The 60,948-nt window shown below is 42.6% G+C and overlaps 1 long non-coding RNA gene across 1 annotated transcript; it reads right to left on the bottom strand.

Annotated features, from left to right (window-relative positions):
• Positions 1-653: 653 nt before the first annotated feature.
• Positions 654-36,628, bottom strand: LOC119920514. The gene is made up of 4 exons (XR_005448261.1): positions 36,554-36,628; positions 32,439-32,635; positions 30,939-31,089; positions 654-816 (listed from the first exon to the last, which is right to left on the bottom strand). It is a non-coding gene; the product is annotated as an uncharacterized LOC119920514 (long non-coding RNA).
• Between the last annotated feature and the right edge of the window lie 24,320 nt (positions 36,629-60,948).

Genomic DNA, 60,948 nt, shown 5'->3' with positions numbered 1-60,948 from the left:
TTTGTGGCCAGGAATTGTCTCTCTTTATTGCTATATTGTACTTTCCAAGTACTTAGTGCAGTGCTCTGCACATAATAAGTGCTCAGTAAATATGATTGAATGCAGTGAATGAATAGTCTTAGTCTCCCAAGCACTTAGTACGGTGCTCAACATATAGTAAATGCTCAACAAATCCCATTGATTGAATAGATTGTGTCTCTCTTGGGGTCACTAAAAAGAGAAGTGGGGTGTCATTGGCCCCCAAGAAGGGCCCTCCATAAAACTGGGCAAGTTCAGAATTCAATTTATTGTCCCCTTTCACAATCCAGACCTGAAGGGACAATGTATTTCTTGTTATTACTCTATTTATTTATTTATTTATTTTATTTGTACATATCTATTCTATTTATTTTATTTTGTTAGTATGTTTGGTTTTGTTCTCTGTCTCCCCCTTTGAGACTGTGAGCCCACTGTTGGGTAAGGACTGTCTCTATATGTTGCCAACTTGTACTTCCCAAGCGCTTAGTACAGTGCTCTGCACACGGTAAGCGCTCAATAAGTATGATTGATTGATGGATTGATTAAAGAAAGAAATGCCGTTTAGGGAGCAAATACAGAAAGATTATGTTAGTTATCACCCGTTTTAAAAAAAAATTAAAAAGACATCAGGGCTCTGTCCTTTCAGCTGCAAACATTTAAAATGATACCCTGTATCTCCCACTTTGCTCACACAGAGAGAAAACTCTGGAAAATCCATGGGAAGTCACTGAAGCTCTTCACACCTTCAGTTTCCTTCAGCTGGCTCCGCACTTTCAGTTTCCTTCAGCTGGCTCCACACTGGATGAGAATAGTTAAAAGACAAAGTTTCCATCAATCAACCAATCAATAGCATTTATTGAGCAATTAAACTGTGCAGAGCTAAGGGCTTGGGAGAATCGAAAGGACTCAGTAGACGCAGTCCCTGCCCTCAAGGAGCTTCCAGTCTAGTGTGGGAGAAAGACACTACTTTCCTCGGAGATTCAGTGCGTTCTTTTTCAGCTCCTTCATTGTATTCCTTGAAAAATGGCTCTTTCCTGACTGAATCTGATTGAAAGGGGCTCCGGTGTTTAGGGCATCCTTTTATGACCTGGCTTTTCATTCATGAGGTTCAAAAACTTCCCAACATGAACAAATGGGTGAAATATGCAGCTTCTATCCTTTTCTACACCCTTAGGCCCCACAGCACTTATGTACACATCTCTATTCTCTCCCATTTCCTTTATTGGCAATTTATAGTCATGCCTGTGTCTCCCCCACTAGACTCAAAGCTCCTTGTGGGCAGGAAACATGTTCATCATTCTATGCTATTGTTCTCTCCCAAGGGCAGTACAGTGTTTGGGGCACAGTAAGTCCTCAATAAATACCATTGATTAATTAATTAATTAATTCAATCGTATTTATTGAGCACTTACTGTGTGCAGAGCACTGTACTAAACACTTGGGAAGTACAAGTTGGCAACATATAGAGACGTCCCTACCCAACAATGGGCTCACAGTCTAGAAGGGGGAGACAGGCAACAAAACAAAACAAGTAGACAGGTGTCAATACCATCACAATAAATATAATTAATAAATATAATTATAGCTATATACATGTCATTAATAAAATTAATAGAGTAACAAATATGTACAAATAAAATAGAGTAATGAATATGTACAACTATATACAAGTGCTGTGGGGAGGGGAAGGGGTTAGGGCAGGGGGGTGGCGATGGAGAGGAGAGGAGGAGGAGGAGAGGAAAAAGGGGGAGCTCAGTCTGGGAAGGCCTCCTAGAGGAGGTGAGCTCTCAGTAGGGCTTTGAAGGGAGGGAGAGAGCTAGTTTCCATTTTTCCAGTTGGAATCCAGTTTTTCTCTGCTAAAGGATGAAGTTATTATTGCACTCAAACAGAACTAGTCTTACTGGCCCACTGCGACTGCTTCCAGCCTGCAGAAGCAGTGTGGCCTAATAGAAAGAGCACTGGATGGGGTGACAGAAAATCTGGGTTCTAATCTTGGTTCTGCTACCTGCTTGCTGTGTGACCTCGGGTGAGTCATTTCATTTTTCTGTGCTTCCATTTCCTCATTTATAAAATGGGGATTCAAATCCTGTTCTCCCTCCCCTTAGCTGGCAATCCCCAAGTGAGACATGGACTGTACCCTATCTTTCATTTGTTCATTCATTCAATTATATTTATTGAACACTTACTGTATGCAGAGCACTGTACTGAGCTCTTGGGAAGTACAAATTAGCAACATATAGAGATGGTCCCTACCCAACAGTGGGCTCACAGTCTATCTGATTGTATTGCCTCTACCCCAGTGCTTAGCACAGTGCTTGGATTATAGTAAGCACTTAGTGAGTACCTCAATTACTATTATTACCACTCTAGTCTATCCCTATCCAGAACAGTCAGATTAATTTTCAAGCTTTGGTCTTTCTCAGGAGGCTACAGTCGTTCCTAAAGATACCTTAAACTATCATCATCAATGGTATTTATTGAATACTTACTATATTCATTCCTTCATTCACTTGATTGTATTTATTGAGTGCTTACTGTGTGCATAGCACTGTACTAAGCACTCAGAAAGTGCAATTCAGCAATGAAGAGAGACAATCCCTGTCCACACCGGGCTTACAGTCTAGAAGGAGGGAGACAGACATCAAAACATCATCATCATCATCAATCGTATTTATTGAGCGCTTACTATGTGCAGAGCACTGTACTAAGCGCTTGGGAAGTACAAATTGGCAACATATAGAGACAGTCCCTACCCAACAGTGGGCTCACAGTCTAAAAGGGGGAGACAGAGAACAAAACCAAACATACTAACAAAATAAAATAGAATAGATATGTACAAATAAATTAAATAAATAAATAAATAGAGTAAAAAAATATGTACAAACATATATACATATATACAGGTGCTGTGGGGAAGGGAGGGAGGTAAGATGGGGGGATGGAGAGGGGGACGAGGGGGAGACGAGGGGAAGAGTATACAGGCATCAGTATAAATAACAAGTATACAGGCATCAGTATAAATAAATAGAATTGTAGATATGTACATTTATACTGCTGTGGGGCAGGGAGGGGGGGTAGAGCAAAGGGAGCAAGTCAGGGAGATGTGGAGGGGAGGGGAAGCTGAGGGAAAGTGGGGGTTAGTCTGGGAAGGCCTCTTGGACGAGGTGAGCCTTCAGTAGGGCTTTGAAGGGTGGAAGTGTGATTGTTTGGCAGATTTTAGGAGGGAAGGCATTCCAGGCCAGAGGTAGGATGTGGGCCAGGGGTCGATGGTGGGACAGGCGAGAATGAGGCACAGTGAGAAGGTTAGCACCAGAGGAGTGGAGTGTGTGGGCTGGGATGTAGAAGGAGAGAAGGGAGGTGAGGTAAGAAGGGAAAAGGCGATGGAGAGCTTTGAAGCCGATAGTGAGAAGTTTTTCTTTGATATGGTGGTTGATAGGCAGCCACTGGAGACTTTTGAGGGGGGACAGGGAGGTGACATGCCCAGAACTTTACTGTAGAAAGATAATCCGGGCAGCAAGGTGAAGTATAGATTGAAGTGGGGAGAGACAGGAGGTTCGGAGGTCTGAAAAGAGGCTGATGCAGTAATCTAGTCGGGACAGGATGAGTGATTTTTTTTTAATAGCATTTATTAAGTGCTTACTATGTGCAAAGCACTGTTCTAAGCGCTGAGGAGATTACAAGGTGATTAGGTTGTCCCATGTGGGGCTCACAGTCTTAATCCCCATTTTAGAGATGAGGAAACTGAGGCACAGAGAAGTCAAGTGACTTGCCCAAAGTCACACAGGTGACCAGTGGCAGAGTTGGGATTGTGATTGTACTAACGTGGTAGAGGTTTGGATGGAGAGGAAAGAGCAGATCTTGGTGATGTTTTGTAGGGCATTCATTCATTTAATCCTATTTATTAAGCACTTACCATGTGCAGAACACTGTACTAAGCACTTAGGAAAGTACAATACAGCAATAATAATAATAATGGCATTTATTAAGTGCTTACTATGTGCAAAGCACTGTTCTAAGCACTGGGGAGGTTACAAGGTGATCAGGTTGTCCCACGGGGGGGCTCACAGTCTTAATCCCCATTTTACAGATGAGGTAACTGAGGCACAGAGAAGTTAAGTGATTTGCCCAAAGTCACATAGCTGACAGTTGGCGGATCCGGGATTTGAAACCAAGACCTCTGACTCCAAAGCCCGGGCTCTTTCCACTGAGCCACACTGCTTCTCTAAATAAAGAGAGACAATCCCAGCCCACAACGAGCTTGCAGTCTAGAGGACAAGCTCGGTACTAAGGCTTGGGAGAATACAATACAAGAGAGCTGATAGAAACTTCCCTGTTCACAATGAACTTACAGTCTAGAGAGGGGGACAGACATTAGTATAAATAAATAATTAACAATCCATCATTTATAAGTAAGCACATAAGTTCATTCATTCATTCAATCATATTTATTGAGCACTTACTGTGTGCAGAGCACTGTACTAAACGCTTGATAAGTACAAATCGGCAATATATAGAGATGGTCCCTACCCAACAACGGCTCACAGTCCATAAGTGCTGTGGGGCTGAGGATGGGGAGCATATCAAATTTCCAGAGGTCACAAACCCAAGTTCACAGACAAGGCAGAAGGCAGAGGGAGCCAGGGAATAGAGGCCTGGATTGGGGAACGCCTCATGGAGGAAATAATAATAATAATAAAATAATAGCAATAATAATGATAATGATTATTATTAGAAGGGAGAGACAGACAGCAGAACAAAACGTATTAACAAAATAAAATAAATAGAATTGTAAATATGTACAAGTAAAATAAATAGAGTTATAAATATGTACAAACATATATACAGGTGCTGTGGGGAGGGGAAGGAGGTAAGGTGGGGGGGATGGGGAGGGGGAGGAGGGGGAGAGGAAGAAGGGGGCTCAGTCTGGGAAGGCCTCCTGGAGGAGGTGAGCTCTCAGTAGGGCTTATTATGGTATTTGTTAAGTGCTTACTATGTGCCAAGCACTGTGCTAAGCGCTGGGGTAAATACAAGATAATCAAGTCATCCCACGTGGGGTTCACAGTGTCAATCCCCATTTTATAGATGAGGGAACTGAGGCACAGAGAAGTTAAGTGACATGTCCAAGGTCACACAGCAGACAAGTGCCGGAACTGGCACTAGAACCAATGACCTCTGGCTCCCAAGCCCATGCTCTTTCCACCATGCCATGCTGCTTCCCCTCCTTAAGGAGATGTGACCTTAATAAGGCAAATTCAACCTCCTATGCCAACCATTCATGTAACACTTTTGCACAGGTCCTTATACTCTCCAATTGCCCTCATTCATTCATTCATTCATTCATTCATTCAATCAATCATTTATTGAGCACTTACTGTGTGCAGAGCACTGTACTAAGCGCTTGGGAAGTACAAGTTGGCAACCTGTAGAGATGGTCCCTACCCAACAGCAGGCTCACAGTCTAGAAGGGGGAGACAGACAACAAAACAAAACATATTAACAGAATAAAATAAATAGAATAGTAAATATGCACAAGTAAAATTAATAGAGTAATAAATATGTACAAACATATATACAGGTGCTGCGGGGAGGGGAAGGAGGTAGGGTGGGGGGATGGGGAGGAGGAGAGGAAAAAGGGCTCAGTCTGGGAAGGCCTCCTGGGGGAGGTGAGCTCTCAGTAGGGCTTTGAAGGGAGGAAGAGAACTAGCTTGGCGGATGGGCGGAGGGAGGGCATTCCAGGACAGAGGGAGGACATGGGCCGGGGGTCGACGGCGGGACAGGCGAGAACGAGGCACAGTGAGGAGGTTAGCGGCAGAGGAGTGGAGGGTGTGGGCTGGGCTGAAGAAGGAAAGAAGGGAGGTGAGGTAGGAGGGGGCGAGGTGATGGACAGCCTTGAAGCCGAGAGTGAGGATTTTTTGCCTGATGCATAATTTCTTTTCATACTTGTGTCCCCTTGTAGACTGCAAGCTCCTTGTGGGCAGGGATGCTAATAATAATAATGATGGCATTTGTTAAGTGCTTACTATGTGCAAAGCACTGTTCTAAGCACTGGGGGGGGGATACAAGGCGATCATGTTGTCCCACGTGGGGCTCACAGTTTTAATCCCCATTTTACAGATGAGGTAACTGAGGCTCAGAGAAGTTAAGTGACTTACCCAAGGTCACATAGCAGACATGTGGGGGAGCCAGAATTAGAACCCATAACCTCTGATTCCCAAGCCTGGGCTCTTTCCACAGAGCCACGCTGCTTCCCTGAAGTGGTACCTTCCAACACTACTGCATTGTCCACTCTCAAACAGCTATTACTGTGCTCTGCAGAGAGTAGACATTCAGTAAATATCATTGATTAACTGATTATTGACCATGTGCTCATTGTGGGCAGCGAATAGGTCAATCAGCTCTGTCTCACTGTACTCTCCCAAGTGCTGAATACAGTTCTCTGCATATAGTAAGTGCTCAATAAAGAACATTGATGATGACTCATTCATTCAATCATATTTATTGAGCACTTACTGTGTGCAGAGCACTGTACTAAGTGCTTGGGAGAGTGTAAGACGAAAATAGACAATTCCCTGCCCAAAATGATGAAGATGATTATGGTTTCAGTTCCTCCACCAACTGATCTATCCTTTTACCTAACTGTTCCAGTTTCTCATCGAATCTGCTCATGCTTTCCTCTCCCATCCAGCAACCTAGTGGACAGAGCACGGGCCTCAGGGTCAGAAGGACCTGGGTTCTATCCCCGGCTCCTCCACAGGTCTGCTGTGTGACCTTGAGCAAGTCACTCCACTTCTCTGGGCCTCAGTTGCCTCATCTGTCAAATGGGGACTAAGACTGTGAGCCCGATGTGGGACAAGGACCGTGTCCAACCCGATTAGCTTGTATCTACCCAAGCGCTTAGAACAGTACTTGAAATGTAGTAAGTGCTTAATAAATACTACTATAGTCATCACCTACTCTCCATTCCATGAAAACCACTCTTTGGCCTCCATGCTTTCTCTCATCCCATCAGCCTGACCTTGAGTGTACATCTCTTTCTTCTTTGATGAGAAGCAGGGGATTAGGATTTGAGCCCCATGTGGGACAGGGACTGTGATCAACCCGATTTGTTTGTTTCCACCACAGGCTATAGTACAATCAGTCTCTGGCACAAAGGAAGCGCTTAACAAATACAATAATTATCTCTAGACTGTGAGCTCACTGTGTGCATGGAATGTGTCTGTTAATTGTTATAGTGCACTCTCCCAAGTGCTTAGTACAGTGTTTTGAATATAAAAAGAGCTCCATAAATATCATTGAATGAATGAATGATTGAATGAACACCATTAAAAAAAAGATAGTGTACCCTCATTTGTAAAATGAGAATTCAATACTTGTTCCTCCTCTTTCGACTGTAAGTCCCATGTGGGGCAGGGTTTGTGTCTGACCTGATTACTTTGTATCCCTCCAGCATTTAATACAGTGCTTGGCACATAGTAGGTGCTTAACAAATATCATTATCATTCTTTACTAAGCACTGGGCCAACCGGAAAATAGACCCCCAGTTCCTGGGTCAAACAGTGGTCATGTATACGCAGGCTAGATTCTAGCCATGACTCCAATAACAGCATGAGCTATGAGCAAAGTAAAATATCAGATCAGATGGATTTTAGGAAGGAGAAATTCTGCATTTGGGTTGTCTGAAAAGGGTTTGAACATGTCCAGGCTCCATCGTCTGCACCGGGGTTTCCTCTTCATTACCAGGCTGTCTCACATGTACATGTTCATGCAATCCTTGTCTAGTCACTGAGGGGCTGACTCAAAGAGATGGGGAGGGGGGAATGTTTTGATTTGTGGAATTGAGAGTGAGCACCACATAATTTTGCAACTCATCACGTCCAAAAGCTAGTGCTTCCTCTTTCGGGAAAGCTTGGGCATGCCCAAGGTGGTTTCTGCTCACTGACTTCTTTCCAAAGGGCTTGGCAACTCTTGGGCACAGATGAGGAAACATTCATTCATTCATTCATTCAATCGTATTTAGTGAGCGCTTATTGCATGGAGAGCACTATACTAAGTGCTTGGAAAGTACAATTCAGCAATAAAGAGAGGCAATCCCTGCCCACACCAGGCTTATAGTCTAGAAGGGGGGAGACAAACATCAAGACAAGAAAACAGGCATCAATATAAATAAATAGAATTAGAGGTATGTACACATTAAAACAAGTAAACAGGCATCAATATAAATAATAGAAGGCTAAAGGCCAGGACCCACCTCTGCCCCTGAATCAGGCCCAAATCCAGAGTAGTTTGGGTACGAGCTGGTAGATATAATAATAATAATGATGGCATTTGTTAAGCGCTTACTATGTGCAAAGCACTGTTCTAAGCACTGGGGAGGATACAAGGTGATCAGATTGTCCCACGTGGGGCTCACAGTCTTCATCCCCCATTTTACAGATGAGGTAACTGAGGCCCAGAGAAGTTAAGTGACCTGCCCAAAGTCACACAGCTGACAATTGGCGGAGCTGGGATTTGAACCCATGACCTCTGACTCTCAAGCCCGGGCTCTTTCTATTGAGCCACGCTACTTCTCTAGAGATATTGAGTCTATAACTTGGAATTATCCTGAAATTTACTTAATCAGGTAGTAATAGTAATAGGAGGAGGAGGATGTGGAGGAGAGGAAGGAGTATTTTGAGTTCTAGAATTTGGGTTAGGAATTGGAGATTGATTTCTGCTTTTAAAGACACATTATTGAAACTGCTTGCCTCCTCATATACAAGAAATAGCATTAATTTCCTAGGTGGTGAAGCCTTTGAGTGGTGGGATCCACTCTAATTCTCATCTGGTACTCTTTCCCAGTGCTTTAGTACAGCACTCTGCACACAGCAAGCTCTAATAATAATTATGGTATTTGTTGTACATTTCTATCCTATTTATTTTATTTTGTTGGTATGTTTGGTTCTGTTCTCTGTCTCCCCCTTTTAGACTGTGAGCCCACTGTTGGGTAGGGACTGTCTCTATGTGTTGCCAATTTGTACTTCCCAAGCGCTTAGTACAGTGCTCTGCACATAGTAAGCGCTCAATAAATACGATTGATTGATTGATTGATTGTTAAGCTCCTACTACGCGCCAAGCACCATACTAAGCACCAGTGTAAGACACTGTCCCTGTTCCACATGGGGCTCACATTCTGGAGGAGAGGGAGAACAGGTATCCAATCCCCATTTTACAGATGGGGAAACTGAAGCACAGAAAACTGAAGCAACTTGCCCAAGGTCACACAACAGGCAAGTGGCAGAGCTGGGATTAGACCCCAGGTCCTCTTTCCACTAGGCCACACTGCATTTACTCAGCTTCTCCCCCACCCCAGCTCAAATGCTTCGCTCCTCTCATTCCATTCTGTTCCCTGGGACCCAATTCTCAACTCTCACCATCTACCTCTAGCTCTTGCCTTTCTTCTGCTTGGAACTCCCTCCTCCTTCAGCCCCTTCTGGAACTACATCTTCTCCTGGAGGTCCTCCCTGATTCATCTCCAACCTCCCCACCCAATATCCCCCTTCTTCCTTTTTATCATTCCAGCACTTCCACTTAAGCCCAATGCTCAGTCCTCTTACACTCCCAATGCTCTTGTATGGATAACTTTGCACTCTGTCAAGCAGCATGGACTACAGGAAAGAGGAAAGGCCAGAAAATTAGTGGACCTGGGTTCTAATCCTGTCTCTGCCACTTGTCTGCTGCATAACTTTGCACAAGTCGCTTAACTTCTCAGTGCCTCTGTTTCCCCATCTGTAAAATGGAGATTGAATGCCTGTTCTTCCTTCCTCTTAGACACTGAGCCCCCATTGAACCCCATTAGAAGCATCGTGGCTCAATGGAAAGAGCGCAGGCTTTGGAGTCAGAGGTCATGGGTTCAAATCCCGGATCCACCACTTGTCAGCTGTGTGACTTTGGGCAAGTCACTTTACTCCCCTGTTCCTCAGTTACCTCATCTATAAAATGGTGATTAAGACTGTGAGCCCCACATGGGACAACCTGATCACCTTGTAACCTCCCCAGCACTTAGAACAGTGATTTGCACATAGTAAGCACTTAATAAAGGCCATCATTATTATGTAGGACAGGGACTGTGTCTGATGTGACTAATCTTCTATTTACATTGGTGCTTGAAACATAGAAAACACTTATCAAACACCACAGTTATTATTCTTCTTCTCTCCATTGTTGGGTTGGGACTGTCTCTATATGTTGCCAACTTGTACTTCCCAAGTGCTTAGTACAGTGCTCTGCACACAGTAAGCGCTCAATAAATATGATTGAATGAATGAATGAATGAATGAACTCATTTTACTCTTCCCCTCTCTCTCTCTCTCTCTCTCTCTCTCTCTCTCTCTCTCTCTCTCTCTCTCTCTCTCTCTTTCTCTCTCTCTCTCTCTCCCACTAATTTGGAGTGGTCAGTACATAGTAAGTACAAAACAAATATGAGTGGAAGCTCCTTGAAGCAAGGAATCATGTCTACTAATTCTAGTAGATTCTAGGGATACTATTGTACCCCTCCAAGAGCTTAGTACAGTAGTCTGCACACAGTAAGCACTCAGTGAATTCCCCTGATTTCAATTAATTAATCAATCAATCAATCAGTTGTATTTTTTGAGCACTTACTATGCATCAATAAACTAGCAATTTCCCTCTAAACTGTGAGCTCGTTGTGGGCAGAGAATGTGTCTATTATTATATTGTACTCTCCCAATGGCTTAGTACCAATCTCTGCACACAGTAAGAGCTCAACAGATACAACTGACTGACTATATACTTTCTGATATATGAGGAAGTAGTATAAGTCTGTCAGGATGAAATAGCTGAATCACCGAAGGTATCAAAAATATATAATTAAAACATATATGAGTGCTGTGAATAGGAATAAAATATATATGTGATAAAAGGGATAAGAGATGAGAAGCAGCGTGATTTAGCGGTAAGAGCACAGGCTTGGAAGTCAGAGGATTTGGGTTCTAATCCTGGCTCCATCACTTGTCTGCTATGTGAACTTGGGCAAGTCACTTCACTTCTCTGTGCTTCAGTTACTGGGTCAGAGTGGTTTAGTGGTAAGAGCCCAGGCTTGGGAGTCAGAGGATGTGGGCTCTAATCCAAACTCTGCAACTTGTCTGCTCTTTGACCTTGGGCAAGTCGCTTAACCTCTCTGTGCTTCATCTGTAAAATAGGGATTAAGACTGTGAGCCTCACATGGAACAACCTGATTGCCTTGTACCTACCCCAGCACTTAGAACAGTGCTCAGCACATAGTAAGTGCTTAACAAATACCATAATTATTATTATTAAACACTTAACAAATACCATCATTACTATTATTATGTCAGCTTGGCTCAAATCAAATGTGGTTTAATTGAAGAAAACTTCTTGAAGGAGGTGGAATTTAAGAACTTTTCCTGTGTTCCAGTTTCTTTGTTATGGGAAAGCTGAAAATCACTCAATAAATACTCAGACATATGATTAACAAGCCTGAGGGGCCCGGGGGAGAAAACAATTAGGATAAGAAATGAAGCAACGTGGCTCAGTGGAAAGACCACAGGCTTTGGACTCAGAGGTCATGGGTTCAAATCCCAACTCCGCCAATTGTCAGCTGTGTGACTTTGGGCAAGTCACTTAACTTCTATTTGCCTCAGTTCCCTCACCTGTAAAATGGGGATTAAGACTGTGAGCCCCCCGTGGGACAACCTTATCACCTTGTAACCTCCCCAGTGCTTAGAACAGTGCTTTGCACATAGTAAGCACATAATAAATGCCATTATTATTATTACAAGACGATATAAGTGGAGGGAGGAGGCCTGATGGCAAAATAATAATACCAATAATAATATCTATAAACTGTGTACTATGTGCCAAGCACTGTACTAAATGCTGGGGTAGGTTCAAAATCATTAGATCCCACATGGGGCACACAGTCTAAGTAGGAGGGAGATGACAGAAGTGCGGCACAGAGAAATTAAATGACCTGCCCAAAGTTACACAGCAGGTACATCATAGAAGGGGGTTAGAACTCAGGTTCTCTGGTTCCCAAACCCATACTCTTTCTGCTAACTCACCCTTCCCTAAGTCTATCACCAACAAGTAGCTGTTCAAAGCCCCCAAAGCTCCAGTCCCTGGAGAATGCCAATCTCTCAGTCGAGTTTGAATAAGAATAAGAATAATTGTGATATTTGAAGTGCTTACTCTTTAAAAATGGTCCCTGTCGCACATGGGGCTCACAGCCTAAGGGAAATGAAAAACAGGTACTAATCCCCATTTTATAGATGAGGAAACTGAGGTACAAAGAAGTAAGTAACACAAGGTCACCCAGCAGATGACCTCATCGTCTCTCTTACTCCATCCTCCTTTCTGTGTTCCTATGAACTTGAACCTATATGTCCTAAGCACCTGATATTTCCCCACCCTCTGCCCCACAGCCCGTATATACAGATTCTTACACGCTAACATTTCACTTTTTATTTTATTTTAATTTATTTTATTTTATTTATTTTATTTTAATTTATTTCATTGTATTTATTTTAATTTTAATTAATTAATTTATTTTAATGTCTGTGTCCCTCTCTAGTCTTTAAGTTCCTTGTGGGCAGGGACCATGTCTACCAACTCTATTGTGGTGTATCCTCCCAAGGACTCGGTATAGTACTCTGCACTCAGGAAGAGCCCAATAAATACTGCTGAATAGTTAATTAATTGATTGAGGATGGAGCCCACATTAGAACCCAGGTCTCCTGACTCCAGAAGTCTGTGCTTTTTCCACTAGGCCACCCGGTTTCTCTAATCGGTACAGTCCTTTTGTAGAAAAAAAAATAAAACACAGCACTGGCTTCTAAATATCTTATCATCATCATCATCATCATCAATCGTATTTATTGAGCGCTTACTGTGTGCAGAGCACTGTACTAAGCGTTTGGGAAGTACAAGTTGGCAACATATAGAGACAGTCCCTACCTAACGGTGGGCTCACAGTCTAAAAGGGGCCTCTCCTTTTGGATTGGGAGTCTATTAGGAGCCTAAGAGTATTTCTTCTGCAGTCTCTAAAAGTTTCATGAGGAGAGAGGTTAAACAAACAGTATGCCTAAAATGAGCTCTTGTGAAAGTCAGTAAGTATATCTCCAGCTCGGTGACCTTTCCTAGAAATGTTTGGACATGCTTTCTCTCTTCATCATCATAATAAATCAGGTCACTTCAAATGGACATTCTGCAGGCGGACTTCTCAGAAATCGCTTTTCAGTTCTAAGCAGGAGCACGTGACTTCACAGAGTGCACGCCAACCCCTTTAGAACTTCAAAGAAGAGATCCAGCCCATAAAATGCCTTGGAGAGGCAAGCCAAGCTGTCCAGCCACATTCATGAGTCTCCTGCGCTTTCCTTGAATGCTAGAAATAAAGCTGTTTTTATTTCAGAGAAGCAATGTGGCTTAGTGGAAAGAGCCCGGGCTTGGGAGTGAGGGGTTGTATAGTTTCTAATCCCGGCTCTGCCACTTGTCAGTTGTGTGACTTTGGGCAAGTCACTTAACTTCTCTGTGCCTCAGTCACCTCATCTGAAAAATGGGGATTAAGACTGTGAACCCCAAGTGGGACAACCTGATTACCTTGTATCTACCCCAGCGCTTAGAACAATGCTTGGCACATAGAAAGCACTTAACAAATACCATCACCATCATCATCATCATCATTTGGAACCTCCCAAATCAATTCAAACTCCTGACAAAACCAACCTCTCAGCACATAAGTTAAGAGTTGAACCCATCCACAAATCCTCACTTCCATCCGCATGACCAATTTGGCCCTTAGGATGAAACTAGGTATAGACACCCTAAGAAAGAATATCCATCTGGAAATATCCAGACCTCTTTTTTAATTGCTGTTCTGATGAAGATAATTGCACACTCCCTCTAGTTTTGGACTACAAGATGGGTTGGGGACTGTGTCCAATCCGATTATCTTCTATCAATGTGGGTCGGGATGTGTCTGTTCTAATAATAATAATAATTATTATTATTATTATTATTATTATTATGGTATTTGTTATACCATAACAAATAGCATAGTGCTTACTATGTGCCAAGCACTGTTCTAAGCACTGGGGTAGATATAAGATAATCAGGTTGTCCCACGTGGGGCTCGCAGTCTTAATCGACATTTTCCAGATAAGGTAACTGAGGCACAGAAAAGTTAAGTGGCTTGCCCAAGGTCACACAGCAGACAAGTGGCGAAGATGGGATTAGAACCCACATCCTCTGCCTCCCAAGCCCATGCTCCTTCCACTGAGCCACGCTGCTTCTCCCTGCTGCAACTGTTATATTGTACCCTCCCAAGCGCTTAGTACAGTGTTCCACACACAGTAAGTGCTCAATAAATACAACTGATTGATTGATTGATTCTATCTACTCCAGAAGTTACCACAATGCTTACATATAGTAAGCCCTTAATAAATAATAATAATTATTGTGTCATTTGTTAAGCACTTACTATGTGCCAAGCACCGTATTAAGCCTGGGGTAGATACAATATGAGCAGAGCAGCAATAATTGGTATCCCTCATGCAGCTCAAAGTCTATTTCAGGTGAGGAAACTGAGGCACAGAGAAGTTAAGTGACTTGCCACCCTCCCTCCTGCTAGTGAGGATGCTCACTCCCAGCACCATGCGGACATCCAGGGGTAAAAGTCACCCCAACAATCTCTGACACCACTTCGTCCCTGCCAAGACTTTGAGCCTATTTTGAATATTTGTTTGTGTTGTGTTCTAATGTTTCTTAACTCTGTTGCGTCTTGTCTCCCGTTGCAGATGAAGCAACTGAGGCACAGAGAAGTTAAGTGAGTTACCTCAGTTAACACTGCAGACAAGTGGCAAAGCCAAGATTTGAACTCAGGCCCCTCTGATTCCAAGGCCCATGCTCTTTCCATTATAACATGCAACTTCCCACCGGGCCAGACAGCTTCCCTAGCAGCTAAAAGCTCAGTCTGGTGTCTTTAGTGATTTATTGAGCAGAAACAGTACTGATCAGACCACATTATTAAGTTAATTTGAGAGATAAAGTAACCCAGAAAGGATAGGTATTTACTAAAAGTAGGGTCCTTGATATCCTGTCAATCTTTCCATAGCTCAGTTAACACCATAAAACACAATTACATAAGAAAATAAAAAGACTTCAATCAACCTGAGCTCTTGTCTCAGAAAAACTATTTGCACTTATAAATGAAAAAGAAAAGATTTTAGAGAGATTCCATCCCACCACTTTCTATTATTTCAGTAGAAAAAGAGGTAGACTGGAAGAATGAGCACTTAGATATCCCAGAGAACAATTTTGCCAAGGATGTGTACATAAATTGGAAGGACTTCAGAGAAAAGCAAAGAAGGTTAAGGGACTTCCAAAGAAAGATTAAAGGAGCTAAAATATGCATGATTTGGCTAAGTGATCAAAAATGAATACCAGACAAGTGTCCTCACATCTGAGAGGGAAGAGAGATAGGTAGATACAACAGAGCAGCGAAATCCTGGGATAACAACTTTGACGGAGAGTCAAGAAATCCTCTTTGTTGATGGAACAATCTCCCAAGGGAAATTGCGCTGGTTACCTCACAAACAGTTTTATCCTGTGAAGATCTAGGTTGGTTGCCATAAACTTAAGCAATACTGCTGAAAGTCCTCTGGGTTAGAACTACTCTCTCCCTCTAGACTGTAAGCTCACTGTGGGCAGGGAATGTGTCTGCTTACTGTTATATTGTACGCTCCCGTTTGCTTAGTACGGTGTTCTGCCCACATTCGGTGCTCAATAAATACGATTGAATGAATGAGTGAACTTCTAGAAACTGAAGAATAGCTCTGTCAATTGTGTTTAATGAGTACCTTGTCTTATGCCATTGAGTCGTTTCCAACCCATAGCGATACCACGGACACATCTCTCCCAGAGCGCCCCGCTCTCCATCTGCGAGCGTTCTGGTAGCATATCAATCAATCAATCAATCAATCGTATTTATTGAGTGCTTACTGTGTGCAGAGCACTGTACTAAGCACTTGGGAAGTACAAGTCGGCAAGACATAAGGACAGTCCCTACCCAACAGTGGGCTCACAGTCTAGGAGGGGGAGACAGAGAACAAAACCAAACATACTAACAAAATAAAATAAATAGAATAGACATGCACAAGATAAATAAATAAATAAATAATAAATACATAAATACATAAATACATACATAAATAGTAAATAAATAATAAATAAATACATAAATACATAAATACATACATAAATAGTAAATAAATAAATAAATAATAAATAAATAAATAAATAGTAAGTAAATGAATGAATGAATGAATGAATAAATAAATAAATAAATAAATGAATGAATAAATGAATAAATAAATAGTTCCCTTGGTCAAAATCTGGAAATGGTTTACCATTGCCTCCTTCCACACAGTCAACTTGAGTCTCCTCCCTTGACTCTCTCCCGGACCCCTGCTGCCCAGCACAGGTGAGTTTTGACTTTTAGCAGATTGCCTTCCACTCACTAGTCACTGCCCAAGCTAGGAATGGAATGGATATGCCTCTGCTTGGCTCTCCCTCAGCAGCGTGGCTCAGTGGAAAGAGCCTGGGCTTGGGAGTTAGAGGTCATGGGTTCTAATCCTAGCTCTGCCGCTTGTCAGCTGTGTGACTTTGGGCAAGTCACTTCCCTTCTCTGTGCCTCAGTTCCCTCATCTGTAAAATGGGGATTAAGACTGTGAGCCCCGCGTGGGACAAACTGATCACCTTGTATCCACCACAGCACTTAGAACAGTGCTTTGCACATAGTAAGCGCTTAACAAACACCATTATTATTATTATATTCGAGACTGGTAGAGTACTGGAAATTCTCCAGGTACGATCCTGAAAGGGGGAATGAGTACCTAGGATATACAAATGAGATAGTAGACATGATATCTAGAGGAGAATCAGACACTAAAATAATATTTAATAGCATATATTAAGCACTTACTATGTTCAAAGCACTGTTCTAAGCACTGGGGAGGTTACAAGATGATCAGGTTGTCCCACGTGGGGCTTGCAGTCTTAATCCCCATTTTACAGATGAGGTAACTGAGGCACAGAGAAGTTAAGTGACTTGCCCAAAGTCACACAGCTGACAAGTGGTGGAGCCGGGATTTGAACCCATGACCTCTTACTCCAAAGCCTGTGCTCTTTAACAACAATAATAATAATAATGACATTTATTAAGCACTTATTATGTGCAAAGCACTGTACTAAGCACTGGGGGGTTACAGGTTTGTCCCATGGGGGGCTCACAGTTTTCATCCCCATTTTACTGATGAGGGAACTGAGGCCCAGAGAAGTTAAGTGACTTGCCCAAAGTCCCACAGATGGAAATTGGTGGAGTGGGGATTTGAACCCATGACCTCTGACTCCAAAGCCCGTGCTCTTTCCACTGAGCCACGCTGAATAATTGAATAATTGATACAGAGAGTACTTTAGACTACTAGCTCCTTCTCTAGACTCTAAGCTTGTTGTGGTCAAGGAATGTTATATTGTGCTCTCCCAAGAGCTTAATACAGTGCTCTGCACAAAGTAAGCGCTCAGTAAATACGATTGACTGACTGACTCTAGGCCGTAAATCCTTCATCTGGATCATAAATTCCTCCTCTAGACGGCAAGCTCCTTGTGACAGGGAGCACATCAACCTATTCTTTTGTATTGTACTCTCTCAACCACTTAGTAGAGTGCTCAGCACTCAGTAAGTACTCAATAAATTCATTCATTCATTCATTCAATCGTATTTATTGAGTGCTTACTGTGTGCAGAGCACTGTACTAAGCACTTGGGAAGTACAAGTTGGATACCAGTGATTGATTGACCTAGGTACCTCAAAACAATTTCCCTTCATTACCAAAGAGAATTCAAGATTTTTGACCCTACAACATGCCAAATAAAGTCCATCTATTTCTTGAGGCTTTTGTCTAAGGATATATATTTCTAGCATTAGTCAGTGTCATAATTGGATGTGGAAATGTGCCCAGGCATATATTTTGAAAGGGACATTATATAAATTAAAATCAATTATCTTTAAAAGAATATTGATTCTACTGTTCCGAGTATATAGGTCCCTGGGAACAAGAGGTAACTCTGCCAATGAAAAGAGAAAAATTTGAGTTTGGCACAAAGTCATTGTCATTTGGAGGACATTTTTTGACCCCTGGAAAAGTAAGATATTGGAGTAAATCCTTTCAAATCAGTAACAATTGAAAGAAACCCTAGGGAGGCCAAAGAAAAAGTGATCATCATGTCTACCTTGCATTTGTTCTTTTATTCATTCGATTGTATTTAGTGAGCACTTACTATGTGCAGAACAGTGTACTAAGAACTTGAAAGAGTACAACAATAGACAAACTCCCTGCCCACAATGAGTTTACTGTCAGCTATGAATAGTGGACTAGTGGGAAAATCACATGCCTGAGAGCCAGGGGACTTAAGATTCTAATACCAGCTCCACCATGGACATGCCGTGTGATCTTGGGCAAATCACTTAACTTCTCTGGGCCTCAGTTTCCTAATCTGCAGAATGGGGATTCAATACCAGTTCTCCCTCCTATTTGATGGTGATGATGGTATTTGTTAAGTGCTTACTATGTGCCTGTTCCAAGCACTGGGGTAGATACAAGGTTATAGGGTTGTCGCAAGTGGGGCTCACAGTCTTAATTCCCATTTTACAGATGAGATAACTGAAGCACAGAGAAGTTAAGTGACTTGCCCAAAGTCACACAGTTGACAGGTGGTGGAGTCAGGATTAGAATCCATGACCTCTGATTTCCAAGCCCGTGCTCTTTCCACTAAGCCACACAGCTTCTCTATTTAGTCTCTAAGTCCCATATAGGACATGATTATCGTGTATCTGCCCTAGCCCTTAGTCCAGTGCTTGGCATATAGGAAGCACTCAACAAAAGCACAAGCCAGATCAATGTCATCATGATCAACTGCCTGTTCCCACCCCCTTTTGTGGGTGGAACCCAGAGCTAGGTGTTTAGGGAATGAACGGAGGAAATATAAAACAATCTCTCCCATGAGAACCTAAAAATCTAGTGGGAGAGGCAATCAGGCTTGGTCTGACAACTACACAAGAGTTAAAAGAATGTGATAATCGATATAATTCATCAACCCAGATCAGTAATTAAATCAGTTGCAAGCAAACAGGTAAATAAGGCAGTTAAAAGAGCAGCATGATCGTGTTGGAGTGAAGGGTATGGGAAGAAAATGACAAAAACTCCACTTCAAGGTTTGAGAAAGAAAATGGAGAGGACAAATGAGGTAAACTGAGAGGCTCCTGCTGCTGTCATTCCACTTCTCTTCTCCCACTTTATGTTGATTTATCTGCAGACGATTGTATGCTCACAATATTAAGGTATTTTCCCTTCAATATTTGAGCACATACCACACATTTATCCTCTAGCTTTCTCTACATCATCCACTTATCTCTCTCTGCACCATATATAGGACAGGGACTATGTCTGATCTATAAATCAATCAGTGGTATTTATTGAGCATTACTCTGTCCAGAGCAATCAATCAGTCAATCCATCAATCCATCAATGGCATTTATTGAGCATTTACCATGTGCAGAGTCCCGAAATAATAATAATAATTATGGTATTTGTTAAGCACTTACTATGTGCCAAGCACTGTTTTAAGCTCTGGTGTAGGTACAAGGTAATCAGGGTGTCCCACGTGGTGCTTACAGTCTTAATCCCCATTTTACAGATGAGGTAACTGAGGCATAGAGAAGTTGAGTGACTTACCCAAAGTCACATAACTGACAAGCAGCAGAGCCACTTTGCACATAGTAAGCGCTTAATAAATGCCATCATCATCATCATTAGGACCCACAACCTTTAACTCCCAAGCCCGTGTGCTTTCCACTAAGCCACACTGCTTCTCAGAGTTGGGTGACCCAGTGCCTGCCCACAAGGAGTTTACAGGCTATAGGGGGAGAAAAATATTAAAAAAATTATAGAGATAAAATGGTAGTATAAAAGAACATGTATTTAAGTGTTGTGGGACTGGAATGAGTGTCAGAGTGCTTAAAGGGTACACACCAAATGCATAGGCAATGCAGAGGGGAAAGTGAGTAGGGGAAATGAGGATTTGTCACAGTGAGAAGGTAACCTCAAGAGGAATGAAGAGTGTGAGCTAGGGTGTAGAAGGAGAAGAAAGTTATGAGAAGCAGTGTGGCTCAGTGGAAAGAGCCCGGGCTTTGGAGTCAGAGGTCAGGGGTTCAAATCCCGACTCCGCCAACTGTCAGCTGTGTGACTTTGGGAAACTCACTTAACTTCTCTGTGCCTCAGTGACCTCATCTATAAAATGGGGATTAAGACGGTGAGCCCCCCGTGGGACAACCTGATCACCGTGTAACCTCCCCAATGCTTAGAAGTGCTTTGCACATAGCAAGTGTTTAAGAAAAGCCATCATCATCATCATCAGCAGCATTGATAAGTAGCTGGGAGAGAGGCAATTGTGTAACTTAAATCGAATGATAATAATAATAATGATGGCATTTATTAAGCGCTTAATACATGCAAAGCACTGTTCTAAGTGCTGGGGAGGTTACAAGGTGATCAGGTTGTCCCACAGGGAGCTCACAGTCAATCCCCATTTTACAGATGAGGGAACTGAGGCACAGAGAAGTTAAGTGACTTGCCCAAAGTCACACAGCTGACAAGTGGTGGAGCCGGGATTTGAACCCACGGCCACTGCCTCCAAAGCCCGGGCTCTTTCCACTGAGCCACGCTCAGGAGTTTCTAATGGGAGAGGCAATAAGGCTTGGTCTGACAACTACACAAGAGTTAAAAGAATGTGATAATCGATATAATTCATCAACCCAGATGAGTAATTAAATCAGTAGCAAGCAAGCAGGTAAATACTTAAGGCATTTAAAAGAACAGCATGATTGTGCTGGAGTGGATGGTATGGGAAGAAAATGACAAAAACCCCACTTCAAGGTTTGAGAAAGAAAATGGAGAGGACAAATGAGGTAAACTTACCCAAGATCACACACAAGGGAAAAATGGGTAGCTGCTCGAAGGCTTTTGAGGACTGGAGAGATCAATCAATCAATCGTATTTATTGAGCACTTACTGTGTGCAGAGCACTGTACTAAGCGCTTGGGAAGTACAAGTTGGCAACATATAGAGACAGTCCCTACCCAACAGTGGGCTCACGGTCTAAAAGATGAGTGCAGCATGTCGTTTTAGAAAGGTCTGGGAACTGATAGGAGTGGATCAGCTCCCCAAGGGGGTCAATGGAAAGTGAGAAGAAAGGGGGATTATTTATTGATATTTAGGTCTGCATCCCCTTCTAGTCTGTAAATTCGTTGTGGGCAGGGAATGTGTCTGTTGTATTGTTGTGATGTACTCTCCCAAACGCTTAGTACAGTGCTCTGCACACAGCAAGTGCTCAATAAATAAGATTGGCTGACTGACTGAAGGAGCCACCATAGTGGTAAGAAGGCAAGCAAGAGAGAACTGTGTCCGAAGGGTCAAGCTTCCTATTTCCTGGAGAAGAGAGGGCATCTAGATGTCTTTGATTATAGATCAATCATGATTCCTTGGGGTGACTTCCAGCCGGAGAATCCACACACCCCAGCCCCTCATATTAAGGGAGAAGACTGGAGAGGTCACTCTTATGGTACTTGATATGGTAGTTATTAAATTCTTGCTATGTGACAAACACTGTTCTAAGCACTGGGGCACCGTTCTAAGTACTCTGGTCCATTCCCATTCATTCATTTAATCGAATTTATTGAGCTCTTACTGTGTAACAACAGTAACAACAATTGTATTACTTGTTAAGCGCTTACTGTGTGTCATTCATTCAATCGTATTTATTGAGCGCTTACTGTGTGCAGAGCACTGTACTTGGGAAGTACAAGTTGGCAGCATAAAGAGATGGTCCCTACCCAACAATGGGCTCACAGTCTAGAAGTGTCAGGAACTATACTTAGCTCTGGGGTGGACACAAGCAAATTGGGTTGGAATTAGTCCCTGTCCCGTATGAGGCTCACAGTCTTAATCCCATTTTACAGATGAGATCAAATGAGGCCCAGAGAAATGAAGCAACTTGCCCAAGGCCACACAGTCGAACAGTGGCGGAGCAGGGATTTGAACCCATGGCCTACTGACTTTTAGGCCCATGCTCTATCCACCATGCCATGCTGCTTCCCCTAAGCGCATGACAGACACATTCCCTGCCCACAGCGAGCTCACGGTCTAGAGCGGGAGGCTGACATTAATGTAAAGAAAGAAATTCCAGATGTATACGGAAGTGCTTTTCCCCTGCTGCTGCCCCTACTTGCCTCCCTTCCCAACTTCTGCCCTACCATTTGGGCCGATGAGTAGGAGGATGGCCTAGTGGGATGCGCACGGGACTGGGATTCAGAAGACCTGAGTTCTAATCCCAGCGTCTTCCACTAACCTGCTCTGGGACTTTGGGTAAGTCACTTAACTTCTCTGGGCCTCGGTTTCCTCATTTGTAAAATGAGGATTAAATCCTATTCCCTCCTACTTGGACTGTGAGCTCCAGGTGGACAGGGATTGAGTCCTGCCTGATTATCTTGTAGCTACCTCAGTGCTTGGTGCAGTGTTTGGCACATTGGAAGTGCTTTACAAGTACCACAATTATCAAGCAGAGTGGCTCAGTGGAAAGAGCACGGGCTTTGGAGTCAGAGGTCATGGGTTCATATCACGCTCCGCAACTGTCAGCTGTGTGACTCTGGGCAAGTCATTTAACTTCTCTGGGCATCTGGGTACCTCACCTGTAAAACGGGGGTTAAGACTGTGAGCCCCCCGTGGGACAACCTGATCACCTTGTAACCTCCCCAGCTCTCAAAACAGTGCTTTGCACACAGTAAGCGCTTAATAAATTCTATTTTATTATTATTATTATTATTATTATTATTATTATTAAATTCATGTGAGAAAAATTTCACTTGTTGTTCCCCCCAAAAAGAGATTGGCCAAGTCAAAATCTCTTCAGATCACTGTTCTAAGCACTTGGAATAATAATAATAGTGGTATTTGTTAAGCATTTACTATATGCCAGGCACAGCACTAAGCGCTAGGGTTGGTGCAAGCTAAGCAGGTTGGAGATAGTTCATGCCGCAAATGTGATTCACAGTCTTAATCCCCATTTCACAGATGAGGTAACTGAGGCACAGAGAAGTTAAGTGACTTGCCCAAGGTCACACAGCTGACATGGAAGAGTACAATAGAGTAAGAAATGATCCCTGCCTTCAAAACACATACAAATCTAGCGATCTGACCTGATCATGTTGTATCTACCACAGTGCGATCTTATCTGAGAGTATTTATCTACCACAGATAACAAAGTTATTATTATTCACTCTCTTTGAAACTTCCAAGGTTACTTTTATCTCTGAAATAGCCACAGCAGAAATAAAAAAAAAAGGCGGGACCTTTCTGAAACAATGAAATATCCCCTCTCCCCACCCTCTGGAAGCTTCTGATGGCTCCTAGAACAGGAAAGCAGCCTCCTCTCCCTTTGGACCTAACTACCCACTTGAAACAGGAGTAAAAATTGGTCATGACGGGGAAGAAATCCTTTGAAAAATGGAAAACTCACCCAAGTGAGAAGAACAGGAAGTCCATAGGAATGTCAAGAGAGATGTAAAATGGAAATTGGGTGAGTCAAAAAGGAATTTGAAGAGTGTCTTGGCAAGCGTTGCCCAAGTTAATAATAAGTCTTTAAAAGTATCAAAAGCAGGAAGTTGGCTAGGGAATCAGTGAGGCCATTTTGTGATCAGGTTGGGAAAGAAATAGCTGGACAGTATGATGAATTTTTTAGATCAGCCTTTATTGAGAAAGATGTTCTGGAATGCCAACGTTTCTATTGGGTTTTGGAGCAGTAAAACGAAAGGAATCAGATCAAATGGTGATGACCACCCAGGGCATCAGTCCAAATTGAAACATTAGCTGTAAACGAATACTAGGCCCAGAGAGCAGCTGACCAAAAGTTCTGATGGAATTCAGCATGGAAGTTGTAGAACTCCAGGCTTTCTATCACTTAGGGTTCCCGTGACAGTTTTTTTTTAATTTGTTTTATGCTATTTGTTAAATGACTACTACATTCCAGGCACTGTACTAAGCACTGGGGTAGATACAAGTTAATCAGGGTGGACACGGTCCATGTCCCACATGGGGCTCACAATCTTAATCCCCATTTTATAGATGAGGTAACTGAGGCACAGAGAAGTTACGTGACTTGCCCAAGGTCCCGGAGCAGAGAAGTGGCAGATCCAGTTTTAGAAGGACTCCCAGGACCTTGCTCTATCCACTAAGCCACACTGCTTCTGTTTTAGCCCTTCCTATCCCTAACTACACCATTTATCCATCACCCTTTGGGACTGAGTCTGATCTGATTATCTTATTTCTAATCCAGCATTTAGCCAAGTGCTTGACACATAGTAAGCACTTAACAAATGCCGCAATTATTTTTATTATGGACCTTCTCTGGATAGGAAGTCACCTCTGCAGTCAGGGCTCCTTTAGCTCTAGATCCATTATTTTTTCTTTAATCCAATCCTTACTCTTATGATTTTATAGAGAAACAGTGTAGCCTAATGGCTAGATCTTGGGCCTGGGAGCCCTTAGTACAGCTCCAAGCTGTACTAAGTACAACTTAGTACTTCAAGCGCTTAGTACAGTGCTCTGCACACAGTAAGCACTCAATAAATATGATTGATTGATTGATTGATTGGGAGTCAGAAGGACCTAGTTCTAATAGCTCCACAACTTGTTTGCAATATGACCTCATTCAACCATTCAATCATTTATTGAGCACTTACTGTGTGCAGAGCACTGTACTAAGTGACTGGGAGAGCACAATACAACAATAAGCACACTCCCAGCCCACAATTGAGTTTACAGTCTAGAGAGGTGGAGACAGACATTAATATAAAGAAATAAATGACAGATATGTACACAAGTGCTGTGGGGCTGGGAGGCGGGGAAGATCAAAGGGAGCAAGTCAGGGTGACTTGGGGGTGGGAGAAGAGGAAAGGGGGTATAGTCAGACAAGTCCTTGGACCTCAGACAAGTCACTTCACTTATTTGTGCCTCAGTTACCTCATCTGTAAAATGGGGATTTTACAGATGACACAGGAACTGTGTTTTGTTTTGTTGTCAGTCTCCCCCTTCTAGACTGGAAGCCAGATGTTGGGTAGGGACCATCTCTATCTGTTGCCGATTTGTACTTCCCAAGCGCTTAGTCCAGTGCTCTGCACACTGTAAGTGCTCAATAAATATTAATGAATGAATGACCAACCCAATTTGCTTGTGTCTTACCCGGCACTTAGTACAGTGCCTGGCACATACTAAGTGCTTAACAACTGCCACAATTATTATGATTATATGACTATAAGAATAAGGCACTTTCAACTAAAGTCTTGTCTTTCTTTCTAAATACAATATATAGTACTTCACCTTAGGGAAATTCTAAATCTAATGTGCCAGGTCACAACCTTTAAAATGAATGTCTCTGCCCTCTACTAAATTTCGTTCTCCTAGTTGGAGAACAGGGGCTCTGGGGAGAAAGGAAGCTCTAGGTGTCGTTTTGAATATTCTAGAAGATTTTGAATCCAGAAGGGGATGCTGCTTCTACAGACACCAATGCAGACTGGAATGTAATTTACTTATGGACAATAGCCTGGTTCCAAACAGTACCCCATCAAGGTTAGTCTAAGACAAACTCCTGACTCTCTGCTTCAAGGCTGTCCATCAGCTCGCCCCCTCCTACCTCACCTCCCTTCTCTCCTTCTCCAGCCCAGCCCGCACCCTCCGCTCCTCACTGTGCCTCGTTCTCGCCTGTCCCGCCGTCGACCCCCGGCCCACGTCCTTCCCCTGGCCTGGAATGCCCTCCCTCCACATATCTGCCAAACTAGCTCTCTTCCTCCCTTCAAAGCCCTACTGAGAGCTCACCTCCTCCAGGAGCTCTTCCCAGACTGAGCCCCCTTTTTTCTTTCCTCCTCCCCATCCCCCCACCCTACCTCCTTGCCCTCCCCACAGCACTTGTATATATTTGTACAGATTTGTTACTCTATTTATTTTACTTGTACATATTTACTATTCTATGTATTTTGTTAATGCTGTGCATATAGCTGTAATTCTATTTGTTCTGACTATTTTGACACCTGTCTATATGTTTTGCTTTGTTGTCTGTCTCCCCCTTCTAGACTGTGAACCCGTTGTTGGGTAGGGACCGTCTCTATATGTTGCTGACTTGTACTTCTCAAGAGCTTAGTACAGTGCTCTGCACACTGTAAGCGCTCAATAAATACGATTGAATGAATAAATGAATGAATTAATTAATTAATGAAAGTGACTCCGACAGTGGTAACAGAATGTCTAAAGGAGTGTTGCATTTTCCTTTTTGTCATCCTAACAATTGCATAACTACAGTCTATTCAAAATGCATAATGTAAAAAAGCACACCGTTTGGAAGAACTAGATGTCTATATATAGATCATTGCAATTACAAATGACAAACTCCAACTTACATTTTTCTAGCAAAAATGGAGCTTGTGAGAGCCTATTTAGAACACTTCTAATGACAAAAATCTAAGGGAAAGACTTGATGAATTGCTAAAATATATAGGAATCTTGGAGGTAGAAATAATCATCATAATGGTTATTAAGTTCTTATTATGTGCCAAGACTGCTATGTCCTGGGTGAGATGCAAGATAACCAAATAATGATGGCATTTGTTAAGCACGTATTATGTGTCAAGCACTATTCTGAAGCACTGGAGTAGAAACAAGCTATTCAGGTTGGACACAGTCCATGTCCCACATGGGGCTCACAGTCTTAATCTCCATTTTACAGATGAGGTAAGTGAGGCACAGAAAAATTGAGTCACTTGCCTGAGGTCACACAGCAGACAAGTGGCAGAACCGACATTAGAACCTAGGTCCTTCTGACTCCCAGAAACATGCTCTATCCACTAGGTGAAAGCATGAAGGTTAATTTTACTATCTACCTGGTCCTTATACCTTCTGTCGACCACGAGGTAAACGGAAAGACAGTATCTGCTGCACTCTTTTCTTTTTTCCTCTGACTATTCCTTCCCACAGTGGTTGTGTAAGTATCGGATAAATTATATTTGATGATGATGACCCACAAAAAAAAAAGAAAAGGCGTAAATGGTTGAGCACATTCCATTGTGAATTCAAATGCTAACTTTGAACTGTGTATGGTCATTATGCAGAAGAGGGTTTATAATTCATGCTCATTTTGAAGGTATATTCATTCAATTGTATTTATTGAGCACTTACTGTGTGCAAAGCAGGGTACTGAGCATTCCATGTTGGACATGTTGCCAACTTGAACTTCCCAAGCGCTTAGTACTGTGCTCTGCACACAGTAAGCGCTCAATAAATACGATTGATGATGATGATGATGATGACTAACAGAGATTACAGACAAGGGTTCAAGTGTTTTCAGTTGTCATTTTCAAGGAATGGGATGATGAAGCTGTCTTGCATCTTCCCTCGACAATTTCAATAGCTTCCCGTACTGTGCTAGGCCAATACTTCATGGTTCATCGGCAACCTCTCTGCCAATGAACTAAATGTACCAATTTGAAATCTGTTTCCACTGTTAAATTAGGTAGTGAGCCACGGAAGTATACAAGTTAGGCATGCAAATGTGGTTTTTGCTGACATGATATTGCAGGCTGCTCTGAAATTGGGTCCTAAGATAAATGGATTTTCCTCAAGCTATTGAGACTATTCATTCGCTTTCACACTGCACTTGATTTTTCAAATAAATAGTAAAAGTTAAATCAGTTGAAACTACATTGCCCTCTACTGGAAAATGTTGGAATATTGAGGAAATTACTTTGATGAAATTTTGATGTTTAATAACCCATTTTCAAATTACAATACATCCACATTTGTCTACTGTTGTTACTGTACATGAGTAAGCACATTTTATTTAGATATCCATAAAAGAAAAGTAGATAGTCTGTTGACACCTACAACTTTGTATCTTTATTCAGAGACACTCCTTTAGTTAACAACTTTCCAGGAGAAATTTCCAAAGTGGATTTTTTGTTCACTCTTAATCAATCAGTGGTATTTATTGAGTGCTTACTGTGTGCAGAGCACTGACCTAGAGTCTTGAAAGTACGAGAGCTCTTGAGAGCTCTTGCATTGGTAGACACAATTCCTTGCCCTCAAGGAGCTTACAGTCAAAAAGGGGACATAAGCATTTAAAAAAAATAATAATAATATTATTATTGTTATAAATAATTATGGTAATTGTCAATTATTCACTCTCTACCAAATACAAAGTACTGGGGTAGTTACAAGATACTCAGGTTGGACACATCCCTGTCTCACAGGGGGCTCCCAATCTAAGTAGGAGGAGTAGGATGTGATCCCCATTTAACAGATGGGGAAGCTGAGGCACTGAGAAGAAGTACTTGCCCAAGGTAACACAGAAGAAAAGTGGCAGAGACATGATTAGAATCCAGGTTCTCTGACTTCCAGGCGTATGCTCTTTCCACAAGACCATGCTGCTTATAGTTACAGAGAGGAGGTATGGAGGAGTATAAGACTATGTACATAATAATAATGATGGCATTTATTAAGCACTTACTATGTGCCAAGCACTGTTCTAAGCGTTGGGGAGGTTACAAGGTGATCAGGTTGTCCCACAGGGGGCTCACAGTCTTAATCCCCATTTTACAGTTGAGGTAACTGAGGCACAGACAAGTTAAGTGAATTGCCAAAAGCCACACAGCTGAAAATTGGCAAACTGGGGATTTGAACCCATGACCTCTGACTCCAAAGCCTGGCTTCTTTCCACTGAGCCACGCTGCTTCTCTGCTCTGGGGCTGGAGGTGGGGTGAGCAAAGACCCAAATCCATGCTCATGGTTCAGTGGAAAGAGCCCGGGCTTTGGAGTCAGAGGTCATGAGTTCAAATCCTGCCTCCGCCACTTGTCAGCTGTGTGACTTTGGGCAAGTCACTTCACTTCTCTGTGTCTCAGTGACCTCATCTGTAAAATGGGGATTAAGACTGTGAGCACCCCGTGAGACAACATGATCACCTTGTAACCGCCCCGGCGCTTAGAACAGTGCTTTGCACATAGTAAGTGCTTAATAAATGTCATCATCATCATCATCATCATTATCACAGAACGGGGGGAGAAAGGTTGACTACAGTTCTCTGACAACCTTACATTTAATTAGAGGACCGCAAAAGCTTTCCAAATATTATTTAACCAAGTTTCCTAACCTCTACAAGGAGGCCTGTACTGTTTACTGCTGTTGTTGTTATTGTTAATGGTGTTTATCAAGGGCTTACTGTGCTCCAGGCTCTGTACTAAGCACTGGGATAGATGCAAGCTAATCAGGTTGGATACAGTCCCTGTACCACATGGGGCTCACAGACTAAATCCCCATTTTAAAAATGAGGAAACTGACTCACCAAGAAGTGAAGTGACTTACCCAAGGTCATACAGCAAACAAGTGGCAGAGCTGGGTTTAGAATCCAGATCCTTCTGATTTCCAGGCCCATGCTCTAGCTTAAGGCCACCCTGCATCTCTGGGCCCATTTTTTTAATATAGCATTTATTAAACACTTACTATGTGCAAAGCACTGTTCTAAGTGCTGGGGAGGTTACAAGGTAATCAAGTTGTCCCACGGGGGGCTCACAGTCTTAATCCCCATTTTACAGATGAGGTAACTGAGGCACAGAGAAGTTAAGTGATTTGCCCAAAGTCACACAGCTGACAATTGGTGGAGTGGGATTTGAACCCATGACCTCTGACTCCAAAGCCTGGGCTGTTTCCACTGAGCCATCAGCTGTATTCACTTCTGACTCAGAAAATGGTTGGTACCTAATAGCAATGAGACACTACCTGGTGCTTAGCGGCACAGAGCGCGGCTGAAATTTCTTAAGACTGTTTCAGTTTACTATTTTGGTGGAAATATGGAATATTAAAAATAATAATAATAATGATGATAATGGCATTTGTTAAGCGCTTACTATGTGCAAAGCACTCTTCTAAGAGCTGGGGAGGATATAAGGTGATCAGGTTGTCCCACGTGGGGCTCACAGTCTTCATCCAGTGTGGCTCAGTGGAAAGAGCATGGGCTTTGGAGTCAGAGGCCATGGGTTCAAATCCCGGCTCTGCCACTTGTCAGCTGTGTGACCTTGGGAAAGTCACTTAACTTCTCTGGGCCTCAGTTCCCTCATCTGTAAAATGGGGATTAAGACTGTGAGCCCCACGTGGTACAACCTGATCGCCTTGTATCTCCCCAGTGCTTAGAACAGTGCTTTGCACATAGTAAGTGCTTAACAAATACCATAATTATTATTATCCCCATTTTCCAGATGAGGTAACCGAGGCACAGAGAAGTTAAGTGACTAGCCCAAAGTCACACCAGTTGACAAGCAGCAGAGCTGGGATTAGAACCTCTGACTACCAAGCCCATGCTCTTTCCACTGAGCCAAGCTAATCCCATGTCAGTGACTCCAATTATGTAATTTCATCACAAAAGTAGGGTCTCCAGGTCCCCATTACCCCATATACCATATATACCATATATACCATATTAGGATATTAGCTGAGGATCGACTGACTCAGAAAAGGGTTTCATTGAATCACCAACTTGGGCACCGCTGAAATTTTTCAACCCAGGACTGTATGTAACCTGTCCTTACTTGTGATTTCTGGAAGAGTGTTATCGCAAGGGGTTGAGACGTGCAGACAAGTAGCGTGAGTGGCAATATCCCTTTAGGCCAATTTCATTTGCTGGAATCTCTTCCTAAACACACCTCAACTAATCCTTTCAGGAGGTGTCATCATATGTTTCCACTTTGACTAATACTTACGCGATAGAGTATCTTTCATCCTACAGGATCCTTGTCCAGAATGTATCTTAGGAGCTCCACGTGTGATCTTATCCGGGCTCTCGGTGAAGTCAGGTAGAATTGCACGGGGCCGGCAGGATAGGTCAAGAAATTTGAACCGCAATTTATGGTGCTAGAAATGAATCAGGAACACAAGCTTTCCCCCTTCTAGAATGTAAGCCCACTGTTGGGTAGGGACCGTCTCTATATGTTGCCAACTTGTACTTCCCAAGCACTTAGTACAGTGCTCTGCACACAGTAAGCGCTCAATAAATACGATTGAATGAATGAAAGCTTTCTGTTAAACATTATGCGGTCAGAGGCAATAAGGATACTGGATGCTCTTACACCTTTAGAAGAAACAAAAAAAGGACCGTGGCTTGGTGGATAGACCATGGGCCTGGCAGTCAAAGGAGCTGGGTTCTAATCCCCCCTCTGCCACTTGTCTGCTGTGTGACCTTGGGCAAGTCACTTAATCTCTCTGTGCTTCAGTTACCTCATCTGTAAAATGGGAATTAAGAGTGTGAGCCCTATATGGGACATTGACTGTGTCCAACCTGATTAGCTTGTACCCCAGTGCTTAGTGCAGTGGCTGGGCCATAGTGAGAGCTTAACAAATACTATTAAAAAAAAATGAATCACGTTTTCCTCCTAGAAGTTTGTAGCTATAGGGAACCTGATTTCTGACGTGAATAGCTGCAATGTGAAAATAAGCTTCTAGTCTAATACTGGCTATTGAATGCTGGTAACATGGTCAGTGGAGGTCTCTGGTCACTGTCTCCTCTGAAATCCTAAATAAGGTACAGCTGAAACAACTCACTGCTCACCCATCAATCAATTGCAAATGCCAGAATTTGGATTCTGGAACTTCGTTTATTTTGTGGCTGCAAAAAGAGAATTGGGTTTTAATCATGTGAGTGGGTATATTTATCAGTTCTCTTTAGAACCTCGTTCTTCTAATTCACATACATACGTTGTGATTCCCAAAAGCTCTTTTCCCAATTAAAGCCTATTCCTAAAACATAGAAAATCAGCTACGCAGTTTTGATTGAATTGATGAATATAAAATGGATAATTGATAGCAATTTCATTACAATTTAGTGGTAACATTCATTCCATCTTAAGTGTTCATGAATAAATGCTGTTAATGTTCATGAGGAGAAATTTGATTTAGAAGGATAAATACATACTCTTTGCTATTTTAGAAATTGCTAAAATTGTTTCTGCCAAAGGTCATTAATGTCTTTTCCGGATCTAAGAAAATATGACTGATCTTAGGTCATCACCTACTGACTGCTTCTTTGTTAAAGGATCTTTTGAAATTGCTTCTAATAAAAATAGTTATGCTATCTGACATTGCTTTTTTCTTACTTAATTCTAGGGGATATAGGGTGGCCACTTTGCATGCTCATCAGAATGTCTGTACTCGTGGAAATACGTAATTCAGCTCCTGGAAGCATGACGTTTCCTGGGGGTACACACCTTTGTAGAGTAAATGAGGTCTCATTTTCATCATTTCTTCTCTGAATCAGGGTGTGACGCTTCATCAGGAGCATGAGATAGAGAGCAAGCTCACTCTGATTTGCACGTCTTCCCTTCTGACCGCAGAGTTTCTTTGAGCCAGGGCATTTAGCTGTAAACTGAAGTCAATGTGCCGGTCTTTGGTGATGGCTCATTTCCTGCACGAAACACAGATGCAAAAATGTAGCTCCCCTCCAGTCCAGATTTTGCAATATTTTCTCATGCAAAAATTCATTTTCACATTAGAATGTGCAATCAATTCTGTTTACAAACAGTTTCAAAATGATGCCAATCCATTTAAGACTAAAATTTTACCCTCAAGCTGTATCATTCCCTAAAAAATCACAGTGGCCCAAATTCTTTGCCCAAACATACGATTTCCAAGCACTTCCTATAGTGCTCTACACACATAGGTGATCGGTCAATTAACTGATCAATCAATTGTATTTCTCAAGTGCTTAATGTTCTCAGAGGACTATACTATACTAAGCATGTATACTCCTCTGTATAATTGATGTATGTATAATTGACGAGTGCAGTTTGCACCTCGCATAAGCAATGTGTTCAATTTAATACCCTTCAGCACATTGCTTCCTGTGATCACAACTAGCCAGATAGGCTTCAAGCATAGACCAAATGTTGGTGAGATGTCTACTAAGAACAAGAAGACAATTGAACTGTAATTGGTAGATTAAGGCCATTATTCCGGTCAACAAGCACAGTGTAAAGGCTAGGGGGAAACTCCTGTCATTGCTACATGCTGCTAGCCAAAAGGACGACAGAAACAGCCCAGGCAAGAGGAGATCTTTTAGCGGGATGCTCATGCTAGTCTAAGACCGAACTCCGACTGAATACCGATGGAGATTAATTATCCCGCAGTAGGAAATCCTCATCATCCCTGGGTTGGAGGGCTTAAATGGTGTCAGCTATCTCATCGCCCCTGGGTTGTGGGGCTTAACAGAAGCAGGATCCGTTGAGATTGATGCTTTGTGCATGCTAATAATTTTTTAATGTAATACTGAATTTCGTGGTTTGTTCTGTCGGTAAATTTGAGTCACAACTCCCACCTCCCCGCCCATCCCCGTCCTTAATTAGCCTTAATGGGACACAACAACAGTAAAATAAGAATTCTCATCCCTGCCCTCCAGGAGGTTAAAATCTCAATACACAGTAATGATTGACTGACCGATTCAATTACCAAATGGGGCTAATACATTAGTATAATGTAGACGACCATGCTCAGTTCTATTCTATTCTATTCTGTTACTATTATATTTATTTTGTTAATGATGTGCATCTAACCTTATCTCTATTCTGATGACTTGACATTGGTCCATATGTTTTGTTTTGTTGTCTGTCTCCCCCTTCTAGACTGTGAGCCCGTTGTTGTGTAGGGACCATCTCAATACGTTGCCAGCTTGTACTTCCCAAGCACTTAATACAGTGCTCTGCACACAGTAAGTGCTCAATAAATACGATTAAATGAATGAATAAATGACTGTGTAAAGGACATAGTCTTGGGCCTGGGGAAAGACCGTAGTTCCAGCCTGTAAGGTAAGGTAACTTGTCTAAGATCAGAGTTTTTCTTCAGTCAAAAAGGCTTCACAATGCCTATCTTATTCGATTTACCTGTTGATTTATTGCTTCTTGATTTATTTGTGTTTATTATTTATATTTACTCTCATGGTCCTTCCACCCTGTGTACTCTTTGATTCATGGCTTCTTGCATGCCCTGTTACTCTGTGAGCTCTTTCAGGGAAGGAAACATGCCTTTTACCTCTTACTTGTGTCCCCAGCTGCCAGTATTGTATTGAGTATTCACCTCTCCAAAGGGATGTATTTTATTGCTCTCGCAAATCCTGTCTTTGCCAATATAACAGTCGGGATTTCATCCACTCAAAGATGATTTACAATGATTTATGACAGGAGAGTACCACTAATAAAATGGAAATGGATTGTGAGTGCAAGCCATCTCCATGCATATAATAATAATAATAATAATGTTTTTTTTCAAGTGCTTACTATGTGCCAAGCACTGTTCTAAACACTGGGGTAATAATAATAATAATAATAATAATAATAATAATGATAATAATAATAAAATGGCATTTATTAAGTGCTTACTATGTGCAAAGCACTGTTCTAAGCACTGGGGAGGTTACAAGGAGATAGGTTGTCCCACAGGGGGCTCACAGTCTTAATCTCCATTTTACAGATGAGGGAACTGAAGCCCAGAGAAGTTAAGTGACTTGCCCAAAGTCACACAGCTGACAATCGGCAGAGCCAGGATTCGAACCCATGACCCCTGACTCCAAAGCCCATGCTGTTTCCACTGAGCCACAATGGGGTAAATATGAGGTGATCAGGTAGTCCCACGTGGGGCTCACAGTCTTAATCACCATTTTACAGATAAGGTAACTGAGGGACAGAGAAGGTAAGTGGCTTGCCCAAGGTCACACAGAAGACAAGTGGCGGTGCCAGGATTAGAACCCTCATCCTCTGACTCCCAAGTCTGTGCTTTTGTCACTAAACCATGCCTCTTCTCATAGAACCACCCTCCAGACTGTAAACTCATTGTGGGCAGGGAATGTGTCTGTTATTGTGTTTTATTCTTCCAAGTGCTTAGTACAGTGTCCTGCATGCAAAAAGTGCTGAAAAACTATGATTGATTGATCAGAGCACAACATTAAACTGGAAATGACCTCAAGTGTTTTGTTTGTTCAGCGCATGGTGTGGTGGATAGAGCACAGGCCTGTGAGTCTGAAGATCATGGTTCTAATCCCAGCTCTGCCACTTGTCTGCTGTGTGACCTTGGGCAAGTCACTTCACTTCTCTGGGCCTTAGTTCCCTCATCTGCAGAATAATAATAATAATAATAATAATAATAATAATAATAATAATAATAATGGCATTTGTTAAGCGCTTACTACGTGCAAAGCACTGTTCTAAGCGCTGGGGGGATACAAGTTGATTACGTTGTCCCACGTGGGGCTCACAGTCTTAATCCCCATTTTACAGATTAATGAGAATTAAGACTGTGAGCCCCATGTGGGAGCTCACTGTGGGAAGGGAATGTGCCCATTTATGTAATGTACTGTACTTTCCCAAGCGCTTAGTACTGTGCTTTGCGCACAGTAAGCATTCAATAAATATGACTGAATGAATGAATGATATGGACCGTGTATCCATACTTTGTATCTATTCAGGGCTTAGAACTGTTCCCGGCAAATAGTAAACAGAAGCAGTGTGGCTTAGTAACAAGAACCCAGGTTTGGGAGTCAGAGGTCATGGGTTCAAATCCTGGATCCGCTGCTTGTCAGCTGTGTGGTTTTGGGCAAGTCACTTAACTTCTCTGTACCTCAATTACCTCATCTGTAAAATGGGGGTTAAGATTGTGAGCCCCACATGGGACAACCTGATCAGTGCTTTGCACACAGTAAGCGCTTAACAAATACCAAAATTATTATTATTATAGTAAGCACTTAACAAGGACCATAATAATTATTATTATTACTTTTAAAATACCATAAAAAGTGCCTTAAGGGTATGAATCCAAGTTCAAGGGTGACACAGAAGGGAGAAGGAATAGGTGAAGTGAGGGGTTAGCCAGGGAAGGCCTCTTTACATGAATAGACTGCTGCTCACCCAGGGTAATTTCCATCCATAGCTGCACCCCTCAATAATCCTGCAGCACCAATCAATCAATCAATCAATCAATCGTATTTATTGAGCGCTTACTATGTGCAGAGCACTGTACTAAGCGCTTGGGAAGTACAAATTGGCATCACATAGAGACAGTCCCTACCCAACAGTGGGCTCACAGTCTAAAAGGGGGGCTCACAGTCTAAAAGGGGATATCATCTTTGAGTACACAGGATAGCTATTCATATCTCTCTACATAGATGACCGTATACACACTTGTCAACTATTTGTCAGTCTACACTTGACAGGTTCTCAATTAATGGGAAGCGTGATGTTGATAATGCTTCCAAAGGAAATGAAAGTTCTAGGAGTAGGACAAGTATGTTAGAACAAAGTGAAACAGTGACCCTCCCATGAAATTAAGTAGCACTTACATCACTCTGGAAGTGTCCCAAGTAGACTGGAACTCCTTCACCTACCAAACAATGTCTTCGTTATTTATCACCAAACAGCATGAGAAGCAGCATGGCCTAATGGAGAGAGCTCGGCCACTTTTCTGCTGTGTGACCTTGAGTCAGTCATTTAACTTCTCTAGGCCTCGTTACCTCATCTGTAAAATGGGAGTTAAGACTGTGAGCCCCATGTGGGACGGGGACCGTGTCCAAACCAATTGACTTGGACTTACCCCAACTCTTAATATAGTGCCTGGCACATAGTAAGTGCTTAACCAATATGACAATCATTATTATTATTATTATTACTATTAAGTGCTTTCCTAGACTATATTCCAATTATAGCAACTGGATTTTTCCAACTACAAGCACCTTGATTAACTATGCTGCCTTGCTCATCAAAGCTCAACTGGATAAAAAATACAGAAAGGAATTAATCCAATGCACACCACACTTAATAACCAAGGTATGTACTTAGTGCTTACTATGTGCCAAGCACTATTCTAAGTGAGAACAGTGTTTTAAGTGCTCTGAGTCTTCTAAGTGAGAAGTGAGTTGAGAAGCACTGTGGCTTAGTGGGCAAGAGCCCAGACTTGGGAGTCAGAGGTCATGGGTTCTAATCTCAGCTCTGCCGCTTGTCAGCTGTGAGACCTTGGGGAAGTCACTTAACTTCTCTGTGCCTCAGTTAACTCATCTGGAAAATGAGGATGAAGACTGTGAGCCCCACATGGGACAACCTGATTACCTTGTGTCTACCCCAGTGCTTAGAACAGTGCTTGGCACACAGTAAGCACTTTAATAAATACTAACATTACTATTATTATTTTTATTCTAAGCACTAGGGTAGATACAAGCTAATCTTCAGAAGCAATTGGAAAAGAATTATTACCTGCATTCTTCACCTCCTAAGAGTGCTGGACCTATCTGGTAGGTGGCTGTGTATTGAGGTTGAAACCTTGGTGGATACTGCTACTACCTGGAACCTGGGCAGAGGAAAAAACCAGAAGCCTAGAGTTTACAAAGCGGCATAGGAATGGCTTGGGGAAATGGCAAAATGCCGCTGTAAGGGAATGGTTATCTGTCTCATTCCTCTCTATCATCCCTCAGGGATCAGCCTTTCTTTCCCTGTATCTGCACCCCTAGTGAATACATTATTTGCTTTCTGTAAATGGTAAATAATACCAGCAATGATATAGATTCTGTCGGTTCTCCCTGAGGGAAGTGGAGGCAGATCAGAAGCAGAGGCTCAAGACTTGAAATTTTCACAGTCACAAAAATTTCATATGCCATCAGCCTTTGGAAGCCTTTGGAGAAGAAAACGGAGCTTTTTCCACAACCCCGCTAAAGAGATTCTCAAAGCCAAGATTCACCAGCATATAAGGTCAGCTAAGAGGAGTGAGAGAAATACCACAAACCACTGTGGTATTTGTTAAGCCCTTAATAGGTGCCAGACACTGCACTAAATACTGGGTGGTTGGGAGCAAATCAGGTTGGACATAATCCTGTCCCACCTGGAGTTCACAGTCTCAATCCCCATTTTACAGATGAGGGAACTGAGGCACAGAGAAGTGAAATGACTTGCCCAAGGTCACACAGCAGACAAGTTGGGGTCCCGGGAGTAGAACCCATGTCCTTCTGACCCCCAGCCTGTACTCTATCCACTATGCCACACTGCTTCTCCACTTCTTATCACTCCCCCAGATGGCCCCATTCCAAACCAACGTTCCTACTGCTCTAGTCTATCTCCCACAATTTCAGGGGACTCCCCAAAACCAAGTGAAAGCAATTTCCAAGGCAGTGCTGGGCCCCAAGCAATGTCAGCACTCAGTGACAGTCAGATTCACTCCGCTCTAAAACAACTATGACGGCATTATGTCCTTGCCCATTCAGAGTAGGGCCCAGCAATAAGGTCATCTTGGCATCCACACACCTTCTTCAACACTGGTAGCATGGCCAATTGGACCCTACGGTTTGAGTGGTTGCTGGTAGGCAGGACCCAGAGAAAGTGTAAATGTGTAAATAGCATTTATGTGTGAAAGTGTAAATGGCAGCTCACAATGACACTTGTAAACTGGGGTGTTTAGTTCCAGAGGAGTTGCAGCTGATTTCGTTCTCCAGGGACTTAACACTGAGTTGCCTTACTGTTGTGTATCAAGCAGCGCTCAATCATCTTGTCCCCTCCTACCTTATCTTCCTGCTTTCCTACTAAAACCAGACTGCAAACGTCACTCCTCTAATGCCAATCCACTCACTGTACTTTAATCTTGTCTATCTGGATGCTTCTGGCCTGGAAAGTCCTCCCTCATCATATCCAGGGGACAATTACTCTTCCCACCTCCCAACTTAATTCTAATTTCCACTTCTCCCACTCCCTTCTGCATCTTCCTTGCACTTGGATTTTCACCCTTTAATCACCCCCCTCTCAGCCTCACAGCACTTATGTACCTGTTTGTAATTCATTTATATTAATGTCTGTTTCCCCCACTTGACTGTAAGCTCGTTGTGGGCAGGGTACATGTCTAGCAATTGTTTTATTGTACTCTCCCAAGTACTTGTCTAATGCTCTTCACACAGTAAGCACCCAATAAATTTGATTAATTGATTGATTGATTGATTGATTGTGGGTGCCATTGGTAGTACAAGTTTGGTTTATTCAAGCCGATGGTTTGTTAATGACCAACACAGTCTGTGTCTTTCATCCATTTTTTGATCTGGGTCAAACCTTCATCATACAGTATTTGAACTGCAGGTTTTTGTTGGTCTGTGGTGGCAAATGATTAATAGCATTTATTGAACCCTTATACTCTGCAGAGCACTGTTCTAAGCACTTGGGATAGTGAAATACAGTTAACAAATATAATTGCTATGCTTAAGGAGTTTAGTCTAACCAGGATGAAAGAAGGGATGAGTATGCACTGGAAAAGGGAGAGGCATGAAATATTATATGTCTATTAAAGTAGCTGTGATTCATTCTAGGCCTACACAAAAAGCATTCAATAAATACTATTGATTGATTGATCGATTGATTGGCAACACAGAACAGAATGCTCTCAGTGGAATCTGCTACCCAAGCAGTACAGTGATCAAAGATGCACAGATAAATAAAGTAGTCAGTCAGTTAATTGTATTTATTGAGTTCTTAGTGTGTGCAGAGCATTGTACTAACCACTTAAAAGAGTATGGTATAATGATAAACAGACACATTTCCTGCCCAAAACGACCTTACAATCTCGGGGGGAAGGCAGACATTAATACAAACAAATAAATTATGGATATGTACATAAGTGTTAAGGGGCTGGGAGGGGGGATGAATAAAGGGAATGGGTCAGGGTGAAGCAGAAGGGAATAGAGGAGGAAAGGAGGGCTTAGACAGGGAAGGCCACTATGAGGAAATGTGCCTTCAATAAGGCTTTGAAGTGGGGGAGAGTAATTGTGTGGATATGAGGACATGAGGATATGAGGAGAGTAATTGGATATGAGGAAAGAGGGCATTCCAGGCCAGAGACAGGATGTGGGTGAGAGGTCAGCAGCGAGATAGATGAGATCGAGGTACATTGAGTAGGTTAGCATTAGAGAAGCAAAGTGTGCAGGCTGGGTTGTAGTAGGAGAGTAGTGAGATGAGGTAGGAGGGGGCAAGGGGATTGACTGATTTTAAAGCTAATGGTGAGGAGTTTCTGAACTGCCTGGAATTTGACAGCCTGCAAAGTAGCATTTGGTAACTCTGAGTCATCAAGCTCCAGTGGAAGGTCTACAAATCTGTGGGGTGTTCTACCTGCTCTAAGGCTGTAAGATGTTCACTTTCTAAAGAAGATGCATTTAGTTTCCTGAGCAGTTTCACTAGCATCAGATGAACGATACTGAACAGAAAAAGGCAAGAAAAGATGGCCAGTAACAAGGTTCTGGAACTTACCTCACCACCCCTAAAGCAAGGCACTTAGCAACATGCATCACTGTGCAGGACATGGGAGGGGGCTAGATGACAGCACAATACCCAAACAGTAGCTGCATGGTCATATTGCTATAATTCTATTTACTCTGATGATTTTGACACCTGTCTACATGTTTTGTTGGCTATCTCCCCCTTCTAGACTGTGGGCCTGTTGTTGGGTAGGGACCATCTCTAGATGTTGCCGACTTGTATTTCCCAAGTGCTTAGTACACAGTGAGCGCTCAATAAATATGATTGAATGAATGAATGAATGAATGAAGTGATAGGTGCACTCCCTGAGCAGCTCGGTCTGAAACACTGTACTACAGCCACAAACCGTTAGGACAGTCAGGCCAACCTAATGGCAGCAATCCAGAGAAAGCTTATTTTGGGAGGGCAAAGGAAGGCTTGGCAAAGATTATGATACCAGGAGGCAGACATGATAGCGAAAATGGACCTTAAATGGAAGAAACCATATTAGCCCATAAGAAACTATCTCTATATGCAAATAACAATAATTTTTGTTGGATTCTTACTGTGTGCCTAGCACTGCACTAAGCAATCAATCAGTCAATCAATCAATGGTATTTATTGAACACTTGATGTGCACAGAGTACTGAACTAAGCCCTGGGAGAGAACAATACTTTAGGGTTGGTAGACACACTCCCTGGGCAAAAGTAGCTTTCAGTCTAGATGGGGAGACAGACATTAAAATAAATCACAAGATACATACTTGAGTGTTGTGGGGCTGAAGGTGGGGTAACTATCAAGTGTACTGGGGTAGCTATAAAATAATTAGGTTAGACACTGTGGACTACCTCCTTTCTTGCAAAAATTATCCAACCTTGGCATTACTGACAGTCCACTCCAGGTTCTCCTTCCATCTCTCTGGCTGCTCATTCTCAAACTTTATTCATAGGCTACTCCTTTGCCTCTCACCCTCTAACTGTGGGAGTCCCTCAAGAGGCAGTTCTGAGTCCCCTTCTATTTTTTGTCTACACCAATTCCCTTGGAGAACTCATTCCGAAATCTATATTACCAGCCCTGATCATTCTCCTTCTCCGCAGTTTCATATTTCCTCCTGCCTTCAGGACATTTATATGTCCCGAAGCAGCGTGGCTTAGCGGAAAAAGCACAGGCTTGGGAGTCAGAAGTCATAGGTTCTAATCCCGACTCTGGTACTTGTCTGCTGTATGACTTTGGGCAAGTCACTTCACTTCTCTGTGCTTCAGTTACCTCATTTGTAAAATGGGGATTAAGACTGTGATCCCCACATGGGACAACCTGATTACCTTGTATCTACCCCAGCGCTTAGAACAGTGCTTGGTATGTAGTTAGCGCTTAACAAATACTGTCATCATCATCATCATCATCATTATCATATGTGGATGTCCTTCCAACACCTCAAACTTAATATGTCTAAAACAGAACTCCTCTTCTCCCCACCCAAACTCTGTCCTCCCCTTGACTTTCCAATCACTGTAGACAACATCACTATCCTCCCTGTCTCACAAGCCTAGAAGCTTGGCATTATCCTTGACTCATCTCATATTCAGTTCTCATATTCTTGAATATTCAATCTGTTACCAAATCCTGTCAGTACTACCTGCACGACATCACTAAAATCTGTCCTTTCCTCTCCATCCAAACTGCTACCATGGTGATCCAAGCACTTATTCTATCCTCCCTTGACTGCTGCATCAGCCTCCTTACTGACCTCCCTGCCTCCTGTCTCCCCTGACTTCAGTGCCTACTTCATTCTGTGATGTGGATCAACTTTTAAAAAAAAAAAAACATTTGGTCCATGTTTCTCCACTCTTCAAGAATCCCTAATGGTTTCCCTTCCGCCTCCACATCAAACAGAATTCCTTACCTTTGGCTTTAAGCACTCAGTCACCTCAGCCCCTCCTACCTTACCTCTCTGATTTCCTCCTGCAACCCAGCACACTCACTCCACTCCTCTAACAGCAACCTACTTACTATGTCCTCAGTGTTGTCTACCTCACCGCTGACCCTGAACCCACATAATAATAATAATAATAAAAATGTTGGTATTCGTTAAGCAATTACTATGTGCCAAGCACTTTTCTAAGTGCTGGGGTAGATACAAGGTAATCAGGTTGTTCCATGTGGGGCTCACAGTCTCAATGCCTATTTTACAGATGAGGTAACTGAGGCACAGGGAAGTTGAGTGGCTTGCCCAAGGTCACACAGCAGACAAATGGCAGTCAGGATTAGAACCCACACCCACTGACTCCCATGCTCATGCTCTTTCCACTAAGGGCAATTCCAAACACTAAAAGAAGAAACAGATCAGAAGGCATGAAGTATTTCATCATCATCATCAATCGTATTTATTGAGCGCTTACTGTGTGCAGAGCACTGTACTAAGTGCTTGGGAAGTACAAATTGGCAACATATAGAGACAGTCCCTACCCAACAGTGGGCTCACAGTCTAAAAGGGGGAGACAAAACCAAACATACTACAAAATAAAATAGAATAGATATGTACAAGTAAAATAAATAAATAAATAAATAGAGTAATAAATATGTACAAACATATATACATATATACAGGTGCTGTGGGAAAGGGAAGGAGGTAAGGTCGGGGGGATGGAGAGGGGGACGAGGGGGAGAGGAAGGAAGGGGCTCAGTCTGGGAAGGCCTCTCTGGAGGAGGTGAGCTCTTACTGTCTAATTTCTTTTAGACCCTGGGCATTTGACAAAATGTTCATTTTAAAGGATAAGCAGTACAACCACGTTCAGTATCCATCTTATCAATCAATCAATCAATCAGTCGTATTTATTGAGCACTTACTGTGTGCAGAGCACTGTACTAAGCGCTTGGGAAGTACAAGTTGGCAACATATAGAGACAGTCCCTACCCAACAGTGGGCTCTCAGGTTTAGGTGAACAATCAGACTTAGTTTGGGCCAGACAAATCAAGACTCACTCAGCTGGTCAAATTTACTATCCTCGTGGTAAATTTCTAATGACTGTGATGGGTTGCCACTAGAGGACACTGAACTTACATGAGTCCCTAATAAAAGAAAGGCAGAAGGAGGAAAATATAATGATTGGTGAGTAGTATCTACATTCTGCACGCCCCTCTACTGGTAAAGGGTTCGACCAGACTCTGATACCTCTTGCTTCATCTCGCCCATTTGTGGTTAGAAATTCAGAGAAAAGGAGACATAGTTAGACTTACTGAAATAGAGTCCTTGGAAAGGAAGCAGTCTAGTGCATGTCAACATCCTGTATGTGGTTTGCTGGCAGAAGATTTTTACAATGATTATAATAATAACAATAATAACAATGAAGACACTGGCTAAGCACGTACCATGTGTCAAACAGTCTTCCAAACTCTGGGGTAGACACAAGTTAATCCAAGTTGGAAAGCAGCAGGGCCTAGGGGAAAGGGCCCATTCTTGGGAAGCTGGGAGTCAGAAGGTTGTGGGTTCTAGTTCCGGCTCTGACACTTGTCCGCTGTCTGACCTTGGGCAAGACACTTCACTTCTCTGTGCCTCAGTTATCACATCTGGAAAACGGTGATTAAGATTGTGAGCCCCATGTGGGGCAGGGACTGTGTCCAACCTAGTTCCTTTGTATCTACCCCAGTGCTTAGTACAGTGTCTAGCACATAGTAGGTTCTTAACTTATTAGTAGGTTATTTCTCTATTTATTTATTTATTTGATTTGTACATATCTATTCTATTTATTTTATTTTGTTAATATGTTTTGTTTTGATCTCTGTCTCCCCCTTCTAGACTGTGAGCCCACTGTTGGGTAGGGACCGTCTCTATGTGTTGCCAACTTGCACTTCCCAAGTGCTTAGTACTTAGTACTCTGCACACAGTAAGCACTCAATAAATATGATTGATTGATTGATTAACAAATACTTCAATTATTATTATTATTGTTATGAGGGACATGGACTATGTCCAACCTGATTAACTTGTATCTACATAGTAAGTGCTTAAAAAAACGCCGTTTAAAAAAAAAAGATGGACACTGTCCCTGTCTCACATGGGCCTCACAGGTAGAAAGGAGAACAGATATTGAATCCTCACTATAAAGATGAGGAAACTGAGGCACAAAGAAGGTAAGAGATTTTCCCAAAGTTACTCAGCAGGTGAGGGGCAGCATTGGGATGAAAACCCATGAAACTAGCTGCTTCTCATCACTGGATGCAACACTAGAAAATGGATAAGATCTCCATAAGGTACTTAAGATAATAATGATCAGGTGTCATATGGACTTGATTACAGTAATCTAAGACCTCCTTTAAAGTTTCTATTAATATTCTGAAGATTTAAACTTCAAAGGGAGTTGGTAGCATATTGGAGGAGAAGAGTTCAATCTCTTTGCTTACTCAGTGCTTCTTCAATATGAAAAAGGAATGTCAACCAAGTCTGGAAGATGTTTTTATTACTATTTGTCAAGTTGTTGAAAGAATCTCACTTTTTCTTCCTCCACTAAAAAGAGGGCAAGGGAATCCTTTAGTGACCCAGGGCTTGTATCTGCTACCCTGGCAGGCAGCAAAGAAGAGCTGATGTTTCTGCTCCTGTCTTGAACAGCATTGAGAGAAACATATTCACTCTCACTCCGGAATGAATCCTAATGTTTCTAGAATATTAAATTTGAGAAATATCGATGTACTGAGGCAGCAGCAGTCTGGGGTGACTTGGCTGGGAAAGTAGAAGAAAGTGGAAGAATATTCCACCATGATAGCTCTGAAGAATTCTGATAATTCTGAAAGGAATAGACCATTCAATCATATTTATTAAGCGCTTACCGTGTGAGAGCACCGTACTAAGTACTTGGAAAGTACAATTCAGCCACAGATAGAGACAATCCTTACCCAACAATGGACTCACAGTCTAGCAAGGGGGGAGACAAACAACAAAACAAAACAAGTAGATAAGCATCAATAGCATCAGAATAAACAGAATTATAGATATATACATATCATTAATAAAATAAAATAATAAATCTAATGGTGAGTCCTTACTGAACATTAGGTTGAAGAACTATCAGGGGAGAAGAGAGAGGGAGTTGACCAAGTAGAGAAAACATGGAGATACTACTCTGTCCTGTCTATTTATGCATCAAGAAACAGCTTAGCCTGATGGAAAGTATGTGGCAGAGGACCTGGGTTCAAATTCCCATCCCACCATTTTCCCGCTTGGGTGACTTTGGGTAAGTCATTTAATTACTCCACAACTCAGGTTCCTCTTCTGTAAAATGGGAATTCACTACCTCTTCTCCCTCCTACTTACAGAGTAAGACCCACGTGGGACAGAGACTGTATCCGACCTGATTATCTTGTATCCAACACAACATTTAGTATAATATTTGGCACATAGTAAGTGCTTCACAAATATTGCAATTATCTACCCACATTACCTTTGAGCCAGGTTTTGAAGCCAGCTCCCTCTGTGGTCGCATGTGATTGTTGAATAGTGCAGCTGCATTATTTACATTTGAATAACCGGGCAATTTGTAGCTATTAGGCAGCTATATCATTTTTATGTGAAAAACTAGACAATTTGGTTGTTCAAATGTAAATAATACAGTTGTACTTTACAAAATCCATCCTCTTAATGGAACATCCCAGGATATTAAATAATGACTGGGCAAATTAGTTTAGCCTTTTATCTAGCTGCCCTAGGTTGGATTAGCCCACTCTTCCTGTGCCCCTCCCCCACTTCAATGCAAACAAGAGTTAAGCAGCAAGGCCTAGTAGATAGGCCATTCATTCATTCATTCATTCAATCGTACTTATTGAGTGCTTACTGTGTGCAGAGCATTGTACTAAGCGCTTGGGAAGTACAAGTTGGCAACATAGAGAGACAGTCCCTACCCAACAGTGGGCTCCCAGTCTAGAAGGGGATAATAATGGCATTTATTAAGTGCTTACTATGCGCAAATCACTGTTCTAAGCGCTGGGGAGGTTACAAGGTGATCGGGTTGTCCCACGTGGGGCTCACAGTCTTAACCCCCATTTTACAGATGAGGTAACTGAGGCACAGAGAAGTTAAGTGACCTGCCCAAAGTCACACAGCTGACAGTTGGTGGAGCCGGGATTTGAACCCATGACCTCTGACTCCAAAGCCCGTGTTCATTCCAGTGAGCCCACTGCTTCTCACAGGCCTGGGAGTCAGAAGGACCTGAGTTTTAATCCTGACTCTGCCACTTGTCTGTTGTGTGGCCTTGGGCAAATCACTTAATCAGTCGATCAATCAACAGTATTTATTTGCAGAGTACTGCACTAAGCACTTGGAATAATACAGCAGAGTTGACAGACATGCTCCCTGCCCACAACGAGCTTACAGTCTGGAGGGGGAAGACAGACAGACGTTAATATAAATAAATAATTTATAATATATCCCATGATTCTTAACTTCTCTGTGCCTCTGTCACCTCATTTGTAAAGTGAGAATTAAGATCGTGAGCCCCATGTGGGTCAGGGGCTGGTTCTAACCTGATTAATTTGTATCTACCCCAGCATTCAGTACAGTGCCTGGCACATAGTAAGCTCTTAACAATATCATTCGAAAAAAGAGGCCGTAATCTTTGCCTGGTGTCCCCTCAGAGAGACCCAGCGATCCACTCTACGACCATTTCCCAAACTGTTTCGGCCTCCTCGCACAGCAGACTCCAACACCGGTCGAACCCTGCTCATGACTGTGTCTCATTTTCAAACACCTCTGTTAGTGCCAGTTCAAAAAACCTTCCTACTCCAAACAGTCCTTACAGTCAATTAGAGCATGGGGTGAAAGTAGGAATCAAATTATTCAATTAACTATCTTTTTTAAAAAAAAAATTGCTTTCATTTGCCTAGCACATGAAGGAAAAAGAGAGACTTGCACCCAGCTAGCGCAGTGAGCCCAAGGCAATGAACCGATGCTCTCTGTGAAGCAAAAGGGGTCACTTCATTTTTAGAGCAAGGCAACCTCATTCACCAGAAAATCCTGCTGAAAAGAACTGGGGGTTGTTAGCAGGCTTCACTACTACGCTTTATGGGACAGAACAGATGTGAGACTAGAAAGGAACTGAATTAGAACAGATGGAATAATATGATCACCAGGGAAGTCCTGACACTTAGTGGGGGAAGATTGTCAGTATGAAAGGGGGATAACACATGGCAAAGTGTGGGTTTGTTTTTGTTTTTTTTTTAAGAGGTTATCCTTTGGGTTAAAACATGCGCTGCTCATCTTTGCAGAAAACATTGTCTATTTTTGGTGGCATGTATAAAAGCTAGCTTTAACATTTTCACTTGATGTGAATGCATGTAAAAGCAAAATATGAATCTCTTCCGCTTTTCAGTGAACAAGACGTCTTGCATTTAAAAGGGAAGGGGGTAGCACTATCCCCATGTGACCTGAACAAAAGCCACAATTAATTTAGGATGCCAATACTAATAACTCCCAGTTCCACCATTAGGTTCTTCCAGTCAGCACTCCAGACAAGGTGAAGCGGATTTAAACGCGTTCCAAAATGTGAAACATCAAATCCCAAAATATCCACCAAAAGTCAAAATGAAATAATTAAATATTTATTTCTCCAGCACTGTATAAGTAATGAGATGCAAGGTGATGAAAACCTGAGCTTTCTCAGCATAGTACTATGATGTAAGTGCTCAGTACAGTGTTCTGCACATAGTAAGCATTCAAATACCATTGGCAATTTATATACTTAGAGATTTCTTCCAACTTTGTACCCCTGTAGTTTTGCCAACTGCACAGAAATGTTCAGCTAGCTAACTAAACCAGTCATCATTTCCATAGGGAATTTGAACACAAGAACGTGCTGTTTAAGTTCAGTTCTCAAACATTTTCCTGGAAAAGGGCATTCAGGCAATATAAAAGTCATATCCAATAATAAAGTTGGCCTCTATTGAAACATAAGAGCCCATTCTTTTCTGGTAAATTTGCCACTAAAAATAAAAAGATGAATGTGTATTTTTCTCATGTACAAAACATGTGTTACCCACAGCCAGTTGTCAGTAGTCAGAAAAAAACAAGGACAACTGAAAGAGCCCTTTTACTCTAAACAGAATAGAACGTTTATTTAATCTCAGAAACCAGTGGTTATTATCAGTTGACATCCTTACTTTGGTTAATCAACTGGAGAATGTTTATAGGTTTTTTATATTTCAGACCCTGATATTGCAAAATGTCTACCATAGTCACATTTCTGCTAGTTATTGCAACCTATAAATATGTTATTATTCAAGAATGACAGAAACAACTTTAGGTACTATACCACGAGTGCATTTCTTCAAAACCCTCCTAAAAGGTGGAAAAATATCAGTTACGTTCCTACTCCTTTGCTGGGAAAAGAGCCAAATTGTTCTTCGTCCACAGGTGCATCCTTTATCCCAGGCCACTGAGAAGTTAATAAATTCCCTCTTCATTGCACTCATTAACAGTCTCATGGCCTAAAAACAGAAGTTCATCCAAGAAGGTCTCATTCACTTAATTCTGATTGAGAGAAATTTTCATATTTCTTTCAAATTTAATTATTTTATCTTTCAGCTGAAGAAGTTAAATTAGGTGAAACTTCAATTTACTAATGGAACCTCCACCAGTCTCCTCAAAATAAGTTTATTTTTCCATCAAGAAATTCATTCGTCTAACCGAAATGTTGGTTACATCAATTTTCAAAGTTTTTTGATAGAAATGTTTTTAATGCAGGGGAATTTGTAAAAATGTCTGATTTGCTCCAGCATTATATTTCTTTTTAAATTCCAGGACACTGTATCTGTTGGCTAACATGATAATGTATTTTCTACAGAAGAAAATTCTTCCATTGTAATAAAAATCTCAGCTTTCACTTACAAGAACTGGCAAAGTAATAATCAACTCCTTTGACTTGATCTAGAATTTCCCACCCAAGTATAGTATTTTTATAGTAGTCTGTTTCATAGAAAAATAAAATTCTGACCAATTATGCTCTGCTGCCTAATAAATTGAACCTTTCATTTTTTTTATCTAACTGTGTTATTTCTTAAGTGTTTACGTTGTGCCAAGCACTGTATTAAGTGCCGGGGTAGATACACGATGGATTAGACACAGTCCCTGTCCCAAATGGGCTCACAGTCTAAGCTGAAGAGGAGACAGATTTTTAACCCACCTTTTTCTAATGAGAAAACTGCAGCCCAGAGAAGCCAAGTAACTTACCCAAGGTAACACAGCAAAAAAATGGCAGAGCCAGGATTAGAACAGGGGTCTTTTTACTCCCAGAACCAAGCCCTATCTACTTGGCCACACTGGTTTTTAATTGGTGATACCAAAATGGGAAGCACTGAAGCTGGTTTACTACTTTATCGTTCTTTACAGCTATATCTCAGAATTCTACTAAAACTGACACTAGATTATAAAGGTATCTTCTTTGATTCAAGACTGCTCTGAGTAGGATCCTGATGGTATTGGGAATGTATCTACTAACTATTGCATGGTACTCTCCCAATTGCTCAGTGCAGTGTTCTGCACACAATAAGCAATCAATTAAACAACAACAACAATAATAATGGCATTTATTAAGCGCTTACTATGTGCATAGTAGTGTTCTAAGCACTGGGGAGGTTACAAGGTGATCAAGTTGTCCCACGGGGGGCTCACAGTCTCAATCCCCATTTTACAGATGAGGTAACAGAGACACACAGGAGTTAAGTGACTTGCCCAAAATCACACAGCTGACAATTGGTGGAGCAGGGATTTGAACCCAAGACCCCTGACTCCAAAGACCGTGTTCTTTCCACTGAGCCATGCTGCTTCTCTGATACCACTGATTGACTGCTACTGTCCAATAGTTGAGGCTAGTATCCCATCTTTGCCCATTGGAAGATTTTCTAGGTTTTAAAAAACCTCATTTTCAATAATTGAAGATTTATTGAGAGTGCTGAAACGTTGTTGCCCTTGTCTTCAGGATTCTCTCCTTGTCTGTGATGAGGCTGAAGCCATCTTGGACCCTCCCTTCACCCCACGGCTCCCTCCAGTTATCGCCCGATCTCCCTCCTACCATTCCCCTCCAACCTTCTTGAGCTAGTTGGCTATGACAGCTCGTCTCCACTTCTTCTCCTCCAGTTCTTTCCTCGACACCCCTCCAATCTAGCTTCCATGTCCTTCACGTCACAGAAACTGCTCTCTCAAAGGTCACTAATGATCTCTTTCTTGCTAAATCCAACAGCCTCTACTCCATCCTAATCCTCCTCGACCTTCCAGCTGCCTTAGACATTGTAGACCACTCCCTTCTCCTGGAAACATTATCCATCCTTGAATTCACTGAGATTGTTCTCTCCTATTTCTCCATCTACCTCTCTGCCTCTTCTCTTCTCTGCCTCAGTCTCTTTTGCAGGTGCCTCCTCTGCCTCCTACCCCCTACTATGACAGTTCCTCAAAGCTCAGTTCTGGGTCCCCTTCCATTCTCCATCTACACCCACTCCCTTGGAGAACTCATTTCCTCCCTATGGCTTTAACTACCACCTCTATGCAGATGATTCCTCACCTACATTTTCCAGTCCTGATCTTTCTCCTCTGCAGTTTATATTTCCTCCTGCTATTTGGATGTCCCACCGAAACCTCAAACCTAACATATCCAAAGCACAATTCCTCATCTTCCCACCCAAAACCTGTCCTCCCCGTGACTTTTTCATCACTGTAGACACCAACCTCCCTGTCTCACAAGCCTGAAGCCTTGGTATCATCCTCGACTCATCTCTCTCTTTCAACGTACATATTCAATCTGTCACCAAATCTACCCTTTCATCTCCATCCAAACTATTACTTCAATCCAAGCACTTATCCGATCCTGCCTTGACTATTGCAGCAGCCTCCTTGCTTACCTCTCGGACTCTTCTCTCCCACTCTAGTGCATACTTAACACTCTACTGCTGGGTCATTTTTCTAAAAAACACATTCAATCTCAAGAACCTCCAATCAATCATTCAATCAATGGAACTAAATGAGTGCTTACTGTGTGCAGAGCACTGCACTAAGTGCTTAGGAAGTCTTATGCTGTCAAATCATCTCTGACCCATGGCAACTCCATGGACACATCTCTCCCGGAATGTCCCACCTCCATCTGCCATTGTTCTGGTAGTATACCCATAGAGGTAGTGTACCCACTCTTGGTAAAAGTACAGAAGTAGTTCACCATTGCTTCCTTCTGCGCAGTAAACTTGGGTCTCCGCCCTCAACTCTCTCCCATGCTGCTGTTGCCCAGCACAGGTGAGTTTTGATTTATAGCAGATGGCCTTCCACTCGCTAGCCACTGCCCAAGCTAGGAATGGAATGGGTAGGCCTCTGCTTGACTCTCCCTCCCATAGTCAAGACTGGTAGAGTACTGGAATCTCTCCAGTACTCTCAGGTATGATCCTGAGAGGGGGATTAGGAGAATACAACACAGCAATATAACCAACACATTCCCTGTCCAGTGATTGCCTTTCCACTTCTGCATCAAACAGAAACAACTTACTATCGGATTTAAAGCATTCAATCACCTTGGTCTCACTGATTTCCTACTATAATCCAGCATGCTCATTTAGCCTCTCTAATGCCAACCTGCTCACTGTACCTCAGTCTAATATACTTTGCCACCTTCCCCTTCACCTACAACCTGCCTCTAGACTGGAAATCCCTCTCTCTTCATATCCAGCAGTTCACCACTCTTCCTACTTTCAAAGCCTTATTATTATTAATAATAATTATTATTATTATCAGGGTATTTATTAAGCACTTTTTATGTGCCAAGCATTGTATTAAGCACTGGGGTGGATACAAGCAAATAGGGTTGCACACAGTCCCTGTCCCACGTGGGGCTCATAGTTTCATTCCCCACTTTACAGATGAGGTAAACTGAGGCCCAGAGAAGTGAAGTGCCTTGCCCAAGGTCCACAGCAGACAAGGGGTGATGTCGGGATTAGAACCCACGACCTTCTGACACCCAGGTCTGTGCTCTATCCACACTCCATGCTGCTTCTCACAACTCTTAAAATCGCAACCCTCATTTCCCCTACTCCCTCTTTCTTCCGCTTTGCCCTGGCACTCGGATTTGTACCCTTTATTCATCCTATCCTCCACCCCACTGCATTTATGTACTATCCATTATTTATTTATTTGTTCATTCATTTATTTATATTAATGTCTGTCTCCACTTCTAGACTATAAGCTTGTTGTGAACAGGAAATATGTCTACCAATTCTGTTTCATTGTACTCTTGCAAGAGCTCAGTACAGTGGCTGGCATACAAAAAGTACTTAATACAACTTAATGAATACAACAATACCAATCATCCTATTTTATTTTATTTTATTTTTTATTTTATTTTATTTTATTTTATTTTATTTTATTTTATTTTATTTTGTTAGTATGTTTGGTTTTGTTCTCTGTCTCCCCCTTTTAGATTGTGAGCCCACTGTTGGGTAGGGACTGTCTCTATATGTTGCCAACTTGTACTTCCCAAGCGCTTAGTACAGTGCTCTGCACACAGTAAGCGCTCAATAAATACGATAGATGACGATGATGATGATCCTATGCATCAGGCAAAAACTCCTCACCCTGGGCTTCAAGGCTGTCCATCCCCTCGCCCCCTCCTACCTCACCTCCCTTCTCTCCTTCTAAAGCCCCAATCACACCCTCTGCTCCTCTGCCGCTGATCTCCTCACTGTGCCTCATTCTCGCCTATCCCGCCGTCGACCCCCGGCCCACGTCCTCCCCAGTCCACGTCCTCCCCCTGTCCTGGAATGCCCTCCTTCTGCCCATCCGCCCAAGTAGCTCTCTTCCTCCCTTCAAAGCCCTACTGTGAGCTCACCTCCTCCAGGAGGCCTTCCCACACTGAGCCCCCTCCTTCCTCTCCCCCTCCTCCCCCTCCCCATCCCCCCACCTTATCTTCCCCTCCCCACAGCACCTGTATATATGTATATATGTATGTACGTATTTATTACTCGATTTATTTATGTATTTTATTTGTACATATTTATTCTATTTATTTTATTTTGTTAATATGTTTTGTTTTGTTCTCTGTCTCCCCCTTGTAGACTGTGAGCCCGCTGTTGGGTCGGGACCGTCTCTACTTGTACTTCCCAAGCAGTTAGTACAGTGCCCTGCAAACAGTAAGCTCTCAATAAATACGATGGAATGAATGAATGAACTGATTGATTGATTTTACCAAATCACAAATTAATTCTTTTTTTAACATTTTCCCTGATAAAACTGACTTTATTAATAGATTTATGACTTCATACTTATGCCACCAATGTTCGACAAAAGTCCATCTAGCGTAATTATTTGAATGAATTACCAGAACTTCTTGAGAATCCAAACATAGTTTACAATGCTATACTCAAGTCTTAGTCATGCTTAAATGGGTCATTTAATTGTTTTGGTTTTTTTTCAGTGGAATTGCCTTTCTCCACACTCTTACAAGGAACTGGAACTCTCTTGGGTCCCTACCGCACCTAGTCAGTTTTTATCTTAGATGATTGTCATAATGATAACAATGGTGATATTTCTTAGCATTTACTATATATCAAGCACTGTACGAAGTACTGGGGAAAATACAAGATGATCAGATCAGACACCATCCCTGTCCCACATGGTGCCCACTGTCCAAGAAACTCAGAAGGCAGTAGATTTTATCCGTTCTTTTTTACAGAGGCCTTACCAGACTGAACCCCCTCTTTCCTCTCCCCCTCCCCATCCCCCCAGCCCTACCTCCTTCCCCTCCCCACAGCACCTGTATATATGTTTGTACAGATTTATTACTCTATTTTACTTGTACATATTTACTATTACTATTCTATTTATTTTGTTAATGATGTGCATCTAGATTTACATCTATTTATTCTGATGACTTGACATCTGCCCACATGTTTTGTTTTGTTGTCTGTCTCCCCTCTCTAGACTGTGAGCCCGTTGTTGGGTAGGGACCATCTCTATATGTTGCCAACTTGTACTTCCCAAGCACTTACTACAGTGCTCTGCACACAGTAAGCGCTCAATAAATACGATTGAATGAAGGAATGAATGAATGAATTAGGGCACAGCGAGGTTAAGTGATTTAGAGAAAGTCCCACAGCTGCCAATGGCAAAAGCAATTAGAACCCAGGTCCCCTACTCCCAGCCCCATTCTTTTTAGTAATAATATTAATAATAACGATGATTATGGTATTTGTTCAGCACTTACTATGTGCCAAACACTGTTCTAAGTGCTGGGGTAGATAAAAGGTAATCAGGTTGTCCCATGTGGAGTTCACAGTCTTAATCCCCATTTTACAGATGAAGTAATTGAAGCACGGAGAAGTTAAGTGGTTATGCTCTTCTTACCTTAGTTTTGGTATACCACTTTTATTTATTTTATTTTTATTGATTATTTTATTATTATTTTTTATAGTAAAAGCTAAGCACTTACTCTGTGCCAAGCACTGTTCTAAGCCTTGGAGTCGATACAAGCTAAACTGGTTGGGCACAGTGCATGTCCCACCTGGGGCTCACAGTCTTAATTCCCATTTTACAGATGAGGTAACTGAGGCACAGAGAAGTGAAGTGACTTAATAATAATAATAATTAATGGTGAAGGTACTTGTTAAGCACTTACTATGTGCAAAGCACTGTTCTAAGCAGTGGGGGGATACAAGGTGACTAGGTTGTCCCACATGGGACTCAGTCTTAATCTCCATTTTACAGATGAGGGAACTGAGGCACAGAGAAGTGAAGTGACTTGCCCAAAGTCACACAGCTGACAACTGGCGCGGGATTTAAACCCATGACCTCTGACTCCAAAGCCCGGGCTCTTTCCACTGAGCCACGCTGCTTCTCTGTTGCTTTTATTCCCAAAGCACTCTTTTATTGCCTTGTCTTATGCTGTCAAGTCATGTCTGATGTATAGCGGCGCCACGGACACATCTCTCCCAGAATGCCCCACCTCCATCTGCAATTGTTCTGGTAGTGCATACATAGAGTTTTCTTGGTAAAAATCCGGAATTGGTTTACCATTGCTTCCTTCCTTGCAATAAACTTGAATCTCCTCCCTTGACTCTCTCCCATACCGCTGCTGCCCAGCCCAGGGGAATTCTGACTTGTGGCAGATTGCCTTCAGCGTGGCTCAGTGGAAAGAGCTCGGGCTTGGGAGTCAGAAGTCATGGGTTCTAATCCCTGCTCTGCCACTTGTCAGCTGTGTGACATTGGGCAAGTCACTTCACTTGTCTGTGCCTCAGTGACCTCATCTGTAAAATGCGGATTAAGACTGTGAGCCCCACGTGGGACAATCTGATTACCTTGTATCCCCCCCCAGCACTTAGAACAGTGCTTGGCACATAGTAGGTGCTTAACAAATTCAATCGTATTTATTGAGTGCTTACTGTGTGCAGAGCACTGTACTAAGAGCTTGGGAAGTACAAGTTGGCACCATATAGAGATGGTCCCTACCCAACAGTGGGCTCACAGTCTAGAAGGGGGAGACAGAGAACAAAACAAAACATATTAACAAAATAAAATAAGTAGAATAAATATGTACAAGTAAAACAAATAAATAGAGTAATAAATATGTACAAACATATATACATATATACAGGTGCTGTGGGGAAGGGAAGGAGGTAAGGCGGGGGGATGGAGAGGGGGAGGAGGGGGAGAGGAAAGAGGGGGCTCAGTCGGGGAAGGCCTCCTGGAGGAGGTGAGCTCTCAGTAGGGCCTTGAAAGGGAGGAAGAGAGCTAGCTTGGCAAATGTGGGGAGGGAGGGCATTCCAGGCCCGGGGGATGACGTGGGTCAGGGGTCTACGGCGGGACAGGCGAGAACGAGGCCCGGTGAGGAGATTAGTGGCAGAGGAGTGGAGGGTGCGGGCTCGGCTGGAGAAGGAGAGAAGGGAGTTGAGTTAGGAGGGGGCGAGGGGATGGACAGCCTTGAAGCTGATGCCATCATTATTATTATTACCCACTGCCCAAGTTAGGAATGGAAAGAGTAGGCCTCTGCTTGTCTCTCCCTCCCCTAGTAGAGATTGGTAGAGTACTGGAAATTCTCCAGGTGTGACTCTGGTAGGGGACTCTTGTATTACTTGTCTCATTTTGCTCTCACAACAATGGTGTGACATCCACAGAAATCCAGACATTATCATTTCCATTTTGCTGATGAGGAAACTGAGGTACAGAGAAGTAAAGTGATTTGCCCAAGGTTACACAGTAAGGTGATGGCAGAGCTCAGACTCATTATCATCATTAGCATCATCATTAATGGTATTTATTGGGTATTTACTATGGGCAGAGCAGTGTCTTAAGTGCTTGGCAGAGTACAATACAACAGAGTTGACAGATACTTTCCCTGCTCGTGATAACTCGAACCCAGATATTCCAGCTTCTAATAGTAATAACACTAATAACACTAATTCTAATAACACTAATGGAGAAGCAGTGTGGCTCAGTGGAAAGAGCACAGGCTTTGGAGTCAGAGGTCATGGGTTCAAATCCCGATTCTGCCAATTGTCAGCTGTATGACTTTGGGCAAGTCACTTAACTTCTCTGTGCCTCAGTTCCCTCCTCTGTAAAGTGGGGATTAAGATTGTGAGCCCCCCGGGGGACAACCTGATCACCCCAGATTAAGCGCTTAGTAGTGCTCTGCACACAGTAAGCGCTCAATAAATACGATTGATGATCACCTTGCAACCTCCCCAGCACTTAGAACAGCGCTTTGCACATAGTAAGTGCTTAATAAATGCCATTATTATTATTATTAATTCTGGTCTTTGTTAAGCACTTATTATGCTCCAGGTAGTGTCCTAAGCGCTGGGGTGGATACAAGCAAATCAGTTTGGACACAGTCCCTGTCCCATGTGGGGCTCACACTCTCAATCCCCTTTTTACAGATGAAGTAACTGAGACCCAGAGAAGCAAAGTGACTTGCCCAAGGTCACACAGCAGACAAATGTTGGAGCTGGGATTAGAACCTATGACCTTCTGACTCTCAAAGCTCGTGCTCTATCCATTATGCCATACTGCTTCTAGACAGAGGTCTTCCACTAGACTATCCCTACCCACCCTCCAGTAGACAGGGAACAGAAGATCCAATACCCCAGATTAAGCAAGATTTTCTAATATGGTTTGTTAATCTACCAGAGAACTGTGATGTAGACAGTTTGTTAGCCATTTGCGTTATGTACAAAGGAGAATTATTACCCAAGAAACACATAATATGCAGGCTGTGTTGACTGTGAATCATTGAGCATTAAAATACACTCACTTTTTTTATAATTTGTGAAATGTAAACCAATTTTTCCAAAATCATAAAACCTGATTATTACCCATTTAAAACCCCGCTTTCCCACTTCTTCCCAATTTTTTTTAACAGGTTGCACTTGGGCTGGCTGAAAAAAAGAGCTCCCTCAGGAGACGTTCATCATCTTCCTATTAAATCCACCCTGAGTGTCCTTTAAAGGATTAGTGACCCTGAGAGGAAGTGAAAAGTGGGAGTGAATGGTCTTGGTGAGAGCGATCACCAGGCTGAGCATTCTCCATCCTCTGTGTGGCCTTTTCTCCAGCTTCTGTGTGAGCTTCCTTAATAATAATAATGATAGCATTTATTAAGTGCTTACTATGTGCAAGGCACTGTTCTAAGTACTTGGGAGGTTACAAGGTGATCAGGTTGTCCCATGGGGGGAATCACAGTCTTCATCCCCATTTTCCAGATGAGGGAACTGAGGCCCAGAGAAGACTTGCCCAAAGTCACACAGCTGACAAGTGGGGGAGCCGGCATTTGAACCCGTGACCTCTGACTCCAAAGCCTGGGCTCTTTCCACTGAGCCATGCTGCTTCCTTCCGGCCTTGAGCCTCTAGAGGCTGGACCACTAGCCAAGGAAACTAGCCAGTTCAGCAGAAATTCTTCTGGTCAGCTAACCCTGATAAATGAAGTTTTAAAAAAGGAGCTTTTTGTTTTTGATTTTTTTATTTTTCTTTTCATTCAAACATATTTATTGAGCACTTACTGTGTACAGCATACATAAAGTACAAAGTACAGCTTTGGCCATTGCTGTGACATTCTGTCATTGAGTATGTGGGTGTGGCGGGGCGGGGGCCGGGGAGGGGAGTGAGGGGACAGGGTCTAAGAAAGTGTATGTATGTGGTTAGATGATGGTATATATGTGCAGGGTGGAGGGGAAGGGTTTGCGTGTGTGTGTGTATGTGCATGTGTGTACCACCAATTTGTTTATCCCCCTTGCCCTTTCCTATCACTTACAAATTCATTTCCTTACTACGAAATGTATTTACTATGTCATTGATTAAGTACTTACTAGATGCCAAGTACTGTACTAAGCACTGGAGTAGATACAAGATAATGAGGTTATACACAGCCCCTGTCCCTCATGGGGCTCCTAGTCTAAGTAGGCTCGTATCTCCTTCTGCCTTCAGGACATCTCCATCTGGATGTCTACCCGCCATCTAAAACTCAATATGTCCAAGACTGAGCTCCTTATCTTCCCTTCCAAACCCTGCCCTCTCCCTGACTTTCCCGTCACTGTCGATGGCACTACCATCCTTCCCGTCTCACAAGCCTGCAACCTTGGTATCATCCTTGACTCCGCTCTCTCATTCACCCCACACACCAATCCATCACCAAAACCTGCCGGTCTCACCTCCACAGCATCACCTAGATCAGCCCTTTCCTCTCTATCCAAAACGCTACATTGCTGGTTCAATCTCTCATCCTATCCTGACTGGATTACTTCATCAGCCTCCTCTCTGATCTCCTATCCTCCTGTCTCTCCCCACTTCAGTCTATACTTCATTCTGCTGCCCGGATTATCTTTGTACTGAAACGCTCTGGGCATGTTACACCTCTTCTCAAAAAGCTCCAGTGGGTGCCTGTCAACCTACGAATCAAGCAAAAACTCCTCACTCTTGGCTTCAAGGCTCTATCACCTGCCCCCGCTTCTCACCTTCTACAGCCCAGCCTGCACACTCTGCTCCTCTGCCGCTAACCTCCTCACTGGGCCTCGTTCTCACCTATCCCACCATCAACCGCTGGCCCACATCCTACCCCTGATCTGGAATGTCCTCCCTCCACACATCTGCCAAACTAGCTCTCTTCCTCCCTTCAAAGCCCTACGGAGAGCTCACCTCCTCCAGGATGCCTTCCCAAACTGAGCCCCCCTTTTCCTCTCCTCCTCCCCATCGCACCCACCAACTCCTTCCCCTCCCCACAGCACTTGTATATGTTTGTACAGATTTATTACTCTACTTTACTTGTACATATTTACTACTCTATTTTATTAATGATGTGCATACAGTCAATCAATCAATCGTATTTATTGAGCGCTTACTATGTGCAGAGCACTGTACTAAGCGCTTGGGAAGTACAAATTGGCAACATATAGAGACAGTCCCTACCCAACAGTGGGCTCACAGTCTAAAAGGGGGAGACAGAGAACAAAACCAAACATACTAACAAAATAAAATGAATAGAATAGATATGTACAAATAAAATAAATAAATAGAGTAATAAATATGTACAACCATATATACATATATACAGGTGCTGTGGGGAAGGAAAGGAGGTAAGATGGGGGGGATGGAGAGGGGGACGAGGGGGAGAGGAAGGAAGGGGCTCAGTCTGGGAAGGCCTCCTGGAGGAGGTGAGCTCTCAGCAGAGCCTTGAAGGGAGGAAGAGAGCTAGCTTGGCGGATGGGCAGAGGGAGGGCATTCCAGGCCCGGGGGATGACGTGGGCCGGGGGTCTATGGCGGGACAGGCGAGAGCGAGGTATGGTGAGGAGATTAGCGGTGGAGGAGCGGAGGGTGCGGGCTGACTTCAAAGCCTGGGCTCTTTCCACTGAGCCACGCTGCTTCTCTATTCACCCCACCTCAGTCTCACAGAATTTACGTAGATATTCATAATTCATGTTAATAATTATCTTCCCCTGGAGACTGCAATCTCACTGTGGGTAGAGAACATGTCTACCAACTCTGCTATATTGAACTTTCCCAAGTACTTAGTATAGTGTTCTGCACACAGTAATTGCTCAAAAAATACCATTCATTGATTGATCGAATGATTTCTCTCCTTCCCCATTCAACTGCCTGAAACTGTACTTGCTTGAGTATTTCCCGTTATTCTTCCATCGGCTTTCTCTCCATTCCCCCCATCCTATTTCTCTAGGTAAGCCTTCTGGAAGCCTAGATACAACGTTGCCCGAAGTGTAAGAGATTATCAGGACTGACCTCTCCCAGGTATGCTTCTTCATAAACCTTTCCATTCCCTCTGCTTTCTATTCTTGTTTGCTACGGGCTCCTATTAACTGTGCCCTACCTATAATTGATTTCTCTTTTCTAAGTGTTTCTCTTTTCTAAGTCTATCCTCTGCCACGGAGATTGTGAGCCCATAAAGGGCTGTGTCTGAATCCACTCATTTTCCACTACTAGCCCCAGCACTTGGTACATTCCCAGTACAAAACAGGCACTGAATT

The sequence above is a fragment of the Tachyglossus aculeatus genome, chromosome 2 (assembly GCF_015852505.1).
Source record: "Tachyglossus aculeatus isolate mTacAcu1 chromosome 2, mTacAcu1.pri, whole genome shotgun sequence".
Lineage (NCBI taxonomy): Eukaryota > Metazoa > Chordata > Mammalia > Monotremata > Tachyglossidae > Tachyglossus > Tachyglossus aculeatus.
The sequence above is the reverse complement of the archived record's forward strand: the minus strand, read 5'-3'. Positions and strand labels throughout refer to the sequence as shown.